The 72,089-nt window shown below is 47.8% G+C and overlaps 1 long non-coding RNA gene across 1 annotated transcript; it reads right to left on the bottom strand.

Annotated features, from left to right (window-relative positions):
• Positions 1 to 29,811: 29,811 nt before the first annotated feature.
• On the bottom strand, positions 29,812 to 58,056 carry LOC119396395 (uncharacterized). The gene is made up of 3 exons (XR_005184429.2): positions 58,000 to 58,056; positions 40,892 to 41,060; positions 29,812 to 31,275 (listed from the first exon to the last, which is right to left on the bottom strand). It is a non-coding gene; the product is annotated as an uncharacterized LOC119396395 (long non-coding RNA).
• Between the last annotated feature and the right edge of the window lie 14,033 nt (positions 58,057 to 72,089).

Here is a 72,089-nt window from a genome sequence, read left to right on the forward strand (position 1 = left end):
AATAAAATACGTGCGTAGCCATAACCCTGCGCATTAAAGAAAAATGACGTGAAAAGTCCGACTGAGCAAAGGTATGAGTCAACAGAATTGGCGCCCCCCTTTAGATGATTAGGGGGGCGGCCGCCCCGCCCTCCACGTGCGCACTCCTATGGTTGTCATTGCAGAATCGTCGGCTCGTGATCGCTCAGACGCAGTGCGAACGCCCTGCGCGGCGGTTGCGACGCGTGCACGGTCACGAACGGGAGTCGCATAGCTGATTAGACGTTTACATATGGCTGTTATGCGGGCATTAACTCGTGGCCTGTCATCTGCAATCAGAGAAGAAATGATCAGAGGTCAGAAAAAAATCACAGCATATCCACGGAGTGAATGATGATGAGTGGGCGAAGCTGCGGAGGTTCATCGGTAAACCGTGAATCTTCCGTGAATTCTGCCCAGTACATCATCACCGACGTGAGATCGGGCGCGTTTATACTAAAGGTTCGATGAGTTATGACGACTTGCAGCTCACTTTAATTTTACATGTACGCTGTGAATTTTCATTGTTTAGAAAACCATTGCTTTAGAAAACATGTGGCGTCTTTCGTTAAGCAGCTGGCGTCTTTTCGCTTTGCTTTAGAAACATCTGAAGTTCTTTCGTTTTGCTTTTACATAACATCTGGCGTCTTTCGTTGGTTTATTTCATCAATCAACGGCGTTTTGAACAAAATTTTTATTGTTTAATCACGCACAGGAGAAATCTCACCAGGCACTACCTTGGAGGTAAACAACGGCTGCTAATGGGAATGAGAGACAGAAGAAGTCGGCTTTTAGCTAACACTTACACTTCTACTTCTACTAACGTTTCCTACTGGAACATGCCAATGGCTGCTAATGGGGAATGAGAGACAGAAGAATTCGGCTTTTAGTTAACGCGCACGCTGCGAATTTTTTATTGTTCAACAACGCACAGGAAAAATCTCCCACCGGCACCACCTTGGAGGTCAAAGCGTAAGACTTGTTACGCACTACTACTACGACTACGACTACGAGGGATGAACGGGTGCCGCCTTAAGGAGCTTCGCCCCTAAAAAATGTCACAGTTTCACCGCAAGTGCGCAGCAGTTAATACGTGTGCAACAAAGTGCTATACTGCATGCCGAGGTCATTGTCACCGTGGGGTCGTGCCGAGTAGAGTTCAGGCGTGTTTAACGTAGTGTACGCCCCTCTTTCACCGATATACGCTTCTCAGTCGTTGAGTATAAGACGCCAGTTTAAGGAAATCTTAGGCAACTCAATCATTGGAATCATTGGACTCCATTAAGACTTCTGAAGGAAGAAAAATTGTAGCGCAAAGCAACACACGGACAGACAGAGAGGACGGGACTGTGTTGCTTTGCGCTACAATTTTTTTTCCTTCAGAAGTCATGAACCAACTAGCCCAACAAAACGTATTGCTAATCCATTAAGACCATGTTGATGTAAAGGCAGCAGGGTACGCAGAGCTTTGCGTTAGCGTTTTTCGCCGCTGTGCATGCGTCATACGCTATCCTCTTGAGTACCCACGATAAGTTGCGAAAATATACGTATCGTATCCAACGAACGCTAACGCTACGGACCCTATTCTAAAGCTGTCTTATAACAGCGGATAGCCAACAGTGTACACCATGCACTTAGCCAATGTTAAGTAATGCTTGCAGTACGCGGGTAAACGCGGTAACTACCTAATGAGGGTCTCTACTGGAGACGACTCGAGGTGCGATCAGCAAACATTGAATTCATAGTCGAAATGTTACAATGTTACGTAAGGTATGTTAAAAAGCCCAGGAAGACGTCGTCTTCAAAATTAAACTTCAGTGGTGTGGTGCACCCACCCAGCCTCCCAAGGTACTCCTGATATATATATATATATATATATATATATATATATATATATATATATATATATATATATATATATATATATAATGTGTGTGTGTTTTGTTTTTTTCGTTACAAGAGGAGTCAACGTACCTTTCGCCTCGCCTGAAAGGGGTGCTGATGTATTACGTCCACATCGCTTCGATCTACATCACCTTGGTGCAAAGTTTGTCTATTTGTTTTAAATGTGCGAGAATTTCTATGCCGACTCTGCGATAAAACTGACCGTCCGTCCGTGCCTCTATGACGTCGATCATCGGCATAAATAAACAAATGCATAAAAGAAAATAAGTGTTTCTTGGCTGTTCTGGGTTTAAACCAAGGTCCCCACGCTCCTAAAGGAAGTGTCTTAACCGCTGAGTATACACACCCACGCTTGCGGAATGTCAGTATGTCTGAAACATATGAATGCGTTGTACACGCGGTGAGGAACAAATGCAAAAGGAGAAGGCTTTTAGGGGCGAAGCTCCTTAAGGCGGCACCCGTTCGTCCCTCGTAGTCGTAGTCGTAGTGAGTAACCAGTCTTACGCTTTGACCTCCAAGGTGGTGCCGGTGGGAGATTTTTCCTGTGCGTTGTTGAACAATAAAAAATTCGCAGCGTTAGCTAAAAGCCGACTTCTTCTGTCTCTCATTCCCATTAGCAGCCATTCTTTACCTCCAAGGTAGTGCCTGGTGAGATTTCTCCTGTGCGTGATTAAACAATAAAAATTTTGTTCAAAACGCCGTTGATTGATGAAATAAACCAACGAAAGACGCCAGATGTTTTGTAAAAGAAAAACGAAAGAACGCCAGATGTTTCTAAAGCAAAACGAAAATACGCCAGCTGCTTAACGAAAGACGCCAGATGTTTTCTAAAGCATTGGTTTTCTAAACAAATGAAAATTCACAGCGTACATGTAAAATTAAAGTGAGCTGCAAGTCGTCATAACTCATCGAACCTTTAGTATAAACGCGCCCGATCTCACGTCGGTGATGATGTACTGGGCAGAATTCACGGAAGATTCACGGTTTACCTGTGAACCTCCGCAGCTTCGCCCACTCATCATCATTCACTCCGTGGATATGCTGTGATTTTTTTTTACGAAGGCTTCGTTGAATTTCGCAGCAGCAGAATAAAAGGCCCTCTCTAGGACATGTAAAGCCGACATGAAGGATTGTATGCACATAAGCAAAATTTAGACTTCGCGAAAATTTCACGCCAAACTCGCGTTTCGCTGGCCGCGGCATGCGCTTTCTGTTCCAGGCGCTGATGAACGCTAGAAAGACACCATGCCGATGTCGCCCGAAAACAGCGTTCTGGTGACGGCCGTAACTTACAATAAAACTCTACACTTACACATCACATGGGCAACTCCCAAATAAGATTTTTTTGCGGATTTTGTTCCAATTTTTTTTAAGTGCTGGAAATGCGTCAAGCATCTGTGGTTCGCCTGCATGTTGTTCCACAACCTCCGATATCGGCCCACCTTTCATCCAGCGACTCTGTCATGTGACGTCACATGTTAGTATTGACGTCACAGCAAGGCGTCATCTGACGTACATCTTGTACCGTTCGTGTTAGCGCCGACAGCGATCATGAAAAATCACGACAGCGATCATGAAAAATTGTCATAAGATCCTTCGGAATTAGCCGCTAATGCTCGTTCGGCACAGATAAATTTGTCATGCCACTGGCGCGCTCATTTTCATTTTGGCTCTCGATCATGCAAATGTAAATATTTTCTCGCAGTATAGGTCGTCACGAATGGCAAAATGGTGGGCTTGACGAGGCAACGCGCGAGTGGATGGTGTTGCCGACGGATCAGTGAGCAGGTCGATCAGCGAGGCGATCCATTTATCCTTGCGTTGTTCGGTAGCGATGGTGTGAACGTCGATGGAGGAAACAGCAATGTAAGATACTGAGCAGGGGGCATTGTCGTCAGGCAAGGGGGAGCGCGAGATGGCGTCGGCGTCAGCATGCTGGCGTCCGTTGCGGTACTGCACGCGGATGTCGTCTTGCAGGCGAAGTGCCCGGCGGGCGAGACGGCCTGAGGGATCCTTCAATGACGACAGCCAGCATAGTGCGTGATGATCGGTGACGACATCAAATGGGCGACCATACAAATAAGGTCGGAACTTTGTAAGGGCCTAGATGATCGCCAGGCACTCCTTTTCCGTGGCGGTGTAATTGGTCTCGGCCCTAGTAAGCGTACGGCTTGCGTGTGCCACGACATATTCGGGGAACCCTGGTTTGCGCTGCGCAAGGACAGCGCCGAGGCCTACACCGCTGGCGTCCGTGTGTACCTCCGTTGGGGCCGTAGGGTCGTAGTGGCGTAGTATGGGAGGAGACGTCAACAAACGACGGAGCTTTGCGAACGCGTCGTCACACTCGGACGACCACGAATTTAGGGGTCCGTTACTTCCAAGGAGCTTCGTCAGCGGCGAAATGATGGTGGCAAAGTTTCGTATGAAGCGTCGAAAGTATGAACACAGTCCTACGAAACTGCGCAGTTCTTTGACGGACGTAGGTTTGGGAAATTCGGCCACGGCCCGAAGCTTGGCCGGATCGGGAAGGATTCCGTCCTTGGACACGACGTAGCCGAGGATTGTCAGCTGCCGTGCCGCAAATCGGCACTTCTTCAGATTCAGTTGGAGGCCGGCGTTGCTCAAACGTATTAAAACATGCCGCAGACGTTGGAGATGCGTGGAGAAGTCCGGAGCGAAGACGACGACGTCGTCCAGGTAACACATGCACGTGTGCCATTTCAAGTTGCGCAGAATGGTGTCCATCATGCGCTCGAAGGTCGCGGGCGCATTACAGAGACCAAACGGCATGACGTTGAACTCGTACAAGCCGTCGGGCGTGACAAAGGCTGTCTTCGGTCGAGCGTCATCAGCCATGGGTACTTGCCAGTACCCATGGCCAGTACCCATGGCGCAGGCTAGTTGGTGATGCATATAGTTCATAGGCAAAAACAGCACAAACGAAAAGAAACACAAGGAAGACACGGGACAGAGTGCTGACTTCAACTAACATTGTTAGTTGGTCAGCACTCTGTCCCGTGTCTTCCTTGTGTTTCGTTTCGTTTGTGCTGTTTTTACCTATGATTACACATCAAGTTCGTATAACGAGCATTATAGCTTAAAGAGTCAGTGCCGAAGGCACAATGTTTTATCACAGTTTTACAATCGATTCGAAAATTACTAATATTTGTAATGTATTTGATTGTACACCCGTTTGCATGAGTAGTGTAATCTTGACGGTTATCTATTACTACGTGCAGCTAAGTGTCCGTTAACATTCGGCTCCATTCGTAGTCGGACAGTAGCCTTGCCCGATGGGCTGCGCCATAGCTTCCATGTTGTTCCAGGTTGTTTATTGCTACGTGTAGCTAGCGACCATTAACATTTGGCTTCATGGACGGTACCCTGTTTTTCTGTGCTGCAGTGCATTTGCATAGTTGAGAAAACTGTCATGTCAATAATTTTTTTTTTTTTTTTGCGGTGCTGGATTCGAACACATTGGAATGCGTTGTACCCAAACACTTTCAATGGGGGCTTCGCTGAATCCCGTTCTGGTTGAATGAAAGCTCTCTGTAGGACAAGATGTAAAGCAGGCGTGGAGGATAGCGGACAGGAGTAAAATCCCTACTTTGCTCAAATTTGATGCCACGTACACGTTTCGCTGGACGCGGCATACGCCTGCCAGACGTTGATGAACGCTATAGAAATATGAAATACTCCATGCCGATGCCGCCTGAAATCAACGTTCTAGGGACTGCCGCAGCTGACAATAAAGCTCTGCACTTGTATATAAATTCGACAATTCCCTAAGGCTCGAGATTCTGCTTGCACTCCCCCCCCCCCCCCCCCCCCCACCCCACCCCCATTTCTTCTAAGCGCTGTACCTCTCCTGCATGGTGTTTCACTACCTCCAGTATCGGCCTACCTTTCAACCAGCAACGGTATCAGATAACGTCACTATATGACGTGACAACATGGATGGATGGATGGATGGATGGAAATAACTTTATTTATACGTCCTGTACAGGGTGTTGCCACCTGCCTGGCTAATCCCACGTCGGGACTGGGAGGTCAAGCCTCCCAGCCCTGTCATGGGCGTACTGGACAGCCAGGACTTGGGGAATATGGTCGTGAGACTTTATCATCCCTGTAAACCGTTCCCGGGAAATGCCAGGGCCAAGCGACCCACACTCCCAGAGCATATGCTCAAGTGTGCATACTTCTTTCTTGCATGCCTTGCAAACAGCATCCATATCTTTTATATCGTACCATGCTTTTGCCTGTGCTGGTGAGTAATAAGACTGTGTCTGTAATTGTCTAAGTGTGACCGCTTTGCTCTGTTTAGTCTACTGTGAGGGGTGGAAACTCTCTCCTCCCCAAATAGTAATGTTTAGTATTTCATTATATGTCGTGGGCGTATCCCGTTGTTGATTTTCGAATCCAGCAGAATCAAAGCCATATGTAAAAGCGGCCCGGTCCGTAAGTTCGCGGGCAACGCTGTTGGCCGATTCATTTGGATTCATGGGAATGTCATCGATGATCCAAGGTGCGCTGGGAACCAATATATGTAATGTGTATCAATGGCCTGTTTACTATTAATAATTCGAACTGCTTGTGGTGCGATCTTGCCCCTGCTGAAGGCTCTGATGGCTGGTTTTGAATCACTGTATATCTCGGTGTATCGATCATCCGTCAGGGCCAACGCGATGGCAACCTGTTCAGCGATTTCCGGTTTGGAAGTGTAAACCGTGGCGCAGTTGGTACACCTGCCCTGGTGGTCTACTACTACCGCGGCGAACTTAGTTCGGTCTTTATATGTGGCTGAGTCGACAAAGCAAGCCCCCCTGCCTCCTTTATCTAACTTCTGCAATAAAGCCTTAGCCCGGGCTACCCGTCTGGCAACGTTGAAGGTGGGGTGCATATTTCTTGGCAACGGGGCTACGATGATGCTCTCAGCAAAGTTCTGTGGTACCTTAGTGTATGTCTCGTGGTCGATGACAGGGTTGATCATGATTCTATTGAGGAATCGATCTCCCCGTGCAAGTTGTAGAGAGTCTTGCTATTTGGGACCTTTCTTGAGCCTCCGCAATTTCTCTAGTCGTGTTGTGTACCCCTAACTTGAGCAATTGTTGAGTGCTGGTGCGAAGTGGGAGACCCAGTGCACTCTTGATGACTTTCTTGATCGCTGCGTCTAGCTTCTTTAATTGGGTCTGTGTCCAGTTATACATGGAAGCCGCATATGAAATATGACATAACACGAAAGAGTGGATCAACCTGATAAGATTGTCCTCTTTCATGCCTTTTTGTCTCCCTGCAAGTCGTCTGATCATCCGGTATGCGTTCTCTGTCTTGAAGATAATTTTCTTGAGTGCCGTGTGATTCCTGCCATTGGCATCTATAAAAAAGCCGAGTACCCTCATCGTGTCGACTCTGGGTATATTAACCTCGTTTTCGGTCAGTATATGTATGTCACTTTCGGATAGTGGCTTCCAGCCCTTAGGTCTCCCCCCTTTCTCTTTTCTATAAAGTAACAACTCCGATTTGTGTGGGGAGCACCTGAGACCAGTGGGCCTCAAGTATTCCTCCACTGTCTGCACCGCTTCTGTAAGTGCATCCTGTACCTGTCCTTCACTACCGCCAGTACACCATATAGTAAGGTCATCAGCATAGATGGTGTGGTGAATGTTGCTGATATTGCTCAGTTTCCTGGACAGGCCGATCATGCACAGGTTGAAGAGGACGGGAGAGATCACCGAGCCTTGAGGGGTTCCACGATCACCGAGTTGAACCACATCTGAGTTGGTGTCTCCTACCCTTAACCTCGCTGTACGGGCTCCTAAGAAAGATTTTATGTAATTATACATTTTCGATCCAAGTCCAATTTCCTCTATCGTTTGAAGGATATACTTGTGCCTGATGTTGTCGAATGCTTTCTCCATGTCTAGTCCTAGGATGGCTTTGGTATCTCTAGAGTCCCGTCCAGAATGTCATGTTTAATCTGCTTCATAGCATCCTGAGTAGATAGCGAGGATCTGAAGCCTAGCATATTGTGGGTGTATATGTTGTTGTCCTCCAAGTAATCCTTAAGCCTGTTGAGGATTGCATGCTCGGCAACCTTTCCTACACATGATGTTAGCGATATTGGCCGCAAGTTCTCTAGACTTGGAGGTTTACCCGGTTTCGGTATTAGTATGACTTGAGAAAGTTTACTTCCCCGAATTCCATGCTTCGTTAATAAAATCGGTCAGTGATTCAATAGAGGGCTCGTCGAGATTCCTGAGTGACTTGTTGGTGATGCCATCTGGGCCAGGGGCAGACTTTCTGTTTAACTCACTCAGCACCCTTCTGATTTCAGATAAGGTGAAGGGTCGATCCAACTCTGGCTGAGGGGCTCCCCGGTATTCCGATCGTGGAAAATGTTCTTGCTCCTTAGCGACTGGTAGGTATTTGTCTATGAGTTGTTTAGTAACTGTTTCAATGTCTTGATTTTTAAGGGCTATGTGTATGGCCCGGGCAAGGCAGTGTCTCTGGTTGGACTTGGTGCCTTGCTCGTCTAGGAGGTGCTTAATGAGTTTCCATGCCTTGCCGTTCCTGATCTGCCCATCAATTGTTTCACAGAATTCATCCCACTGCTGCTTACATAGGTTGTTGCAGTGCTGTTCGATTTGTTTATTCAGTTCTGCTATTTTCTTCCTTAGTTTACGATTGAGCCTTTGAGTCCGCCATTTCTTAGTGATGGCCTGCTTGCTTCTATTAGGTGGGCTAGTTTAGAATCCATGGCCTCCACATTAGCGTCAGTGAGAAGCTTTCTGGTGGCTGCCTTGATATCATTCCTGATAGATTCGCACCACTCTTTGAGGCTTGGTTTGGCAGCATTTGGTCCGCTTTGCGTTCTAATTCTGCGAAAGACATCCCAGTCAACAACCTCAAATTCTCGAGTGCGGCCTTTCTCAACCTCCAGCTTAACCTCGAGAACATAGTGATCACTGCCGAAGTTATGACCGGTATTTGTCCATATGGCATGCTCTACGTTCCTTGACAAAGGTTAGGTCGGGTGTGGTGTCTCTACAGACTGAATTGCCGATTCTTGTGGGATACCCTTTATCCGTAATCAAGACCATGTCTTGCTCGTCCGCATGATGCCATAGATTTCTGCCTTTGGGGTTTGTCGCAGTATATCCCCAGAGTTCATGAGCAGCGTTGAAGTCCCCTAATATGATTCGGGGCCTAGCTTCAGCGAGTTTAGTAGCTTTCTCGAAAATTATCTTGAACTGTTGCTTGTAGTGCTTCGGGTTACTGTAATGTTGAGGACGAATAAGCTGTTGCATGTTTGATTTTTGTATGAGACCGGCACTAATACCTCCACCATGAGATACTCTAAGCTCGTGTCCCGAATGCCCAGATCATGAGAGATGTGTGTCAGCTGCTTATTTACAAGCACATATAAGCCTCTACCATACGTTTGGCACTCTATAGCCCTATACCCAGTGAGCGTGACGTAGCCGTACCCAGTTTCTTGGAGTGCAATTATATCCGGCTTAGATTGTAGTGATCTGAGATATTGCTGGAGTGTGGCACGTTTGTTTTTGTACCCCCCGCAATTCCATTGCCACACTCGAAATTCCCTTTTAGTGTGAGCCATATTGGATATTCGTGTCCCCTGCCTGGGGAATCATGGGGGCTGTGAGGAACGATGGTCCACACTGCGTTCTGTCATTGCCGGACATAGTCATCATTTCAAGAGTTTTCACTCTTTCGCTAAATGCCTTAAGCCCTTCCCTGGGATCGTTTAATGTATTCTGCATTTGTCCCACACTCATCGTTAACTGTGAGACGCTGTCTATGATCATTTTCATGTTATCTGCAAATGAGGCTAGTGTTTGTTTCATTTCCTCTATGTGCGTTTCAGTATTCTTGAGCTTACTTTCAACAGCTCTGCACTTGGCCGACATGGCCCCATCACCCGCAGGCGCGGGAACTGGTGTTTCCTTTTGCGTGTTGTTTATGTTCTCGGTCCGCTTGGATTCACTTAAAAGTTTTTTAATTGCTGCTAATTCTGCAAGCACATTCTTGTTCATCTCCCTTAGTTCTTCATTTCTTTCTTGAGCCTCTCTATTTCCCTACTTTGCTCTGGGGGTGGGTCGCAAAGCATGGCACTTACCGGTTCGGTTTGCGCACCATCGGCCCAGGCAAGTCGTCTGTTGTCGGAAGATTGTCCTCTGGTAGGTGGCGTCTTGTCCGTCATTGCCGATCCCTTGACTTTGTCGGCCCACGTGGAACCACTGCCTCCTTCGGATTTGGGGTTGATCGATGGACTCCGATGCCCAGACCGCACCACGGATTTGGATCTGGATGCACTCCGTCCTCTCGATCTGGATGCACTCCTTCCTCTGGATCGGGAGTGTTTTCGAGACCTGGACCTGCCGCGAGATGCTGCTGTTGGCTTCGAGTCGTCCACTGGAGCTGATGCCGTGGAGTGCAGCTCGGACGAGCGCAGGTTCAGCGGATTGTCGACTTGCTCCTTTTCAACGTTGGCTGCCATTGCTCTTTCACTTCTTCTTCTTCTGACAACGTATGGAATTGTGTAACGCTGGCTGCACATCCTGTCCGCCGTGGGGTGTGGACCACCGCACAGTTCACACCTGGGTTGGCACCTGTGTTCCTTAGTCACGTTTATCGCGCCACATCCTCTACACACGGTCTCCTCCGGGGTCGGGCACACGTCAGCTCTGTGACCAAGCCGGCCACAAGCATAACATATATCGATCTTTTTCTTGTAGAGCGAACACTTCACCAGGATCGGGCCGTACCTGACGAAATTTGGAACCTTGTGACCGTCGAAGGCGATGATCACCGTGCCGGTATTCTTAATTCTTTTAGCGGCGAGCGCCAAGGGGTTTCTCGGGTTGACAATATTTCTCTCAAGCTCTGCCGGCCCGTCGGCGACGTCAATATTTCTTATCACTCCTTTGCACGTATCGTCTGGTGCAGCCTCGTAGGCGTTGATCTCATAACTGCAACCGCCCAGGTCTATTGATCTGATTCTCACGTACTTCTCAGCATTTTCTCGTTCCGGTGTACTCGCCACCATTACGTTCTGGCTGACATTCGGGCAGATGATGTCTGACGCCGTCTGGTCCGACCCCAGCCCTGCAGCTTCTATGATGGCTTTGCCTACCTTGGTGGAACCCATCTTGCTAATATTGATGCCGCCTCGTGGTCGTAGGATGATCTTGAAGTGATCCTTAGGCATGTAGGGCATACGGGAGGCCCTGGCGACCCTGTTCTTGACCCGATTGCCGTTCTCAAATGTTCTAGACGCCGCGTCCGTGTTAGGCCCAGCTTCGGCTGAGTACCCGCTAGCAGCGGATTTGGTCGCCATTCGCTTGGAAACTGCTGCTTGCCACCCGTACTCTTCTGTGCACTCATCAGGAGATATGCTCTCCCCGTCCATCATTACTTGCATGTCGAACGCGCGTCCACTCGCCCCCGACGAACGCCACTTGGCGCGCGTCCGTGTGGCGTTGACCCGGCTCGACGTAGGCCTACCTCGAGTACGGCTTGGTCGGCACGAAAAAGTCTCGTAAAATGGCGAAAAGTTCACCCACCGTAGAAAATTGATGTAGCCTTGTTCTCCTCGATGTTATGCGTCGATTGATGTAATCCATCCAATGACACACATTGATTAACTGGCGGAAACAGATGTTGAAAGCGGGAGCCGATATTTTCCTTCCACACTGTTCGGCGCCTGCGGCGTCTCCCTCGTGTGTATGAGCCAGTCTCCTTAAGGCAAACAAACAAACAGACTGTCGCTTCAGTAAGTGAATTAGTTTCCTAAGAAAGGCACCGTCCGCTTCATGGCCTATCCTCCGGGGTGGGTTGCTCAAAAGTATTGAGGAACCAACCAACCAACCAACGACTGTCGCTGTCAAGTATCGTCGCCGCTAATAAGCCTCTTTATAATTTGGTGGAGAGTGCTGGACCTTCACAACAACTTCGGCCCTCATTCGATGCCCCTGGCTCTTCGATCCCGTACCCTGCCGCCTACCATGCCTCAAGACGCCTCCCAGCAAACGCCCCCGCCTGCACCGACCTCATGTCCCGGTGTCCCTCGTATTCGCGACCTTCCAGTCTTCACTGGCGCCGATGGTAGCGACGTGGAGGACTGGCTCGCGATTTACGAGCGCATGAGTGTCCCCAATAAATGGGACGAGGCAGGCAAATTGACTAACCTGGTTTTTTTACGTCGCGGGTGTGGCGGGCCTGTGGTACAACAACCACGCATCCGATTTTACGACGTGGTCCGACTTCAAGAGCGCCATTATCAACGTGTTTGGCCGCCCTGCCGTTCGTAAGCTGCAGGCCGAACAGCGCTTACGTGAACCACTGATCTCCACTAGGAGGAGCTGGATGGCGCATCGAGCACGCGGGCGTGAAGCCACCGGAAGCCGCCGTTTTTGTCCCGGAAGAGAGCTTTCCTCTTCTTTTTAAAAAAAAAATACCTGCCTGTACGAATCGACCGGAAAAGTCGTCAGGGAAGACATTTAACGCCTAAGTACCTCAAAGTTGCATTACTTTTTACGCATTTTGTACGTTGCAGCACTCCGCCGTATTCGGACGGTGTCGGCACGGCGTCTGTCATCTTTCGTGTAGCGTTCGTCGGCGTCTAAAGTGAGGCGTAATCGCAGAGTTTGAAAAAATAAAAATAAAAACGATCATAACAACAGCTGCTACCCGAGAATATTTGAATTGCGCGACTGAGACGCACAGAAGACGCCGGCATCCGGGACAAACAGGGCACCTTCCGGTGGCTTCACAAGCGCCCGCCTCGCAGAGCGGGGATGCGCCGTCCAGCCTTTTTAATGGAGGTCAGTGACGTGAACGCGCTCAGCAGGCCGGTGAACGACAAGGGTCTTAACGCCTGCTCAGTAGACATCAAGGACCTGTACTACTCTTTACCGCACGACACGCTACTTCGGTGCGTTGATGATTGCACTGACAACTTTGGCTCGGTTGCTTTCCAGAATGCGGCAGCTGTGTGGACTAGCGGTTTTTAGATGCGAAGTATCTTAAGGCGGAGCTCAATCCGGTGGTGGTGGTGGTGGTGTGCGGCGTGACCACCCTTACTGCGCATGCGCATGCCCTCTCCACACACCTCCTCTCCACTTTCTCTCTCCCCTCCCCCTCTCCACTTTCCCTCTCCCCTCCCCCTTTCCACTCTTACTCTGAAACGCGGGCTAGACATGCCGAAATTCTCTCCTGCGCAACGCCGCGATGAGCTCGAGCGCATGCGCGTCCCCTCCGCTTCTCTCTCCTCTCCCACGCTGCCCCCCTCTCGCCCGCCTGTTGACCGCGTTCCCCGCTCGCCCTGTGAGAATTAACGGCCAGGCTAGATGGAAGATACGACGCGCGTAGCGTCCCTCTTCGCGTTCCACGACGCGAGGTCGGTAGCATGCCCAACGAACGCCAACGGAACGCGATCGTGCAAGTGCTCCGGCTTCGCATCGCCTCATGGTCCCCTTTAGCGGGAGATGGTGTAATTTTTACTTAAAAGCAACTTTTGCCTCGTGGAACGAAGACACTTTCATTCAAAAAAGAGGCGTGTGTATCGGTTCATGCATAGCGCCAGTTTTAAGTGGCATTTTTCTTGCCTATCATGACCGACTACATCATAGCCGCCTCGACAATACGACTGTTGTGAAAGTTTTCCGTTTTGTCGGTGACTTTCTTTTGCTGTTTGACTGTGACGATAGGGGCTTCGAAGCTACTGTTTCAAACGCGTCACGTGATTTTAAAGAGTGCATGTCACCACTAATCCTGACGCATGAGCTGCCACAGGATGCCTCGTTAAGGACTTTAGATTTGCGATTAAGCATTTCTAGCGATCACCTGTGCTGGAAGTATGAGCCCCAAGGAAGCAAGCCACTTCTACCGTATCTGTCAGCTCATTCAAAGCTTGTAAAAAGGGGCATTGCAAATCTTTGCTTTACCAACGCTCTTAGGAAATCTTGCGGCCACTCTTTGAAATGCAGCTTTCTTGAGCAGGCTTCCCGTCTGACAAGTGCCGGGTTTCCTGAGCGTGTGCTGGTTTCGGTAGCAGAAAAAAATGCTTAGGACCATTAAACAGGGAGGTGAAGCACCAGCGAGCTGTGCCGCTAGAGATAATAAACGAGTCGCGGTGCTCCCCTACCTGCATAAAATTTCGCACAACCTGAAAAAGATATGGGACAAGGTAGACGTTAAAGTTGTATTCTCAGCTCCGGAAAAACTATCAATGCTTTGTAAGCGCGTGAATACCGAAGCCACTCGAAGGAGCGTTTGCATAACAAAACACAAGAGGCAGTTTGTAGCATGTGCTGTGGGTGTTTTGTACTTGATCCCGTTGTCTTGTGGTAAGAAGTAGAGCACCGCACGGGCCGGATTTTACGGCCTGGGCCCGGCCCGGGCCCGTTTTATGAAGCCCTAGCCCAGCCCGGACCCGTGGTTCTAAGCGCGGGCCCGGCCCGGGCCCGGGCGTACATGACCGAACCCAGCCCGAGCCCGGCCCCGGCCCGTGGTGCCAAGCCCGGGCCCGGGCCCGGGCGTACTTGACCGTACCCAGCCCGAGCCCGGCCCGGGCGTTCATTACTAAACTAATCCAGGGCACGCTTGTTCATGACCAGACCCGACCCGAGCCCGCTAGAGGATATTAGTTGTTGATGATGATTATTAATGATGCCGTGCGCTTTGTAGCGGACGATCGGACGGAAAATCCGGTGTGTACATGCATCGAAATGTTGCTTTGCCCGCAGTGGTAGCTCAGAGGTTAAGCTGTTTCGCTGTTAAGTCCTAGGACGCGGGTGGGATTCCCGCGGCCACGGCGGCCGCAATTTGATGGGGGCGAAATGCAAGAACACCCGTGTATATACTTATTTTTAAGTGCACGTTAGAGAACTCAAGATGGTCGAAATTAATCCGGTGCGACTACGGCGTGCCTCGTAATCATATCGTGGTTTTGGCAAGTAATACCAAGGAATATAAATGAAATGTACCGTATGTGTCAACCTCAAATAAAAGACCAAAATCTTTATTCCTCCCATGGGAACAACCGTGACCTGGCCCATCGTTAGTGCTGTTAAATATATACGTACGTGATCTGGCGTGTTTATAAGGAAACCCACCACGATGTACTTGTTATTTTGACAAAGTCTGGTCCAGCTGACGAAACGTTACTGAAAATATACAGTGCCAATCTATATCTATACAGGTGAAAAAATATAGCACTTCAACTGTTTTCTATTTTTATTGCTAAGCTTTACTAAGAGCCAGCTCTTTCTACGTGTCACTTCAGCTTGGCACAGTATACCTTAGACCATGCAATGCATAACGTTCGCGTGTGCTCGAAGGCCCAACTTACCGAGTCCGGCACGGCCCGCAGCCTCAAGCACGGGCCCGGCCCAGGCCCGCGGCTTCAAGCCCGGGCCCGGCCCGGGCCCGACTCAGGCCCACGGCTTCAAGCCCGGGCCCGGCCCGGGCCCGCACTTTCACGCCCGAGCCCAGCCCGGGCCCGCCGAAAAACGCTTCGCACGGCCCGGCCCGGGCTTTCGGGCCGGCCCGGGCCCGTGCAGTGCTATAGTAAGAAGTACGTTGGGCAAACGGGCAGATGCTTGAACGAGCGTTTAAAAGAGCATCACTATCATGTCACCACAGCTGTTCAAGGTCATCTCGGCATACACTGTAGAGATTGTGGGTGTAAACCAGAATTTTAAAAGTGCGTCGTTGTCGCGAAACACCGCGAGCAGCTTACACGCGAAATCATAGAAGCTAATCAAATCCAACAGCTGGGTGACCTCTGTATAAGCATGCCGTCAGTTGCCCTACCCAAAAAGGAAATCACGTATCTGGCTTTGACGCAAAAAGATCTGTGCGTTTGTGCTGATGTGTGCTGGTGTTATCAGCTGTATATATTTCTAGCGTTTTCTCTAATAAAATTCAGTTGAAGTCAGCGCCTGTGTTGTGTCCTTTCATACGTCCTCGTTCTCGCAGCGCTGTGCAAATATGTCGATTACAAATCACCAACTAGCCCATGCTGCCGTTCTCACGTATGCGAGTCGTTCCACTCTGATCCGCAGTGTGCACACTCTGGGGTATCGAAAACCTACCACCGTGTTCGCCAACGGTACTTTTGGCGAGGAATGTACCGCTACGTGCAGAAGTTCGTTCGCTCCTGCATCGATTGTCAGCGCCGCAAAACTTCAACGCACCTGTCGCCGGCAGGTCTGCAACCTCTACCTTGCCCTGACCGACCGTTTGAACGCGTTGGCGTCGATTTGTACGGGCCACTTCCTCTGACGTCCGCTGGTGACCGCTTGGCCATCGTCGCTGTAGACCACCTCACGCGATACGCTGAAACTGCCGCCCTGCCTGCGACTACAGGGCGCGATGTGGCCTCCTTCTTGCTCCACCGATTCATGCTGCGTCACGGGCCACCCCAGGAGCTGCTCAGCGATCGAGGTCGTGTCTTCTTGTCGGAAGTCGTCGAAGCCATTCTCAAAGAGTGCGACGTTGTTCACCGCAAAACTACTGCTTACCACCCGCAGACGAATGGCCTCACCGAACGCTTTAACCGCACGCTCGGGGACATGCTGTCGATGTACGTCGCCGCCGACGACAGAAATTGGGATGCCATTCTGCCCTTCGTCACGTACGCCTACAATACCGCTCCTCAGAGCACTACGGGTTTCTCACCCTTTTTCTTATAGTGCGACAGGCACCCGTCGCACACAATCGACACAATCCTTCCCTACAAGCCGGATCGCTCTGAATGTGCGCCTATTTCTGCCACAGCCAAACTTGCTGAGGAGTGTCGTGAGCTCTCCAAGACCTTCACTACGCATACCCAAGAGCGGTAAAAGAGCATTCGCGGTGACACCACCACTTCTGCGCCCACATTCCTCCCTGGAGCGCTCGTTTGGCTCTGTCTTGTGGGAATCGCGCGCATTTCCACCCGATCACGACACGTGCTGCGCAGTAGAAGTGCGCGCGTCCCACAGACGCCCTACAAAAGTGCCCGCCGACACGATGCGCGGACAGTTGGCGACGGACCTGCGGAGTGTATGCGCGCGTGTGGTAGACAGCCGGCGTTGCGAGGGCTGAACTGAACCGTTGATGGCATGTGTGGTGGCCGTGAGGACTTTGAGTTGTTAGATTAACTTTTGGTCGTTTCATTTACTAATAAATGTTTTTTGAGTTGTGAGGCAGCGCGGCAACTCGTCATTTGGTCAGGCGGCGAGGACCCCCACAGTCTCTACCACTACAACTGGCCTCTCTTCCAAACTACTGCCCAAATACGAAGGCCCCTACCATGTCGTCGAACGCACATCCCCGGTCAACTACCTGATCGAAACCATAGAACCATCTTCGGACATGCGCCGTCGAGGGCGTGACATTGTCACCATGGAGCGCCTGAAGCCCTACCACGACCCCCTCATAATGACAAGTTGCTAGGTCGCCAGGCGGCTCCCTTTTCGTACCCGGGGTAATTGTAGCGAAGCGTTCGAACTCGGTAATAGGTCGTCCTCTCGGGCACCTTGTCGCCCTCTTCGGCTCAGCAAAGCTTCGGCTCTTTTCGAAGAGAACGCAGCTCGTGCTCAGAGTCGGCCCCGCCTTGACTGTCGCTGTCGAGTATCGTCGCCGCAAATAAACCTCTTTATTATATATATATATATATATTATATATATATATATATATATATATGTATATATATATATATGTATATATATATATATATATATGTATATATATATATATATATATATATATATATATATATATATATATATATATATATATATATATATCACTTGTTCACGAAGTATTCAGTCGTGCGCTTACAATGCGTTGCCGGTAAAAATAAAGTGCTGACTTGAAGATAGCCACGTGATAGTGAGCGAGGTTGCATTCCAGATACGCTCCAATCTGTTTGGACGCCGTCGTCGTTTTCGTCAGCTGTGCCGTCTTGCTTACTTCGCGTCACTTTCCTTCAACTCGAAGTAAGCACAAATATTCGTCTATGCGGCTTGCGCTGTGCAGACGAAACTGAAGCCACCGTGCACCGGGAAAGCAAGGCAGGCACCCGAGTGGGGGCGCGCGCATCGACACCCCTCGCTGGCGGTAACGGCAGCGACGCCCCGCTGGCCCGCTTCTGGCTAAGCGTAGGGCGCATGCGCATTCGTGCCCCCGCTCCACTTAGCTGCTGAGCGGAGTGTAAGAACGCCAAACTAAAATACTCTAATAATAAGCCTCTGCTGCGCAGCAACGTGAAATATGGAAGGTTGATCTTACGCACACATACAGCACACAGGGGACACGAGCCAAAATCAGATAGTTTTATTCTCTGTCAACGCGAATAAAAAAGAAAAAAAAAACCCACACACAAGTGAGCGAGGAAAACAACCTTAGACGATGGATTTTCGTAGGAAGCAAGAAGGAAATAAAAAGTTTGAATTTATACAGTGGCGTACCAACTCGTTCGCGAGTGGGGGGGCTGGCGTCGCTCACTCTGTCCGCCATATATATATATACTATTTGAGGCGTTTTTTATATTCATAGAGCTGATCACATGACTTGCTTTTCAAAACAGTTTGCTTTAAATCAAGGAACAATCTGCACAGATTGTGCAGGCTGGACCACCCTATATACCGCGACAACACAGCAGTGTATAACATTTTGGAAATATTACCGTGAGGTTTAAAAAGTACGCCCAAATTTAACCTGATCATCTGATCACTCCATCAGCAAACTTCCCAGTCTTAGTTTGGCGTTGTAGATACGATGAGTATGAAGAACCTGCTATCACTCTAGTACCTTAAATTCTCACGTATCAAAAAAAAAAAAAAGAAAAACATGTGGCTGACAAAGCAAGGTACTTCGCAGAAGTCTTCAGGATAAGCCGAGTGCCAATTCCTTAACTGTTAGAGCCATCTAATATAAAGTCTTTCTTAAGAAGAAGACCAAGTTCAGTCGATTAATACTGAAGCAAACCACATTGAGCTGGTTGTGTATAGTTATAACATTATAAATAACTACGCATTTATGCACTAGGTGTCGTTCCTTGCCCTCCTACTTTTCCCAGCTTGGGTGGCGGGTGGACGGAAAAGCAGTGAAGTGGCCCTTTACTCCTCCCCTCCGGTTCCACCCAAGTAAATAGCCTACGTGAACTGTGTAGGCTCAAATTTTCCCTGAAAAAATATGGGCGATTATAACGTTAAACTACCCCGTATTGTTCCCTTCCGTATAGGTCGTTAGCTGTTAATGATTGGTCGAAATTTTCTGAGTCACGCTCACAGCACCTGCTCGTAACACGACGCAACAAGTGACGCGCAAGTGATCCACCACGTAATTACCACGTACGCATGACTGCGTAAAAAATAATAATAATGAACTATTTTTAATACGGCGTATTGTTTGTCATTGGTTCCTCGCTATTCGTCAAAAATTTTCAATGTTCCATAAAATCGCCTCCATTTGCTAAGCGACGTCACAAGTCTGGGAAAATTCGCGGCGTTAAAATGAAGTGTGCACAATAAGCAGCACATTACTGTGCCGAACAATAATTTTTTTTTTCGGAATAGCAAGGCAGGGTCTCTTTCTGAGCGTAATTTAAGAAGGCTGCCCACCAATCCCATTGGTAGCGGCTGCTTATAGCAGCGGGCGAGATGGGTTCATATGTGTATGGTAGATACTTTCAGTTGTAGTATAACGATGCTGAGCTGTTTTTGCGCGTGTACAACTCTGTGTGAACTCATCGTTGCTGACAGAGACGTAGAGAGAAAAATAAACATTATTAAGAACAGACACAATCCTTTGCAGGCAGGCAGCCTTCTTAGTCCAGAAAACCGCGGACGCTGATCATCTCCCTGGTGAGGTAGATCAAGTAATGGGGCAAACTTGGAAGCTGGGCTTCTCAATGTGCTCGAGTCCACCGCCTTGTTAAAAGCCGCCACGATCGCTGCAGGCTACCATATATAAGCCAAGTGAAGCAGGCTAATTGGGGACTAAAGTGGGAATCTATTTTAGCTGTCCCGGCTAGGCATATCTAAAGTACTAGACACTTCTGCACACTCATCAACTCGCAGCAGCTTGAATATGAGGCAGTTGTGATGCTATTCGTTTTCAAAGAAACTGAATTTCCTGAAAAAGGAAAGCGTTTGATCGGGCTATAAAACGTTTACTGGTTCCCGCCCATATTTGCGTCGCGGATTACATAAATTTCAGGCCAGGCAGGACAACATAAAACCATGACAGATCGCTGTAATGTTATAGAGCCCCTGCTGAGCGATAGCCTCCTCTGCAATCTGGAGCGCAAGACGCATAAGCGTGGAATAGGCAGCCCGCACCGCAGGTAGCCTACACTGCGTGGTCATGACACACGGAGGACAGTCGTCACAACAGAATCGTAGGACAAATTTTATTACAAAATTACGTTATTGCTGTGTTCAACTAAAACTTTGCCTGACTAGTCAGTTTCCCAGTCTGCAGCCGACAATAGCCACTGTCGAAACTGGGGGGGCTCCGCCCCCCCCCCCCCAACATTTCTCAGTGGGGGGGCTAGCGCCCCCCTTACCCCCCCCCCCCCCCCCGGTAGATACGCCTATGAATTTATATAGGAATTATCTAATGTCTACAGAGTAACGCTATACCGTTAAATGAATAATACCAAATGCATAGTGTCATGCATTACCGACAGGTGACCACGGAAGTGATGACGCGTTCGGGTGACCCGGCTAATGGTGGTGGCATCAGTCGCAGAGGACTATTTCTGTGTTTTGGATTCAGAGTAAAGGACAGAATGAATGCATTCGTAGTAATGCAAGTGCTCCTTTGGGTGTGATAAGCACGCCTTCGTTTTTTCCGCTATTACGCCACGCGTGAAAGCAAACGACGCCCTGTATATAGGGGCGGATTGTTTTCGACGGCCGATTGCTCACTGCCGAGTCGTAAGTGGGCTCGCCGAATCAAGTCATGTCTTCAGGCTTCATCCGTCTCTCACGTAACAATGCATGTAAATTTGTTCTGAATGTCGTATCTGGACCACAGGCACGCGCTTGGTGGTCTCTATATTGTGAACTACAGGTCACTAAATTGAATGCGCATACAAATAGTGTTTCCCTCTAAATGGCTGAAGTTGTTGGTTGCTGCACACACCGACGCACTTATAATCTACTGAGCCCGTGCTATAACATGTGAAAATAGGTTTGTGTAGCACTGCTCATTTGCGCATGCGTGAGCTGCGTGCGCACGAGGAATGGCTGAGTATCAACTTAGGTGAAGCCGCTCAAAGATTCTACGCACGAGCTATTGCCGTACGGACCAAATAAATATTACTAGTTACACTTTACGTATCGCTGTCATGAATCCCGATCCGATATACGCGCACAAAGAATCTCCTAACCTCGGAGTTTATTGCAGTTACCCTCAATAGAGTGTGCTAGAACAGGGGAGTGCTCGGAGTGGCCGCAGTACCAATGTACAGAAAGTGAAGCCCAAACAGGGTCAATCCGCTTATGGCGCTGCGATTGGTAGTCGGGCATGGAACATGGAGCAAGGCAGGAAGGACGCGTTTTTAAAGAGCTCCGGAACGACAGCGACAGATGAGTGTATTTGCATGATTCTAGCTTGCCTCTGTCGGTAGCTTTATGAGTATGTAAGGCTCTAGCGTAAAGCTTGATTGGGTTTATTACGTTGTACGTTTTTTTTTTTTTGTAGTACTTTGTACTGTGTTTTTTTTCCCTGCCACCACGTGGCTGAGTTCTGCGCGTAGACCGACCACGTGCGTACACAGGTGCTTTGAAGTGTAGCGTAGTTATTGATTCTTGTGGTTCTTTTTGGCTTAGGGCAGTATATTTTAGTACGCCGTAATTATTTGTTGCGACCATTTTCTAACACGTGGGAATCGTTGAACTGATCTAGCCATGGTAAAAAAGACCGTAAAGTGTGCAGGGCGCGGGGTAGGTCGGAAGATGGAAGTTTGTGCGGATGAGAAAGCAGAAGCCAAATGTAGACAATGCGAGTTCGAGGAGGAAATGGAAAACATGATGGCTGTCCAGAGCAACGTTTATAGAACTTCTTTCAGTTGCCAAACTCCCCGCCTTTGCCGTACTCTGAAAGCGGCGCGCAACCGACTTCCGGTGCAGGTGGCGCTACTGCAGCAACGGGCTCTACGTAGCAGACGGCGAAGCGCGAGTGAAGGCGGTGGACAGCTGCGATTGTCCGCGCAAATATACTGAATTGCTTATCAACACACTTGCGAAAACGACTTATTTTTCCGCTAAGGTAATCGTGTTAAATAGTACGGTTCAGCAACAATATCTGAGACCGGGTCTGCTCGTGTTCTGTGTTACGCGAATGACAGTAGGCACCGTGAGCACGACCGTCGCTGCTGCTCTCGTCATGTTCATTGCTATACATACATTAGCGTTGCTCACTGGCTAAGTACAATATTGAAAGCTGAAAGCCAGAAGAATATTGAAAGCCAGAAGAGCTGATTTCGCAAACCTCTTGCCTGGCTACCAGAAGAGTCTGTAAATGTTCTCGTAGGTATTTAGAAACAAATAGGCCATTGCATAATTTCGTCGGATGCTCGCGAGGGAATCCTTTCGTGCTATCTTTCCTCTGACAGCCTTCGCCTTGCATTGCAACTCGGATTTTGATGATGTCTAGTGTCCAAGGAACGGAAAGAATACAGCGAAATGCTGCTGTACATTGTTCCGCTGTCGTTGTTCATATCAAAATAAAGCAATGTAGTAGCCACCGTAATTGCAGGGCGCGCTAGTAGAATTTCAGTCTCGCAAGCTCGAGATTCAGAAAGTTATCGATGTGTTGCTCGATAAAATTTGATCGCGATAAAGCGTGACCAGGATCAAATCTGTCGGTCATGACTGACTCACTCGAGCAAGTTGCAGAAATAAGGAGCCAGTCGCACTCGATATGAACTACGTTTAGACCGGCCGCGACTAGCTGAGATCGCAGATGGCCTTAACATGTACGATTCTGTCCTCAGCTTACACGACATAATTCGCACTTAAGTGCCGAATGTTGCGTATGATTTAATCATTCATAAAAATGCTTTTGAAATGTTTGTGCTTTTCTTTTTAAACAATTTTATTCTCTTGAAAGCATTGAACATTAAAATCGCACCGTCATGTTCCAGCTTAATTGTATTTTTACTGTTTTGAAACGACACCATTCCAACTAACCTTTCGCTTCAATGAAGTCACCGAGATAACAGTGATTAATACTGCCGTAGCCAGGGGGTGGGGGCGTTCAGAACCCCGAAAATTTTCAGTTTTGCTTGTGCTATACGCACAAACATACATAAAGTATGACTGAAGACCCCCGCCCCCTCCTCCCGAAAAAAAATTTCTGGATATGCTCCTGGTGGTTAAAAAAAAAAAAGCTGTTCGGCTGCTGACCCGAAAGACGCAGGTTGGGTCCTGGTCGCGGCCTTCGCATTTCGGTAGAGGCGAAATGCTAGGTGCCCGTGTACTGTGCTACTCCGGTGCCCGCTAAGCAACCCCAGGTTGTCGAATTAAATTATCCGGAGCCCTCCACTACGGCATCTCTCATATAGCCTGAGTAGCTTTGGGACGTTAAACCCTATAAACCAATGAATTTCCCGCAATTATTACTCGCATGTACCTTGACTGTAACCAGCGGCGTAGACGTATGGGTGCGTTCGGTATTTCCATGCCCACCCTCACCCCGGGAACTAAATTAACTTCTCGCAAAGCCCCTGCTGTCAATAAATCAGCTTTCCCGAACTCGGTGCTTGGGAATTAGCTGAAAACTATCATTAAAATCGATTAATGAAAGTGATAAGTGGTACATGTACATATTTATAGAGTACAATAGTGCACGTCAATTATGCGCATAAATCACGTGTTTAATTGAAATGTTTGCGGGTTACTTCGATCAGTATTTACAATAATTACACATATACTTCTGAAGATTTTCAGGAAAAACGAGGCATTTCGATCCCGTCATTCGTGAATCGCTCATTAATACTTGAGAAAACCAGCGAAAAAGCCGCACACACGAAGGAAGGAATCACAACACCACGTTAAACTTATAACTGACATATACTTGAAAGCCGCACTGGCCTGAAACAACCAAAACAGCCAACACATGTACCAAGCTCTCAGCAACGTACAAAGAAAAAAGGGTTACAACATCAAATTTGCCCTAACTTAATTTTGCGTCCGTTTTCGTGGGTTTTCACAAGTCTAGTGTGAAGAACTGGCCCAGCAAGCAGCACTTCGACAGTACATTCGTTCATTAACTTGCGATTTTTCTGGCAGCCTTTTATCCCGTCTGATCATGCTGAGCCCAAGAGTGCCGCGGTCATTTGTTTGTCCTTTTGCTGCTGTGCAGCCCGGCACAAAACATGTCGACATTGCGGACGCGTAACACGTGTAATCTCTTTTGCTGCGTATTACAAGATCCGGAATCTGTTCGTCAATACAAAGCAGTGGCCCATCTGATCCGCCGCACCGATACGGTAGCAGTCGTAGCAGCGGTCGGCGCACCTCGCTGAAGCCTGACGCCACTACAGCGCCACTCGCCGCCTCCGCTTGCGGCGGAGCCGCGCAACAGAGTCGAGTTTTCAAACTGAAGTAGTTCTAGAAACGTTGGTCAAGAGTGGGCTCATTGCGAAAATCGTAGAGCTGGAGAATGCGTTGGCGACAGAGCGAGAGGACGAAGGCCATGGGAGAAAGGCTCAGGTCAGCCGAGGAGGGCCTATCGAAGGTCGTCAAAGGGAACGAAGAAGACGCAGGTGACGGAGGAAGCATTAGGGCGACGACCCCCCGTGGGGGAGAGGCGAAGGGAACATCAGGCATGACAAAGGCAGATGCAGTAGTCACAGGGCCCAGCTACCGGGAAGTAGCTTTGAGGGAGGGAGGGGACAAAGTAGCAGCCATGGCTCACGCTAGTCACCTAGCCAGCAGCCAGGTGCAAGTTTCAGAAGGAATGTCTGAGCAGGTCATTATCGCCGGTGACTCAAATTTAGTCCGATGCGCAGAGGCAATCAAGGAGAGGGTGAAAGGCGATAAGTGAGTTTCGATAGGGACGTTCCCAGGACATACGCTGGGGTCAGTCCTGAGGCAAGCGATTGGTAAACTCGCAGCTAAAGCTAACAGACGTAACCTCGTGGCAATTGCGGGAGGGCTAAATGACGTCTTAAACAAAGAATCGTCAGGACTAGCGACGACCTTGGTGAAATGGGTCGAGGACATGCGCACCGTGTCCCCCCAGGTGCAAATTGTAGTATGCACAGTACCGGAAGTACCAGTGCGCAACTTGCAAAGAGCGGTTGTCGACGCAAACAAAGAGATATGACGAATTAGTCGAGAGAAGGGTTTCGAGGTAGTGGATATAAACAGGGAGGTGCACAGGTGGGGTGGTTTTCAAAGAGACATAATTCACTTCGATAAGAGGCTTGGTCATGAGGTGGGCTGGCGACTGGCAGGACGCGCAGTAGCTTTTTTGGGGGGCACGCGGGCCCTTCTGTGTCCGGGGTAGCTAGTAACAAAGAGAACAACCGGGGGGACTCTGACAGGTAGTACTACGAAAAACCAGAAAAAAGGTAAAAGAAAAGGGAGAAGGCGCGTGTTGCAATTAGTAAAATAAATATGCAGGGTGGCAGAAAAAAGGCAAAGTAGTTATATATTGAGGAGCAGTTAAACAAAGAACAGATAGGCGTTTATGCGGCTACAGAAACACACCTTAGAGACTTAAGAGCGACCACATATTAACAATTATGTTTGGGAAGGGTGCAAGAGGATCATATCAGAAAGGAAAGGTGGGGGAGTACGAATGCTAATTCAGCGCGGAGCCAAATAGTTTAGAGTGAAACAGACGTGTTCAGAGCACCTCTGGGTTTTGGGCACAGTAGGTGGAAAGGAAACGTGGCTAGGGGTAGCCTACTTGTGGACGGGGAATAACTGCAGAGAAAAGAATCAGGAGATAGTGAATTGCATAAGTACGGATATTAAGGAATTTGGTAATGGGGCCGAAATCATCCTTCTAGGGGACATGAATGCCCATATACATGACCTTGACGGATATTCAGACACCAATGGGGAGTTACTGCTAGATCTCTGCGAGCAACATAGTATGGAGATAGTTTACACGTGGCCTAAATGCGATGGGCAGATCACGTGGGAAGTCGGAAACGAGCAATCAAGTATTGATTAGTGTCTCATGACTGAAGGAACTTATCACAAACTGAAAGAAATGATAATAGACGAGGAAGGGATTAAAAGCTTGGGTAGTGATCATAAACGAATGACATTAAAAATGGGATATGAAACTGGAAATAAGAGCATGGAATCAAAGTCTGGCAGCTCGTATTTAAATGACAAACAAATAATAAAGATAGCAGCAAGAGTCGAGGAAGAAGTAGGTAAAATACCAGGCAAGGACTGGTAGTATAGTGAGCTGTTACATCTAATGACGAAGGAGATTGGGGGAGAGAAGAAAACTATTTGCTGGAAAGGAAAGAGGAAGCCAAAAATTTGGTGGAACAAAGAAATCCGTGAAGCGATCGATAAGCGACGCGAAGCATCACGGGAGCATAGAAGGGCGAAAAAGGAGAAGCGGCTGCAGGACGAAGTCAACAAAATATGGGAAATATATTTAAAGAAAAAATCCATTGTACAGAAATTGGTCGAGGCAAAAAATAAAGGTGAAAGTGAACGCTGGGTGACAGATATTCACGAAAAAAAGGAGGCCGCGCCTAGGATATTTTAGAGCCACATAAAGGCGCCATGTAGGAAGTCTATCACATTGCAACAACATATTATAGATGAAGGAGGAAATCAATTGGAAGGGTACGGAGCACTAGGCTACATCCTAAAGGTAACAGGCGATTCGTTCAAAAAGAACGTTCAGGGGATTTCCCCGGTGAGTAAAAGTGTGACGGAGAGAGCAACCGAGGAAGAGCTAGTACTGGAGAATTTCAACTGGAAAAAAGGTCGAAGGAAAAATTCCAAAGCGCACTGCCGCGGGTTTAGATGGAGTTACCGTTAGCCTCATTAACGAACTAGGACATAACACTAAAGAAGCACTGCTCAAAGCCGTAGAAAAATGCTTAAAGGACACAGACAAATACCGGACAGTTGGCGAAAAGTAGAATGAACTTAATCCAAGAGAGAAAAGGATTACATTCGCTCGTATAGACCACTAACCATTACATCGGTACTATACAGGTTGGCGATGCAAGCAGTAAAAATGAAAAGAGAAACATGGGCAGAACATAACGATATTTTGGGAGAACTTGAGAATTGATTTCAAGTCGACAGGCGGTTAGACGATAACCTCTTTGTTGAAACTCAGTGTATCTCAGAAATATCTAAAATAGAAAATAGGCCCTCGTACGTGGCTTTTCTAGAAATCACTGGGGCATACGACGGCGTTAATAAGAAAACTTTGTGAGATATATTGAAAGGAATGGGCATAAGCGACGACTGTATACAGCTTTTAGGGAGATATACTGAGAAAATACAGTTTGCATAGAATGGGAAGGAATATGTAGCAAAGAGAACGTTGATATTAGCAAGGGGCTGAGACAGGGATGTCCTTTGTCCCCGCTCTTATTCATGCTGTACATGATGAGTATGGAAAAAGCGCTAGAAGGCAGCAACATTGGTATTAACCCATATATGCCCAAACTCAGAAGAAATGACAAAACAAATATTTTTTTTTCACAAAAAGCGTACTTCTAGTACTTCTACCCTCAAAAGAAAGCACAAGTTCTTTATTTACTTCCAGGTAAACGCAACACTGTTTTTCGAGACGTCCTATACGTAGAGGACACTGGGCATTAGGAGTGCTATGTGCGGGTGTGTTAAGCCTTGAAACATTTCACGTGCACACCGACATTTCACTTCTTCCTCTCCATGACGTATTTCATACAAAGCACGCGTTTGCACGGAGAAAATGGTCGGCACGTGGAAGCATGTAAAGAAAACAATGTCTAGGCTTGCACACGTTGAGAATGAGGCCTGCTTGGTGTGCTGTAGGTGGCGCTAGTCATCAGCTAAAGAAACAGCGATATATGGGTTAATCTGTCACAGAAACAGGGCGGCGTGATGATTGAGCAGAAGCTTCCAGGTTTATTTTATGCGGACGATATCGTCTTATCTGCGGACAGTCGAGATGATATACAGCGGCTGGCGGATATATGCGGAAGGGAAGGTGAAGCTCTAGGACTAGGATTTAGTGTAACGAAGTGTGGATTGAAGGTATTCAACGAACCCTGTGATCAGACGGTGTCAATACAAGGCCAAGAAATACCGAGGGTAAGCGAATACAAGTACCTCGGAGTATGAGTAACGAGAGTGATAGATACATGGAGGTACAGGAAAAAGTCTCGGCAGCAAAAGGAAAGAGGAATGCTGCAATAATGAAGCACAGAGCGTTGTGGGGATACAATAGGTACCAGGTGCTTCGAGGTCTGTGGAAAGATGTAATGGTTCCGGGGCTTACTATTGGGAACTCAGTGGTGTGCATGAGGGCAGAGGTGCAATCGGGAATGGATGTAAATCGAAGGGCTGTGGGACGTCTCGCGTTGGGTGCTCACGGGAAGACGACAAATGAGGCTGTAAAGGGCGATATGGGATGGGCAGGTTTTGCGGCAAGGGAAGCTCAAAGCAAAATAAGGTTCGAAGAAAGGCTAAGGAATATGAAGGAGAGCAGATGGGCAGAGAAGGTGTTCCGTTATTTGTATAAGAAGAGCGTGGACACACAGTGGAGGTCCTGGAGGAAAAGAACTAGGAGGCTCACTAGTAAATATACAGCTGGTAGTGTAAGCAATATGTCAACAAAGAGCGTTAAGCGAAAAGTCAGAGAGGCAGAGAGGATTTACTGGACGGCAGCTATGGAAGAAAAACCGGCTTTGAGTAACTACCCAAAGGGCAAAAATGAAATAAGGAGGGAGGCATTTTACGATAATTCAAGGGGAAGCGCTTTACTGTTTGAAGCGAGATCAGGTTGCCTTAGAACGCGCAGTTATAAAGCGAGATTCTGTAAAGAAGAAGAACAATGCACATGCTGCGGGGAACATAAGGAAACGGCGGAGCATGTTCTGATTGAATGTGGAGATAGCCACCCAGGTGTATGTGTGGGCACGAGCCTACATGAAGCCTTGGGTTTTAGAGAAGACAATGAAAAGCTGAACACACCCGCGATTGAAATAAGTAAGAGACGGTTAAAGTATTGGTGGCAGAAAATTAGAGAGAAAGCACAAAAATAAATATAGAAAAAAAGGACATTCTGCTGTAAAGGGCAGAGAATTGGGCTGAGAATTTACGCTTTTTTTCCTGTAGTAAGATAGATTTAATTGAAGTAGAGACACTATGTTAAGACCAGGGCTAGGCATCCATCCCATCCATCCCTCCAGCCATCCATGCAATGTGTCCGTCGTTTTAAGGAGTTGCGCGTCGGCTTCCGCCAACGTGGTGCAGGGTAGAATGCGCGCCTTCCCACTCAAAAGGACCCTGGTTCGAATCGCAGCTGTAGATGGTGGGTTTTATTCCTAATGTCAACTTTATAGCTGGATTGATTTTACTTTGTTTCTTTAAAAATTAGCATCAGTGATACGTGTTGCTTCAAAAAGTAACGCATAATGTGAAGTAAAATAGAAGGGTCAATCCGCAGCGCAGCAAGCGGATTGACCCTGTTGGGGCGTCACTTTTCGAAGCTCGTTCCGAGCACTCCCCTATTCTAGTACACTCTACCCTCAAGTTACTCTCTCCTGCACTTGCTGTCTACGCTAATCCCCACCGCGGTGTGCCTTATATTGTGGTATCAGAGCATTGAAATGCCGCGAAAGCGAAGGCCAAGTGTATTCAAGGGAAGAGAACAAAAGCCGCTTCGGTGTAACTATCCCAAGTGATTGTTAAGTCTGTAGTCTGGCTCTACGGGTCTAAAAATATCGGACAGCTTCATTGAGATCTGCGCGACACATTAATGCTACAAACGTGAACGGAGACAAACGGACCGACAATATTCTTGTGCTGTATGTAAACATTCGAAAACCACCAGCAAGCCTAGTAATGTCATCTAGCTATGGAACGCTAAGTCTATCAACAAACTGCGCATGAAAGATCAATCATGCGCCAATGCAGGTACGTCCGGCTATCATCGCAGACTGCTCGGCATATACACGTTGCGCGCGAGCGCGGTATTTCAAGATGCAAACAAGTGCTTCTCAGGGCATTTTTAGCGAAGAAAATAAAGCGAGACGGTGCATAGGCGAGGCACAACCTTTACATCGCCCCGCAGCAATGGAACTACGCTACCGTGGGCCTTTCGCGAGACTTCCACGAACCGGCGTCCTGCGTTATGTTGTGCAGTCGGTCACGACTCTCCTGAAGGCCTTCATTTCCTTCTTTAAGCTAAAAAATGTCCATTGTGATTCACCACCAACGGCAAGTATTATTGAACTACGTGCTTCAGTGGCGCCCCATTTTTTTCTAACCCAGGAAAGCACGTAAACAAAAAAGCGCACGTACATCGCGCCAGGAATGCGTGGACAATCGCTGGCATGAACATATATCGACCACGCTGGATGGAGCTTGATTGCTCAGCGAGTGCTCGAAATACCGTTAAACCTCGATGTAATGAATCAGTAAAAACGGCATTTTACTTTGTCATTTCGCAACTTCAGCCAATTGAAATTCGCCCTTTAAGCTAAATATGGTGGCTTCTTCTTCTCTCTATTTTTTGCACGTGAATGCCCCAAAGAATGCTTGAATAATACGGCAGCATAAAAAATAACTGATTTCGATAACGCGAAAAAGAAAACACTTTTTTTTTTACACTGAGATCCGGTGAGGAAGTCCTTTTCACAGTGACCAAACATCACGCGTGAATCCGATAGAACTGGAGGTTATAGAATAAGCGTTCGCAAAAACAGTGTGCAACTGAACCATATGTCCACTGGCCCCAGCAGACCTTTCAATTAATTGTCTCGGTCTTCTCCTGGGTCAGCACTGAATCTTGGCTATATCGAAATCACGGATAAACATGCTTCGTTATATTGAGGATCGACATACATCTATGGTCATGAAGCTGTCAAAAGTGAAAGAGCTTGTTATATCGAGAATTTCGTTATACTGAATTTCGTTATATCGAGGTTTAACTGTACTTCCTCAAAACTTCGGAGACATGACCGCGGTCAATTGCGAGCCTCATAACTGCGTGAACAGGTGTGTCTGGTAGAGGTCGGGTGGCAACGAGGCCGCCGGAAACGCGGGCGGCCCCCGGTGGCAGTGCTGCACGTGCAGCTCTCGTGCAAGGTGCCTCAGTTCTTCCCGCACGCCCTCGATGACCTGCACGAAACATACCTCTCGTTCTGTACGTTTTCTCTTATTCAAAACACTCACAAAAGAAGATCAAAAAAACGGCGTGAAGTGGAAGATGGAAGCTTGCGATGAAAAAATCCGTAAACAGGGGGTGGGTGCTCGAGCCGACGTTTCGACAAGTGGACTTGTCTTCTTCAAGGCTGCAACTGATTTCCTTAGCTATCGTGTGTAGATGCTTCGTGTGTATATGCTTTTTTTTCGCCTTCCTCATGACTCACCCAGTTCGTCACGGCGGCCTCTCCCTCCCCCACTCCCACTCAGGCAGTTGCCCTTCCCTTCTCCCTTGTGGTGGAGAGGGCACGAAGCATATACACACGATAGCTAAGGAAATCAGTTGCAGCCTTGAAGAAGACAAGTCCACTTGTCAAAACGTCGGCTCGAGCGCCCACCCCGTTTACGGATTTTTTCATCACAAAAGAACAGAACGACTTGCATTAAAGGGACCGACAACTGATTTTTCTCGACCCAGTTTTTTACGGCGCGACAGGAAGCTTACCCTTCGTAGCGTTTGTAGCTGCAGTGGTTTATCCTAAAAGCACGTAGTTATTTTATAAGCAGTATTTTTCGATCTGAAAGGCTCCAAACACGCATGAAGGCTTGCTCCAGCAACGCTGAGAATTGATAGCAATGCCGCTAGCCCTTGTGAAAGCCGTCGTTGTTCTGCTTTCGCAGGAGTTACTGTAGCTATGCTTAACCACCTTTATTTTGAGCTTTCCAACCATTTTTGAAAATAGCAAGCTGTTACAATGAGATGATGTGGCATTATACACCTTCTCGGATTTGTACAGCGTTGTGCGCGCCTGCGACCAAGGTTGCCTGCGCTTGTGTCATGGATGGCTTTTCGCGGCATGGGATCATTACGCCAAGCGAAGGCAGCGCCACTTTGTTGCATACAACTAACGCAGGCCTATATGTACATTTTTATGGAGTAATATCTCTTAATATAAAGAAATTAACAATATTTCAGTACTAACAGAAAAGTCATCGAACGCATACACCAATCAATGGTCACGTAACCGGCTTCATCGGACCGTGTATGATTTTGCCGCCAGAGGCGCCAAAGGTCATTTTTCGTGACTTTTAATGAAGAAATAAAAATATAAATCCGCCTCTCACGAGATAAACAGGGTTGGTTTGAGTCATTGCGACGGACAATCTTTCCATCAGTGCAGTCATCTCATTTCATGTTCTGGGCAGTTGTCGGTCCCTTTAACATCATAGACTGCAACCTGTACTCAACGTGACAGAAATAGAAAGATGAATACGACAAGCTGTTCGTGTCGAGCACAAAGCAACAAAGATGCACTCAAGTCAAGTCTGTTTCACCACACATGCACAGTGTGCCCCAGCTATCTCTAGCCACAGTTTAAAAATATGCCGACGCACTGTGTGACGACGCGACCAAATGGAGGTTGCTGACTATTGCCTGGAGTACGTCACAGTATTTTTTGTGTTCTCTTTGATTGCCTAATTAGGCATGTTTAATTACCTAACTTTTGAAGCAACTCATCTGGGCAAAAAATTCCAATCCCAGGCGAAAATTTGGAGTGGGATTTCAAGTGGTTCAAAGCGGTACCACTTGCTTTGAAGTGGCCATTGAAGTGGTACCACTTGGACAACAAGTGGTCCCACTTGCTGCCAAGTGGTTTCAAAGTGGTCCCACTTGCGTTCAAGTGGTCATTGAAGTGGTACCACTTGGACAACAACGGGTCCCACTTGCTGCCAAGTGGTTTTTAAAGCGGTTCCACTTGCTTTCAAGTTGTCATTGAAACGGTGTCACTTGGACAACAACCGGTCCCATTTGCTACCAAGTGGTCCCACTTGCTTCAAGTGGCCATTAAGACGGCACCATTTGAACAACAACTGGTGCAACTGTGTGCCAAGAGGCCACAATTAGTTCAATTTGCAGTCCAGTGGTTCCTTAAGTGGAATAGTAACTAGCCAAATTCCTCAAGTGATTAAATGCAGGGTGTGTATTCATAAGTAAAGGTGACTTTGGATGTTCGTCACACTGTGTATATACATGGGCACATTTTACAACCGTGACTTAAGTGCTCCGTACGGCTGGGTTGAAAATAAGAATAAAGCTGGGAAAAAACGCACTTTGATTCGACCTTTGCATTACACGTGCGTCCGATCGACACGGCGTTACAAACCATACACACGGCCAACGAGGTGCTTGCTCGGTTTGGTCATACTGAGCAGTTGCGCAAATAGCTAGAATTCAAAGCATGCGGCTACCTCCCTGCAAAAAGGAGCCTTTCTTTTTCAACATTCGCCACTGTCTGCCACGGTGGACGCCGCTCTCATAACCACAATGTTTGTTCATCTCAGTAGCATTAGCCTCGTATCATGTTTTGATGTTTTCTGACAGTAATGCTAAATAATGCCTTATAGTTTATCATTTCTATACTACATAATAAAGGTTGTATTTTTTTAGTTACACTTAACAGCATTACGGCGGCCCAATATACCGTATAAATTATTAGGACGCCGTAGCAGCCGTAGTTTCGTACAGCACATGGCGGCTAGTCCTGGTTAGAGTGTCCAAAGCGCCGGCTCGCGTGTGGGCCTTTTGCGCTGAACTGCCGCGCCGCGCCGCTGCTGCGCCGGACCCGTTAAAGGACTTTAGGACCCGTGGGCTTTCCGCGCTCGGGAAGCGCGCGGAAAGCGAGGGGCGTCTGCTGCGAGCTCTAGTTTTTTGCGCTGAGTTTGCACACAGGACACTCGAAGTCTATTTATTTTGATAATGCGGTGCGGAATGGAGCTTATCCATCTTTAAGAGTTGTGATAATGCGGGGGCAACAACAGAATGCAAAAATAAAATCGTGTGAAGCGGCGTAGCCTAGTGCCGGTGATAGAGTTCGAGAACATTGGTGTGTGCATAAAAGTGCGCGAAACAAACACGTACAAGGAAAGAACGAAAAAAAAAACTTATTTTCACGGGTAATCGCGAATATCATCACGCACGCAAGAATTACGAGTAATAAAAAAAAGTAAGTTACACGCGCAGTGACCGCTTCGCACTACGAGCTTTTTACTCATGGTGGCGAGTGGTTTGCTAGCCATATGCACACCGCTTTATTCGACAATTTGTTAGCCTCCCCTAGCACATTAATATGGACAAAGCACACCGAGAAGACGTAAAGGAAACAACAGAAAGAGCAGAGACGGACATACGACCGCAATGCTGTTGGCTTATTTTTGCTTCTGAGGTAGCGTACAATAAGGCTCACCGTGCGCAAACTTTTGAAAGAAAAGCAATGCCAGGTAAACTAACCTTATTCCACAAGTTTTTGCATAAAAGGCGTAATATAGAAAATGCTTTACAAATCCCCCCCCCCCCCAATATCATGAAAAAAGTTACAAATACCCCCATTCTTGCTGTACAAGTCAAGTAGCTGCCTCAACGAAAATACGGTAAGAAATTTACAAATATGACAGTGTAATCCCTCAATCACTTCAGAACATTGTTCAAATACAGAGATCTCTTATTTACTTAGCCTGAAAAAAAATGCAACATGCGATTATATATATATATATATATATATATATATATATATATATATATATATATATATATATATATATATATATATATATATATATATATATATATATATCTGACTGTGGTTACTCATGCGTCGGCCTATCAGCATCTACATGCTGGTAGAAACAAGGCCGACGCATGCGATCCCTCCAGGGATCGCTGAACATCAGTATGAAACGTTTGCGCGAGAGAAGTGCATTGCTTCAAGCTGCACCATACGAAAGGAAAACAGTTTCAAGCAACTCATTCACGGTTCTCGGAGGTTAGCGTTCGCGCGGTTGAGACACTTTACAAAAAGATTGTTTCCGCGGTAATTGAGTGCGCGTCAATAGGGCACCCGACCGCACTTTCCCGCTTTTTCCTGATGAGCTCAATATAGCGCCCATCACGCTTTCGTCCTGAAGCTCCGGAGTACCTAAACAGCGCGTCTGGTTATCTCTTTACTAAATATAAAGAGATGACCAGACGGGTAAAGCAAGCCTATTTGTCCCGCAGACGCGTGCAATCATCAGCCGCTCCGAGCTGAGAATCATGTTTGTTTTAGGGCGATCGATCGTATACATGAAGTAAGGCATACACGATGTTGCACTGCTATAATTTCATTTACTTTAATTGGTTTGTCTAGCTTTTTTTAAAGGCAGAAGCCTTAGATGCCTCATCAAACACGAAAATTGACCGTCGGCGTCCGGCGTCGCCAACACGAGCAATGCACAAAATCATCCCGTGATGACGTCACCCTGATGTCACAGATCGACAAAATTTGTTCATGTTTACGTGGGAAGCAGCGCAAATTAGACAAGGCACGAAAAGGAACGTAGAAGAAAATAAGAAAAAAATGCGTCTCGATACCCTACGCGCACAAAATAGCACACAATCTAAAGAAGGTTGGCAGCAGGTACGGCATAAATGTCGTGTTTTCTGCGCCAAACAAACTCGGAAAAATATGTGCCAAGCTAGATAGAAAATTGTCGACAAAAAAGGATCGTTTTCAGTGCAACATTAAACATGCTTCTCCGTTTGTAGAGTGTAAGACTGCAGTAGTTTATTGTTTGCCTATGTCATGTAGAAAGATGTACATCGGTCAGACTGGCCGTTGCGTTAACACAAGGCTGTCTGAACACAAGAGATCACTAACAAATAATGCGTATTCTCACATTAGACGGCATTGCTTGGATTGTGGATGCAAGCCGCTGTTCTCTGAAACGATAATACTCTCCAATCACAAGGATCAGCTAACCAGGGAAGTGATCGAAGCTTTCCATATCACAAAAAGAAAAAATGACTGCATCAGCCAGCCATCCGTAGTTCTGAGTGATAGCGAAGTGTCTTTTTTGGAAAATCATTGAAAAAAACCGTTGTAATATGTAAGTCATGGCCACACGTGGTACACCTGCATGTATGTTTATTAACTATGTTTTCTTCGAAATAAACTAGTTGCGAGTGCAGCGGTCGTCCTGTCTTTCTACGTTCCTTTTCGTGCCTTGTCTAATTTGCGCTGCTTCCCACGTAAACATGAACTATCACCAACTCGCCCAATTTTCAACTTTACTGGACAAAATTTGTGAAGCCGCAATGGCGTCATCGTACGGCACTCAACGTGACGTCATATGATGACGCCATCACATCATATGATCGCTTTGCATTGCCTGCGTGATCTGGGGCCGATCACGGAGGCAATGTAAAAGCAGGTGAGGTGCAGAAAGCTTGCAATGCCTTTGATCCTGTGGGCAGTCCGAAACCACGTTATGCGCAGAAAGCTTTCGGAGAGGGGCGGGGGAGGATCAGTGCATCGACTGACGAAAAAGAAGGTGGCTTTCGTTTTCGAGCCCTCTCAGGCGAATTGCATAAAGTACCGTGTTTTGTTTTCATGTGTTTTTATCACCTGACGGAGACAAATCGTCAGCCACACATCGTCAGAATTATTTCTCGGCGAAGAAAGCGGGTTTGCGTGCCACACGTCATATTATTGTTAGTCGTAACGCAAATGGCAAGCATGTCAAGTTAGTGATGCCATGACCTATCTGTCATGTTAGGCATACATTCGTGCCCCTCCATGCCAATTTTCGTGTATACCAAGTGAACGAGACGCGAGTTCCGCGAGTAATTTTAAATGCAAAGCATTTCTTAGCGAACCTTTGGCACTTTGATCTATCTATTCTGTCTGTCTGTCTGTCTGTCTGTCTGTCTGTCTGTCTGTCTGTCTGTCTGTCTGTCTGTCTGTCTGTCTGTCTGTCTGTCTGTCTGTCTGTCTGTCTGTCTGTCTGTCTGTCTGTCTGTCTGTCTGTCCGTCCGTCGTCTGTCCGTCCGTCCGTCCGTCCGTCCGTCCGTCCGTCCGTCCGTCCGTCCGTCCGTCCGTCCGCCTACGTCTGGGTGCTCTTATGATCACCTCCTTAACTTGGTGTAGACCAAAATTGGTATGGGAGGGTAAGAGGATCTCACGAATATGACTGTAGGGTCATGGCATGAATAACCTGAAAATTCTGTCACGTACGTCGTCAAACCCTTTCCTCCAGACACGTGTGGCACATACCCATTCACTACGGCTTGCGGTGTACGGGTATGCGCCACAGGTAATTGACAATTTATATCTACCCAGGAACGACGAGAACAGACATTGGTAATTTAAATGCGAGAGCGTTAAGAAAAACCGACATCGGCAGCGTTGACGCGACGAATGGAAAGAATAATAATTAGGATACCAGCAGGAATCGAACCCAAGCATTCTGCGTGGCAATCAGGTATTCTACCGCAGCCACGCCAGGTCTGTAAACTGGTTTGGAAAAACAGCCTATGCAGGCTTAATTTCGGTGCAACATCGACTGCGGTTGTGGTGCTGGCTATCTAATTTTACAAGAAAGCAATAAACATTACATATGTACTCCTACGATATAGCCGTCATATCAGAATAACATCTGTGGTTCTAGTGTTGGCTCCGCTTTTGTTGCAGTCTAATGAACATTAAATTAATTTTTTTGTATTTCTATGATTCAGCAAGCTATATTGAAGCAATATTCACATGACTGCACCATAAAGTGCACTCAGTTTCGATAATAATCACGACTGTGCTCCATAGTTAGTGCTGAAGTTACGTCACACTATATGAGTTACCCTTTAAACGCCAGTGTTGTCGACGTGTCTGGTAAGCCCACGATGTGCACACAGGTACTACACTCACAAAAACACGTTGATCCGCCTCGTAACGCTTGGCTCAAAGTCATACAATACAGCATAGAAGTACTCGCTGACTGCTTCGCATGAAACCGATTCCCACAACACGTGGGATCTGCCGAATTTTTTTTTTACTTTTGGTGCCGCGGCAACGCAGATGGACACATTCGGCTTCGCATGAAAAGGCTTGAAACAGCAGAGTGCGGGAGGCAGCATTGTAAAACAAATCGAACGCACGAAATAAAAGAAAGGATATGAAGGGTCGCGTAGCATGAGCTAGGCCATTTACGACGTGCATATCTGCTACGTTCTCCTGGTTATCTCCATTTTATTCGCTCCTGCAGCAAGTTATACGTTCCTCATTCCACACGAAAGTAAATTAAGCGCGTTCTCTCACGATGAAGTGCGCGCAGAATTCGTTCCTCAAACAGCCGCGTAAGTGTAGACCATTGTGGTTGCAAACAAGCTGAAAGTAAATGTACAAAATCCCCGTTTCACAACACACAAACGCGTTCTCTGTGCGATGAGTCGCTGCAGTATTATGTTGTAGTGATGAAGTATTAAATATTGCCCAAATTGCCGCAGTTTTGGCTAACAGCGGCCAAAATATCAGGCGCGTAGCAGACGCTCGCCGCTTTGGCGCGGCTTCCGCTGCGTAGGAAGTCCACGGGTCCGGCACGGCAGCGCCGCGGCGCGGGAGTTCACCGCAAAAACCCTCACTCCTCCCATGTGTGTACGGTGTGCTCGCTAGCGTAGCAAGTTACCTCGGGGAACCTGTGTGAAATTACCAAGGAATAGTTATTTTTGGACAGTTTATCTGTGAAAAGTGTTACAAGGCAAGATCAGCTTGTTCAAGCGGTTTTTCTTGGTGTACTAGTGCTGTGTATTAGATTCATCAGCACCGATCGAGGGACACCGATTCATTTCCTCAGCTCTGATTCTTCCATTTTACGGTAAGTACTGCATTTATATATATATATATATATATTTGAAGCATAAGTGAACGTTTATCCCGAATATACGTGTGCTTCATTAAGCACGGTGTCGTTGTACCTTGCTGTATGCGATGTTTATATATGCGTGAAGTGCATACCGGTTCGTGCAAGCACCTGCAAGTGCCATGTACTATCACTGTGCCTAATGCCGCACATGCGTCTATGCATCATACGCTCGTGAATTTATGCGACGTATATTCAGAGTATGGTTCAAAATATATACATCAATAATGGTTACATGCTTCATCTAGCCAGCAAATTGGGCTGAAGGCACACGATAAACTGTGCAAGTGGGTATATCTTGATGGCTGCGCGTTTATGCGATCCATGTGATTTTGTTAAATACACTTATGCTAAAATTGAGTTTTATGAGTCATTGCTTTAATTTTCACTCACTATGTACAAATATTTCTTTCAGGTGGTGAACAAGGATATGTGCAAACACATTCCACATCTCAAGATATACTCGAACGACATCTGCTGCAAGCGTTCAAATAAGTGCGGTTGTTTCACCATCATGCTGCTTTCGCTGTGATAGTTGACTGGACCAGCAGGTCCCGTGGTCGATGAAAGTAGGAACCGGCTAAGTGACATGCAGTCGGAGCCAGCGCGAGATCTGTCCAGATTGAAATGTGATCGATGTGAACATTCATACTGGTATTTTCAGTTTAAAATGTTCCATTCCAGCTGGAAGAATTCCCAATTTCAAAGTCCAGTTGGAAATAGAAACAATTTCTCCAAGATATCCCACTTCCCGAGTGGTTACACTTGCCAAGTCGTCCCCTTTTCCGAGTGGTTCCACTTCCCTAGTGGAACCACTTGAAGTTGTGTATTGAACCTTGACTACAAGTGGAACCACTTGGCAAGTGGTTCCACTTGTTGTCCACTTGGGATGAGAAAGTTGTAGATCAGCTCCCAAAACGTCCGTTTAGACAGTTTCGAACTTTCGGTCTATTAAGTATTAGTGTTTTGGACAACAAGGTTCCACTTGTTGTCCACTTGGGGTGAGAAAGTTGTAGATCAGCTCCCAAAACGTCCGGTTAGACAGTTTCGAACTTTCGGTCTATTAAGTATTAGTGTTTTGCTGCTTACTACAGATGCCTGCGAAATACAAAAAATACCACGGGACAGGCCCACTAGCGCCCCTATGCGCGCCATGATTGCAGTGCTCCCTAACGTTACGCGTACGAACGGTATGATTCCTTCACAGCGGTTCATTACAGCGATAAGCAGACGCAGCGGTTATCGCTTGTGTTGCCGCTAGCAAAACGTGCGTCATGGCACAGCCCTGTCGAGGCAGCGCACCCGGCCAAATGCTGTATGGTCGTTTTCACGCGGAACGTTAGGGAGCAAGGGAGCACTGCAATACGCCGCGCAAGCGGGCATGTCACGTGTTATTGTTTTTTTTTTGTATTTCGCGGGCATAAGCAGCAAAACACTAATACTTAATAGATACAAAGTTAGAAACTGTCTAATCGGACGTTTTGCAAAATGGTCTACAACTTTCTCAATAGAATTTTTTCCCAGCTCCTTTAGTTAACTTAGTTAAAAGTTAGTTAATTAAACAAGCCTAATTAGGCAACTAAAAAGAACACAAAAATACTGTGACGTACTCCAGGTAATAGTCAGCAACCTCCATTTGGTTGCGTAGTCATAGAGCACGTCGGCATATTTTTAAACTCTGGCTAGAGATATTAGGGGCACCCTGTGGGGCATCCACTCTCAAAGGCGGATGCACGCAAGCCAGTAACCAATGAGCGCGTGTTCTGGACTGACGTTATAAGGTCATACGATGGCCGGGTCACCGACCCGGCCATCGGAGACTATTTTTTTGGTCGCGGAGGCAACGTTGACATCAAAACACGAGTACCTGAATGCGTAGCTGCTCCACTTCTTCGGGCAACAGTGGTCCACAGGAGGAGGAGGGCTGTGCCGTGGTAGGCCTTGCCGGCACGCCCTTGAAGATGTCCCGCCTGAGCGTGTCCAGCTGCCTCACGTTGTGCGCTGCCTCGCGCTTGCGATCTTCGCGGAGCTCGAACCTGAACACACGACAGCCATGCTCGACGCTGTGGAAACTAATTTTGCAGTTAGTGGTTCATCATAAGTGCATTTGGCATAGCGCAGGAGTCTCAAGCTCCCCTTACCTAGCGGGCCGCAGTCACGAAATTTAGTACCGCAGGGGCCCGGACAGTAAAGAATTTTGAGGCGGGGGAAGGGGGAGTGTTGATAAGATGCCACCTAATGCTGCCATTCGAAATAACGCAATTACCATATCTCATATACGCATAATCTCTGAAGGGGATTTGGCGTCAGAATTCGAGAAACATGTCTACACTGATCTCCAGAATGACCGAAATTTGGGCGCCCATTCTCAGATATACAGATCTAACAGCGAAACTGTTTAAGCTATGGGTAACTTGTGCTCCGTCGTGCAAAGCTCCACAGGTGGGTAAGCGCCACAGGAATTGGGCAAGCCCCACTACCGAGTACAGCAGGTGCGAGCGTTAGAAGAGAACTCTGCTAGGCGAAGTGGATCACGTGGAACATGTGAAAGAGACAGAGAGAGAGAGAGAGTTAGAGAAAGAAAGAGAAAGAAAATATTGTCACGGGCGGAGAAGGGGAGAGAATGACGAAGACGAAATTCTGAGCGGAACGCGCTTAGGCTGCGGCAGCGTTGTACGTTTTTGCTGTCAAATATACCCTGTGTATATAGTTTCTTCCCCGTAACATCTTTGGTGGAGGTGCTGGGTACGACTCGCTATACAGCACCTGGAACTGGATCTTCGCAGCCGACGGCGCGTTGCTGCTACCACGATGACAGACCAAGCCACACAATGTGAACAAGATCCGTCATGCCCACAGCCGATCGTTGTAGTGCACCCCCGTGATCCTGAAACATTCAATGGCCCAAGTGGCGTGGACGTCGACAACTGGCTGGCTCTGTATGAGCGCCTCAGCAGCAGCGACCACTGGGACCCAACGCTGATGCTGGCAAACACCCTCTTCTACTTGCGTGGCACTGCAAAACTCTGGTACGAGAGTTGACAAGTTGGGATGTCTGCAAGCAAAAATTACGCGATTTATTCGGGAAGCCTATCAGACGACAAGGGGCCGCGAAGAAAGAGCTCGCAACTCGTGTTCAGACATCCACAGGCGTACATCGCGTACATCCAGGACGTGTTGGCTTTGTGCCGCAAGGTAGACAAGTACATGCCGGAAGAGGACAAGGTCGGACACATACTAAAGGAAATTGCCGATGAAGCCTTTAATTCTCTGTTGTGCAAGGATTGCTCGACTGTGGAGTCGGTCATTGCAGAATGTCGTCGCTTCGAACAGGCAAAAAGTAGGCGCATCATACACAGGTTTGACCGTACTCCCACCACGGCGGCTACATCCTCCTGCGAAGATTTACCCACGCTACATCAACCACCAGCTCCGGAAAACGTCACCAGGATTGTCCGTCGCGAACTCGAAGCTATGGCTCCCGTTATGTCCAACGACAGCAGTCCCGGAAACAGTCTCCCTACTGTTTCATTAATACAGGCCGTGGTCCACCAAGAGGTCGCGAATATGGGCATTTCACCAACCTTTCAAAGTGCTAATGCTACTCCCAACTCGGCTTCTGCAGTCGTTGCTGCTGATCCTCCGAACCTCCCCTCCGCGCCTCGACAAAACCCAGACGAATGGCGTACACCTGATGATCGGCCCATATGTTTCCCGAACGTGCGCCATATGCTCCGTCCTTCCGCGCTGAGACAAGTGAGGAAGCGTTTTTCAGAACATCTAACCAGCCGATCGCCATCGCCCCAGCGTCGTCAGTCCCGCTCGCCCCAACCTCGCCGCTTTCAGTTTCCCTTTGACCACCACTCGGGAAACTAGCCGGTGCAGCCCCCCGAGGTGACGCTGCATGCACGACTTGGACTGCAAATCCTCTCGTTACTCCTGACAAGCGATGGAACCTTCTTGAAATTCTCGTTGATAGTTTACCTGTGACTGCTCTTCGATACCGGTGCACAAATATCCGTCATGAGCTCAAACTTCCGCCACCGCCTCCAAAAAGTTATGACGCCCGCGATTGCTCCTACCGTCCGTATAGACGTCAGACTCTGGAGTTTCCAAGACGTGTGGCGCCACCTGTCGGAGAAGTATTGAGTAGTGCATAGACCGACTCCCTCGCACAGTTTGCTATGGGACCAGGTGCAACTAGCGAGCGCAAAACAACGATTGAGCTTAATATCGCGTGTGTTTGCGCATTTAACACTCAGAACGAAAGCTGTGAATTGCTCTGCGCTAGTCGGACGCGCCACCGAACCGTCGTGAAGTGCTTGCTGGATCACTCGCCGGAACGACGGCGAAAACAGCAGCAGACGAGACCCCTCCGCACGCTACGAAGAAACGCCGCAAAAGACGCACTGTTGCGTTGTGAATTGCCACGGACGTAAAAGACTGAATAACAACGTTCAGTTTTACCGATTTCCATAGTTGTCGTACGAAGAAGAAAGGCGAGAGCGCTGGATACGGGATGTTGCGAGCGTGTTGGGTAAGCGAAGTACCCACGTTCTCCACAGCCGGTCGCATGAGAAAGTGTGATAATGTTGCTCTGCTGTTGTTTTGCGTAGCCCTGATGGAGAACCGTAGTAACCTTGACTATGAAGCTCAGAAGAGGGCTCTGACCGCGGTGCTTGTCGTGTAACACGAAGTGAGCAGCTAGAGGCAGACTGAAGACGCGTGATACGCACACCGCGACGAGTTGGTCGTCACAACACAGCATCGCGGACGTACGTTTTGAAGGATCAGAAGTTCTGGTTCTAACTAGCTAACACGTGCGTCATACAAGTAAATCGCCGAGTGTTGGTCGTGACCACCTTCAGGTTTGTTTCGCCCGTGTCCTCCGCGGTTGCCGTAGTTATCTCGGAGGCCACGGTTTTGCCTTTGGTTGTACCCCGCGAAAGTGGACACGCACGTATCTGCATTTGCAGTACGCACAAACGGAAGACGACCATCAAGAGACCATTTGAGGATGCGTAATAAAACAGTCCAATGCACAGGAAGCGAGAGATGAATTAACGGAGAATGCAACTGCAAAGGCGAAAGTCGCCGGGGCTATTCGTCCCTGATGAACGCGGAGTTTTATACCACTGATCGGAAGATGCATAGCTAAGTAAATTGATCGTGTATGTACTTCATCGCTATGGCATTACGTATATACCCGATTTTAACGCATTTAGGCGCTAGAGAACGGATGTCGGAGGGTTTGCCTCGAACTCGATGTCGTACGATGCTCGCTTGTACTTGCGAGCTGCAGCACGCCGGAATAACTAAAACTTATTTTGCACTGTATTCGCAGTTCGCTTTGATCAGCCTCCTTTTTTTCTGAAGCGTGGATTGGCGGAAGAAGCTTTCCAGGTCCTTGGTTTTCAGGAAACGGCGCCTCGACACCAACGAAAGACGAGGGATATATTATGGCCTATGCACATTCGCTTGCGGACGGCTCTCTTTGCACTACCCAGTTAGTGCCAGGGCTGCGATGAGGGCGCTGGTGGCGGTGTTTTTCGCAGCGCCGCCTGGGCAGAGTCTGACGTCTATAGCCGATGGGAGTACTCCTGCTGTGCTAGGAATGTGCACTGCGCGAATCACAATTTCTGATCATCACACGTCAGTTCTGTTTGCTGTACTAGGAAATTGCCCTCATGACCTCATCCTTGGCATTGACTTTCTGACCACGCAAGCTGCGCTTATCGACTGCTCCGCAGGACTTCTTCGGCTAGAACTCCCTTCGTTCTCAGATACCGCTCCTGCCGGCCCACCTCATCTACGATCCCTCGAGTTCCTTCGACTTCCGCCGCAAGCCGCAGTTCTGCTCTCGCCCTTCCCACCAGTACCCGATGGTGATTATGTTGCTGCCCCGATTCCTGACGTCGCCATGACGCGCAATGTCACACTCCCCAACATGGTGGTGATAGTTACAGTCAATCGAACTTCGTTTCCCGTCCTCAATTTTGGCTTCTCGGCGCAAGTTCTTCCTCGCGGCATGTCACTTACACATCTGACACCACTGGCCGACCATACAGTTTCCGCTTTGACAACAGATGCGCCACCAGATTTTTCATTGCCGTCAGTCTCTTCACGTTCCTTTTATTGCGATAGCAATTATATGGACAGTCTCGGCTGGATTTTGCCGTCGCCGTCGCCGCCGTCATACACCGTATATGTATAAGTATGCATATATATATAAAAGCCCCAAAGAAAAATAATTCAGAAAAATGCTTCCGAAGGGCGGAATCGAACCAGGGACCTCTTCCTCCGCAGCGAGTGGCGCTAGCCACTACGCCACGAAACGCAGATCTTCCACGTAGGTAACGGCGAGCGTTATATACACACCCTTTACCGCTGGACGGACTCAGAGACGGCTGCGCTTATCAGCGTTTCTTCATTACCAGCGAGATGGCGTTAGGAGCACGACAGGCGCATTTAAAAGTCGTCGCTTCTTCGCTCGCTTCTTCGTGTACTTGCGCAGGGAGAACCTTGCCCTTCCGCTGTCTGCTCGCGCGGTTTTCTTGTGCTGAGGGGAAGAGGGATGTTTCACGCTTTCACCGTGATGTCCGCGCTCATGTTACGCAGCGTACGAAAGCCACTCGAGCTCAAGGAACGCCGCTAAACGAACGAACAGATGAGCGCGAACTATCAAGTGTCACAGCTCGACACTTGAAGCACGCTAGTTTCCTTCGCTGCTTCGGCCGCCTTTGCAACAGGAGCGCTGTTCAAACTGAGAGTATCCATTGGCGAGCCTCACTTCATATAGCATTAGTTTCTTGCTATCGCATTCATTGCTTCGGCCTTGCGGCGAAACTGTGACTTTTTGCGACCACTTCACGCCAATGATATCCGAAGAGCTCACTTCAGAGCAATAAGTCTCTGCTCTCCGCCGCCTCCTTTCCTACTAGGACATCTTTAACTTCGGCGACCGTAATTTGGGCCAGACATCCGTGGCCACCCATCGCATTCATACCGGTGATGCTCGACCCATTCACAGACGGCTATACCGTGTGTCAGCACCAGAGCGTGTTACTATACAACGGGAGGTGGATAAAATACTTCATAAGGGCATAATCGAACCCTCCTCCAGTCCCTGGTCCTACCCTGTTGTCCTTGTTAAAAAGAAGGACAATAACGGGAGATTCTGTGTTGACTACCGCCATCTCAACCATATTACCAAGAAAGATGTGCATCCTCTCCCGCGTATTGATGACGCACTCGATTGTTTGCACGGCGCCAGATATTTCTAGTCAATCGATCTGCGCTCAGGGTACTGGCAGATCGCTGTGGGGGACCAAGACAGAGATAGAGCTTCTACTACATAACACGATTTATGCCTTGGAGCATACCACAAACGAAGTAACTGCCCTGCCGAAGCGTCAAGATCCCGCGAAAACCCAGTGACGCAAGCGGGAACGCTGTGATACGCATCTGTCCATTCTTCTGTCAAACTTTCGCAGTTTGTTTCGTAAGCAGGATCACCTGTGTTCTTATGTTGAATCATGTTCGGCAGACATAGTTCTAGGCACTGAAACCTGGTTGTCACTCGATATTCTGATCATGAATTGTCCCTGTCTCGTGAATTTTCGTTGTTTAGGAAAGATAGGGTTCAATAGAGAGGGGGCGGTGTGTTGGTCGCGGTAAAAAATTGTCTGGAAGCTTGCGTTGTTGAACCAATTCCTGCCTCGAAATTTTATGGATTGCTCTTTGTCTGGCCGCACGTACTACTTGTGTCACTGGGATCTGCTATCGCCCACCTGATTCGTCTCACGAATTTCCTGATTACTTAAATGAGTCTTAAGTTTTGTTCAAGACAAGTACCCAACATCGCCAATATTTCTTGCCGGTGATTTCAACTATTGAATGGTGATCATGCAGACCCCTGGATGGCACAAGAAAACGTGAATGTCAACATTTCCTTGACGTGCTCTCATCGTTTCGTTTGCACCAAATCGTCTCTGTTCCCACTCGTAATGATTCTCTTTTAGACCTTATATTAACTACGGAACCAAATAATGTTTCGGTAAATGTTTTGGATGGCATCAGCGACCACAGTATCTTGCATTGCGCGTTGGTATGCGCTCTGCAAAAGCGTGAAAAAGAGCGAAGGTTATATTTGATTAATGTAGGCGGGCTTACCACTGACCTTTCCATCGACCTTTTGCAATCACCAACGCGACGTCAATACAAACTGGGCACTCATTCGTGACAAATTGATCACGCTTAAAGAAAAAACATATTCCCAGAATCAAAATAACCATCTGCACGCAAAGCGCTTGGTTTACGACGCATATGAAATTAACTATTAACAAAAAGAAACGTTTATATTCCAAAGCTAAACTATCTGCATCTGAGGAAGATTGGAGGCTTTATCGCGAGCACGCGCACTTATGGAGAATTGAAATAACAACAGCCAAAGATAAATTTTGCAACTACGACATTTCAAACATGCTTCGTAACGATGCAAAAATTTTGGAAAGTTATTAAGCCTAATTACGCAACAAATTCCACGGTGTCGTTGTCCAAGGATGGTAACATTCTTTCTCCAGCACGTGTTGCTGCAGAATTCAACGAGTTTTTTTCGTCTGAACAGGGGACCTCAAGGCCCCTGTTCCAAGTGACCTTGAGGTCCCCATTTTGCATTCAAGCATGCTCGACATTACTATCACACCGGAAGGGATACATTCCTGCATCGATCGTCTTCCGGCTAATGCCGCTCCTGGTCCTGATGGTATCTGCCCTAAGCTTCTTAAAATGTCAAAACTTGCAATATGCGACATTTCGGCCGCACTTTTCCAGCAGTCTGTCGACACGGGATGCGTCCCAAATGATTGGGAGGAAGCTCGCGTAATTCCTATTTTTAAATCTGGTGACCCGTCTAACCCATCGAATTACAGACCAATATCTTTAACTAGTACTTGTTGCAAACTCCTAGAACATATAATTTCATCTGCTCCCATGAAGTTTCTTAGAGAACATAACTTCTTCTTCATCAATCAGCACGTTTTTTTTTGCATGGTCGTTCTTGCGAAACGCAATTGTTCGAATTAATTAATGACTTGCATCACTCTGTTCACTGCTTGCATCAAATGATGCTATATTTGTTGATTTCGCGAAGGCCTTTGACAAGGTTCCTCACTTGCGGCTTGTTCATAAACCTACAGGTCTTAACATAAATACAAAGGTTGCTAGGTGGATTACCAACTTCCTAGCCAACCTATACCAATCCGTCTTCGTTAATGACCATTTGTCTCCATTAATTCACGTCAAATCTGGAGTACCACAGGGTTCCGTGCTCGGGCCTATCTTGTGCTTAGTTTATATTCACGATATTAGTAATGGTATGCATTCCACAGTTAGATTATTTGCGGACGACTGCGTGATTTACAGGCAAATCAGTAACCCTCAGGACACCAGCTTCCTTCAGTCTGACCTTGAAAATCTTAGTAAATGGTGCAACAATTGGCAAATGCAAATTAACGTTAACAAAACAAAAGCTATCACGTTCGGGACAACGGCTAACCTCGTGTTATACGACTACACGTTGAACAACATGCCCATAGACTCTGTATCCACAATAAAAGACCTTGGTGTTCATTTGTCATCTAACCTGTCATGGAACACCCATATAGACGCAATTGTCAGTAAATCATCCAGATCACTTGGCTTCATAAGGCGAAATTTGCATCCGGCGAACTCGGAAACTAAACTTCTTGCTTATAAAACCTTAGTACGCTCAAAACTCGAATATGCCTCCTTCACCTGGAATCCGCATCAGGCCTACCTCAAACAGAAACTGGAGTCGGTACAAAATAAGGCTGCTCGCTTCATCACAAAAAAACTACTTACGAACATCAAGCGTAACTGAAATCAAATCTTCACTCAATTAGCTTCTCTAGAAAATCGCAGGTTGCTGACACTATTGTCTTTCTTTCATACGCTTCACTTCAATTAGTCATCCCACGATATCTTCAATATCAGGCGAGCTCGTAATATATCTTCGCAACTCGATCACCAACATAAAATTGAACCTATTTTCGCCCGCACTAATCTTTTCTTTCACTCTCCACTTCTCCTCGCCATTCGTGAATGGAATCTTCTTCCTGCTGACATTGTGCGCATTGTAAATCATGACTCATTTGTAACTAGTCTAAAGTCATTTCTAGGACAAAATGGAAGCCAATAGAAAAATTCTATCCTCAAATCACTAGTGCTAATTTTCTTATGTTCTTTTCTTTTTCTTTTTTTACGTTGCGTTTTATTTAGTCTGTTCTGCTTGTCTTGTTTATTTAGTGTTGTTTCTATTAGTTTCATGTGATACTGATGATATTTATTGTTATGAATCTTTACCTTATGATTGTTATTTTTACGTAGTATAATACTGTCACGCGTAGCTGTTTTTACACCATTCGATGTTTACTTATTCATGTACTCTGATTTCATTGTTCAGTGTGTATTTTATTTATTTGCCACATTCACTGTATCCCCCCCCCCCCTTATGTAATGCCTTCTGGGCCCTTAGGGTATCTGAATAAAAAAATAAAAAAAAGAAGACTGCCTTCGCATCTAAAACTGATGTCCCGTTATGTTGGCCCTTACCTCGTCATACGAAAGGTCACTAGCGTGACCTATGCGATCGCTCCAATCAATCCTAGGCCAGCGACAGCTTCAGTCACCAGCGATATAGTTCATGTCTCGCGACTTAAACCGTACCACTCCAGCCCTGAGAACTGATCGCACCGGGACGGCGCTTCTGCCGCCGGCGGATAATGTCACGGGCGGAGAAGAGCAGAGAATGACGACGACGAAATGCTGAGCGGAACGCGCTTGGGCTGCGGCAGCGTTGTACGCTTCTGCTGTCAAATATACGCTGTGTGTATAGTTTCTTCCCCGTAACAATATATAGAGAAAGAAAGGGAGAAAAATAGAGAGAAAGAAAAAGGCGGCAACAGAAATATAGATAGAGATCAAGGAAATAAAGACAAAGATGTAGAAAGACAGAGAGAAAAAAAATCACAGCATATCCACGGAGTGAATGATGATGAGTGGGCGAAGCTGCGAGAGGTTCATCGGAAACCATGAATCTTCCGTGAATTCTGCCCAGTACATCATCACCGACGTGAGATCGGGCGCGTTTTATACTAAAGATTCGATGAGTTATGGACGACTTGCAGCCGCACTTTAATTTTCACATGTACGCTGTGATTTTTCAGTGTAGAAAACCATTGCTTAGAAAAACATTCATGGCATCTTTCGTTAAGCAGCTGGCGTCCTTTCGTTTGCTTTAGAAACATCTGGCGTTCTTTCGTTTTGCTTTTACAAAACATCTGGCGTCTTTTGTTGGTTTATTTCATCATTCAACGGCGGTTTGAACAAAATTATTGTATGTATGAATCACGACACACGGAGAATCCTCCCCAGGCACTACGTTTGGAGGTAAAGACATGGGCTGCCTAATGGGAATGAGAGGAGACAGAAGACTTCGGCTTTTATCTACGCTAACGCTGCGAATTTTTATGTTCAAACAACTGCACAGGAAAATCTCCCACCGGCACCCACTTGCAGGTCAAAGCGGTAAGACTGGTTACATACTACGCTACGAGGGACGAACGGGTGCCGCTATAAGGAGCTTCGCCCCTAAAAATCGCAGATCCCCACGCGTGTGGGAATCGTGTAATGCGAAGCAGCCAGCAAAGAGCTGCACACATCGTCTTGTTTGTCGTTGAGGCTAATGAAGTCATTCATGTCGTGACATCTAGTTCGCCATATATCGCAAGATTGTCATACATGCATGCGTGTACAATCTGGTATATGCCATGCTAATGAAACATATATTGTGCTACATATATAGAATGCGTGACCTGCTATTTATGTCGTCATGCACTCCTGTCATGCATACCAATTTAGGTATGATATCCAGTTAACAACGGCCGCGAGTGCACCATAAGCGTGGCGTCTAAATCATAGCCTACATGACATGTATGTCGTAATTTTCGTATTACCCCCTGTTATTTATGTTCGTCACATAGCCATGTCGCGCGATACAAATTTTTGTGCATATAAAGCTAGCGAAACGGCCGCGAGCGCACATGAGCGTGGTACGTAAGTCAGTTGTGCATGACATGGTGTCAGATTTTCATGTACCACCTGTTATTTGTGTTCGTCACACAGTCACGTCGCGCGATACCAATTTTGCTGTATAGAAAGCTAGCGAAACGGCCGCGAGCGCACCATGAGCCTGGAATGTAAATCATGCTGTACATGACATGCGTGTCATGATCGCACGTTAGGACCTGTCACTTATGTTCGTCATACACTCTTGTCACGCCATACCAATTTTGGTATATATCAAATTAACGAAACGGCCGCAAGATCACCAAGTCCGTGGCATGTAAATCATGGCGTTCATGACATGGATATCATGATTTTCATGTTATGATCTGTCATTTATGTTCGTCATAAAGTCATGTTACGCCATACCAATTTTGGTGTACATACTATTAACGAAACGGCCAGGAGAGCACAAAGTCGTAGGTGGCTAGATAGATAGATAGATAGATAGATAGATAGATAGATAGATAGATAGATAGATAGATAGATAGATAGATAGATAGATAGATAGATAGATAGATAGATAGATAGATAGATAGATAGATAGATAGATAGATAGATAGATAGATAGATAGATAGATAGATAGATAGATAGATAGATAGATAGATAGATAGATAGATAGATAGATAGATAGACAGACAGACAGACAGACAGACAGACAGACAGACAGACAGACAGACAGACAGACAGACAGACAGACAGACAGACAGACAGACAGACAGACAGACAGACAGACAGACAGACAGACAGACAGACAGACAGACAGACAGACAGACAGACAGACAGATAGACAGATAGATAGATAGATAGATAGATAGATAGATAGATAGATAGATAGATAGATAGATAGATAGATAGATAGATAGATAGATAGATAGATAGATAGATAGATAGATAGATAGATAGATAGATAGATAGATACGCTAAAAGTCGCAGAAGTTCGCTAAGAAATGCTTCGCATTTAAAAGATCGAAAGAGACGCGAAAGACAGAGCAAGACAGAAAAGAGAGAAATCAAGAGAAACAAAGAGAGAGAGAGAGAGAAGCAGATAGAGAGAGAGAGAGGAAAGAAAAAAGACATAGAAAGAAGAGAAAGAAATCGAATAGAGACAAAGAAAGAGAGAGATCAAGAAAAAAAAGAGAAAGAAAGAAAATAAAGAAAAGGAAAATAAAGAGTACCAAGGAGGGCGCTCCGCTTTTCTTCAGGCTTGGCACCGTTAGTGCGAACGAAGCTGTTATATTTTTTCCTCCACGGTTATGTATAACGCATAGTGACCGCATAGGGTGCCTCAAGAAAAAAAAATATTCGGGAAGTTCGCACTAAGTCGCGCAAAGCTTGGCACAGCGAAGCATGGGGCCGTCGCCGCTCGTACTCCCGTCGACCGACACTCTAGCTTTCGGGACGCGGCGGCTTCCTTCTCGGCAGTACGCCCTTTCTTAGGACGCCCCATGGCTGTCTGTCTCGGCACGATCGGGCGCAGCCAGGCTATGCACTCATGGGAGGAAAAAAATCACAGCATATCCACGGAGTGAATGATGATGAGTGGGCGAAGCTGCGGAGGTTCATCGGGTAAACCGTGAATCTTCCGTGAATTCTGCCCAGTACATCATCACCGACGTGAGATCGGGCGCGTTTATACTAAAGGTTCGATGAGTTATGACGACTTGCAGCTCACTTTAATTTACATGTACGCTGTGAATTTCATTGTTTAGAAACCATTGCTTTAAAAAAATCTGGCCGTCTTTCGTTAAGCGCTGGCGTCTTTTCGTTCTGCTTTAGAAACATCTGGCGTTCTTTCGTTCTGATTTTACAAAACATCTGGCGTCTTTCGTTGGTTTATTTCATCAATCAACGGGCGTTTTGAACAGGAGAAATCTCACCAGGCACTACCTTGGAGGTAAACAATGGCTGCTAATGGGAATGAGAGACAGAAGAAGTCGGCTTTTAGCTAACACTTACACTTCTACTTCTACTAACGTTTCCTACTGGAACATGCCAATGGCTGCTAATGGGGAATGAGAGACAGAAGAATTCGGCTTTTAGTTAACGCGCACGCTGCGAATTTTTTATTGTTCAACAACGCACAGGAAAAATCTCCCACCGGCACCACCTTGGAGGTCAAAGCGTAAGACTTGTTACGGACTACGACTACTACTACTACTGCTACTACGACGACGACGACTACGAGGGACGAACGGGTGCCGCCTTAAGGAGCTTCGCCCCTAAAAAAACAGGAGGGAGCACACCGCAAGATACCTCCGCTGAAGCCGCTTGCTCCTCGCGTTCTTGTCAGATTTCCCATGATGCTCCTCTTTCATCTCTTTTTTCGGTGAGCTCATGAACAAAAAAAAAATGCCCCCACCTTCGCGAAGGGAATCGTGAGGAAATGCGAATGCATTTCTTGCGCCGAGAGTACACTGCGTAATAATTTTAAATGCGTAAAGCTGGACACATCGACGCGCTCAAGTGTCTCCCTTTTGGGCGCCTCTTTCAACGAACGCTTCTTAGGTGCGTTCGTAATCACCTCAGGGATGTTGCCACCGCCTTCAATGCAGCACAAACGCGTTTAGAACGCGCTGTTTTCAGGCTGTGCCAAGGCAGCACAAACGCTACAAACGCGTTTCAAACGCACTGCATTGAGGCGGTGGCGCAGGGAGGGAAAGAGAGCGAACGGCGAGAGAAGGAGCGGCGAAGCACTGCACCTACCCTCTCCTACACTCTCTCCACACACGCCGGAGCTCCGCCGAGCTCCCCGATGCGAGCGCCCTCACACGCCAGAGCGCGCTCCTCCTCTCCACTCACTCTCCGCTACTCCGCCCGCACCACCTGCTCCGGTTGCTAGGGGCGATGCGGGGAGAGGATAAGCGCGCGCTCCCGCAGCTGTTGCTATGGGAGAGAGAGTGAGAGCGGAGAGGCGCGCGGACACCGACCGACGCCTGACATAGCCCGGCTAAGAAATGCATTCGCATTTAAAATTGATGAGCGCGCGCCTAGCGTCCACAAGCCAACCTCCTCGGACGCCGCTCCCGCCCTCGTTCTCCATACGCTGGTCACAATTCCCAGCATGCTCCTGTTTCATTTTTTTACGGCTCGGCTTCAACATTTTCACGTGACCCCCCCGCCTAGTTTTTTCCCTCCATGTATGCACTGTAGAGTGGAGGTTGAGCGTGATGTCTCCGTCGGTGGGCTTGGCTTAGCTACCACGCATGCGTGGCTTAGCCAGGTGGTGCGGTACCTGATCGCGATGCTTGCTTCCTCTTTCTTTATATCTTAATTTCTCTCTCTTTGCGCCCATGGCTTTAAAACTGCCGTGGGACCCTATGCGTGGCGTCTCCATCGACCGCTATGCGCGGCAATCTCCATCGCAGAGAGCGGCATTGCATGACGTCAGACCAGCTGTGCTCCTTGCGTCCCACGGGACGCTCTGCGCGGCGTCTCTATCGGTCGCTGCGTGGCCGTCTCCATAGAGTTTCCTACAATACCTCCTAGAGGGAACTCTGGCGCTAGTGTCTATGGGAGTTGCAACGCATGGCGTTTCAGCCAGCATGGGAATGATGGGTAGTCATGGAGGAAGGAAAAAGAAAGGAGGGAGCATTACATCACGCAGCCAGCCTTGACAAGCCAACTCGTTTTGAAGCCAGCAGTGTCGGCCCAAAACGTGATCTTTTACGTCAAAATCATGCAAGAAATGAGGTTTGCCGAGACTTCGGGTATGGCGCCCGGTAGCTTTTAATCGAAGCGCGCTCGTTCGGCGCAGACCGGCCGGATCACAGAGGAGTTTCAAAAACAGAACTCCACCGGTAGTACTAAAACCTACCGCGCGCTGTGACGTTTTGATCACGTGTTGGGCCGACACGGTGGGTTTCGGTCGCGTGACGTAATGCTCCCTCCTTCTTTTACAGCGAAAGCTGTTATGAGATCATTTCAACGGCCGTCTTTGGCGCCGTAGTTGTCCGCCGCCGCCGCCGGTGTCCGTAACCACTATCGCACGAAATAAGAAAAAGAAAAAGGAAATAAGAAAAAAAATCACAGCATATCCACGGAGTGAATGATGATGAGTGGGCGAAGCTGCGGAGATTCATCGGTAAACCATGAATCTTCCGTGAATTCTGCCCAGTACATCATCACCGACGTGAGATCGGGCGCGTTTATACTAAAGGTTCGATGAGAGTTATGACGACTTGCAGCTCACTTTGTTTTACATGTACGCTGTGAATTTTCATTGTTTAATCACGCACAGGAGAAAATCGCACACACGCACTACCTTGGAGGTCAAAATCCAGTGCCTATATATACGGGGTGGTCAGTGAACGGTTGTGTAGCGCGAGCGGTCGGTTTTTTCAATCAAGACGCTGCCGCGACGCTGCCTGCGTCGGCGCCGCTGCGCCGCGAGGCAAGATAGAGGGGGGGTGGACCGTAGGAGAGGAGAAAGAGGGGGAAGCGTAGGAGAGGAGAGGGCGATACATATCACGTACTATCGCAGCGCATTGTCTTTAGGGAGCCTTCATGTGTGCACGCCCCCTCCGTTTTTAAGACTGGTTACACACTACTACGACGGGGACGAACGGGTGCCGCTATAAGGAGCTTCGCCCCTAAAAATTTCCAGGATGGAACGAGGTTCGAACCTGGGCCCTCTGCGAGGTCCCATGGCTATATATTGCCCGCATATATTGTCCCATGGCTGCCATGCGGCAATATATGCGCGGGGTCTCCATCGGTCGCTGTGCGCAGCGGTCTCCATCGCTGAGCGTGGCTTTGCATGACGTAACACCAGCTGTGCTTTTTGCGTCCCATGGCTTCCACGAGACGCTATGCTCGGCGTCTCCATCGGTCGCTATGCGTGGCGGTCCCCATCGCAGAGCGCGGCTTTGCATGACGTAACACCAGCTGTGCTTTTTGCGTCCCGTGGCTTCCGTGGGACGATATATGCTCGGCGTCTCCAACGGTCGCTATGCGTGGCGGTCTCCATCGCAAGCGCGGCTTTGCATGACGTAACACCAGCTGGTGCTTTTTGCGTCCCATGCGTCCATGGGACGCTATGCTCGGCGTCTCCATCGGTCGCTATGCGCAGCGCTCTCCATCGCAGAGCGCGGCTTTGCGTGACATCACAGCAGCCGTGCTCTTTGCGTCCCATGCGTCCATGCATGGAGAAAAAAAGAAACTAGGAGGGAGCGTCACGTAGAATTTTGAAGCGCAGCCGTAAAAAATGAAACAGGGCATGCTTGGGAATTGTGACCAGCGCATGGAGAACGAGGGGGAGTGGCCTGCAGAGAAGGGTGGGCCTGTGTGGCGCTATGTGCGCTCCCTCCAATTCTTTTTCCCCTCCGTCCTTCCATGGGACGCTATGCGCGGAGTCTCTATCGGTCGCTATGCGCAGTGGTCTCCATCGCTGAGCGCGGCTCTGCGTGACGTGACGCTGTGCTTTTTGCGTCCAATGGCTTTAAACCTCCATTTTGGACGCTATGCGCGACGGCGGTTTCGCGCCGCCATCGCAGAGCGCGGCTTTGCATGGCGTCGTACCAGCTGTGTTTCTTGCGTCCAATGACTTTAAGCTTAAGGGCCCTCAAACCACCCAGAGGTCGAAGTTTAGTTGTGGCTTTGCCGTGCATTTGTGCACGAGTCTACAGCGAACGTCAGCGGAGACGAGCGAACAGCGGAAGAGAACACAACTGCACGCGTTTACTCGTTTCGCTCTTTCCTTTTAAATTGATTTTAAATATGTTCGCTATATCGGCTGCGTTTGTCGGCTCGTCTGTCCACCGAACGCCTCCTCCGGTCCACCTCTCCGAATGCCCTTCCTCAGCGTCCGAGGTGAAAACGCAAGGAGCGCGTCTGCTAGCAGAAAACAGGTTCTTACCCCCTCACAGCGTCTGTTGCTCGCGACGTCACATAATCAGAGAGGTGACGTCACGACGGCCTTTGCGGATAGTGGAAAGGCCCCGAGAGGAGCACGCGAGCTTCTCTTGGTGGTTTATGGGCCCTTTAAAATGTCATGAGACGTTGTGCGCGGCGTCTCCATCGGTCGCTATGCGCGGAGGTCTCCATCGCTGAGCGCGTGTTGTGCTCGGCGTTGCTAGGCAACGGCGTGGCGAGTTTATTGCACCACTGCCATCTTCATGGTTTGATTATTGAAATACTTGGGGTCAGTCCCGCCTCTGCAGCTTCCCCGAACAAAACGTTATTAATATCAATAGGCGAGTAAAAAATGCGAGTACCATTTAGCAGAGTCACAGTCTCAGACATCGTATTCTTGTGAAGCTTCGGCCGCATGCGGCCAGCGGTTTGAGTATCCAAGACGGCACAACGCGAGCGACTCGGTAACACACAGCGCTAACTTTCAACAACAGGGTTGTTTTCGGGATCACCAGTGCATATATCCTACACCACAGAACATGTGCTCATGCATACAGACAAACATAAGAAAAAGGCACACACGCACACGCATGATCAGTTATAACGCAAAAATTCCACTTTGCTGATATGCGACGTTGTTACCACATAATGGAATGTTTGCATACATGAGCTCGGACGGGTTCGTTGATGTCACGACAGTGCCGCTCGTAGCCGTGACTGCCTAACACTCCCAGGCTTGCATGCGACCCGATAAAGTGGACGGGAGACGAGCTAATTCGTAGAGACGCATTATCCGAAGGTTGTAGTTCGGTGCCTACCAGCGGCAAGTCGTGTTTTCGCCCATTATGAGTTCTTCACGTCAAGTAATGCCATCTTGGCCTCATTAGGTTGTCAAAGAAAACGAGCCCTTCCTTCGGACGAGTGTATCGGCATGTAATTCGAAGCACGATCGATGTGCCTCCATTTGGACAGCTTACCTAAGACTGGAAATATCCTGCTTGATTTCGAGCAAGTCATCCTCGTTGACCCCATCTGGCGAAGCTGCTTTTGGCACGGTGATGTAGCGATTTACGAGGCGTTTCAGCACCTCCTGCATGACACCAAGAATAGAGGGCACACCATGCAAAGGCGCGCTTCCCTCTCACATAACAGAACATTTTTTTTGTAAAGTATATTAAGCAAAAGAGAGAAGCGCCATCACCAGCGTATTGCATGTTTACACTTTCACGTCATTGCACACATCACAAAATAAGTAATTAAGACATGCACCAGTTTTATAATGCAGAAGCACAGCGCGTGGTCTCGTGTCACTTTTACAAAAGCAAGAGAATGAGCTCGACTGTTGAACCAAATGTCTCGACTTGACGCTGGACTGTATTATGGTTACTACACTATTCAATTTCGGTTCCACGTTTGATGTTCCTAAATAGTTTGTTGGCCTAGATTACTCTGCTAAGACGTTATTCTATACGAACTGCAATGAAATTTATTTGATTTCTTCATTGCCTGCAACTGATAGATATTGTGCTAATGGTTTTGCTTGTTAAAATACATTAATTATTATTACACTATTCAATAATGTCACTTTTGTTATATGCGGCAACAGATTTGGCGCTAAAATTAAATGTTTTTGTTCCGGCCATTTTCAATCTACCCAACGGCAATCCTGTCGCACATTCCAGCAAGATGCTATTCGCACACACAGTGTGATTAGAATCAACGGCAAGGTTCCGAACAATAACTTGAACGTAAAGAGATACGAGCCCGAAGAAGACAAGTCACGTGGCCCTCTCGCCGCCACACCTTCCGCATATCGTGGCCTTAATTCTGGTTGCCTCCCATGATCTCTGTGCCTTCTATGATTGGCTTTTCTTTTGTTCTTTTTAATTTTCCAGCGCTAGTTTCGTCGTCGCCTTCTCCATCTTTCACGGCGCGCACTTTGAACACTTGCGCACGTCACTCATCACACCATGCAAACTGAATCCAATTCCGAAGCCAACAACCACGCAACAAAGCCAATAAATGCTGAGCGACCCGATGCGATGCATATGTGATTTGATTGATGGCTTCGGATTGTACTTTTTGAACGTTCAAGATGAATGAAAGACACATTCGTTAGGTGCATAGCCTTTATTTTAGATCCTGCTAGCCGTGATTACACCCACACACACGGAAGTCTCTACACTTGCCTTTGATCGCTGTGGTCGACAGTGGTCGTAACCGGACAAGATCAACGCAGAAACGGCGTTGCGTCGTGGGAGTCTGTAGCGTCTTCGGTTTTGACGAGTGGCGATATAGCAGATCTAGGATAAGTAGTGATCGAGCATGGTCCAGCTACGCGCATGATCGCGCCTACGTAAGCAGCGCAACCACGTGAGCGCTGCAACCCGCGGACTACGAATGCATTGCGTTGACGCACATAATACAATGCCCCATATATGCACTTCGTCTGCAGTTGCCATTTAGATGCGAAGCAACTTTTGCTCGGGCTGTGCTCGGGGCCACTGCGCATGCGCCTACTCTCCCTCCCACTCTCCTTTACGCAGGTGTTCGGTCGCCTTCTCTGCTCTCCTCTCCCGCGCCTGCCAGCCGCGGCGCAGCCCTCTCATCCCACGTGGTGTAGCCGCGGACGCAGCCAAATACAGCCTGTAACCCACTCTCTCCACTCCCTCCCCCATTTCATGTGTATATAAGCGGTGTGCGCTCGGTCGGCTTCCGTCATTCTCGCTTCGCCCCGTCAGATGAATTGTAACGTCAACCAGGCCTGTAGCCAGTGGGGGCCGTAATTTTGTTTCCTCGAGGGATCGCGCACGCAAGGAAGAAAAGGGAGGAGTGCGAGGAGGAAACAGCGACCGGCGGACGGCTGTTCCACCGCCGGACTGCAACCACCGGGAACGTCCCGAGCAGGGAGACGATGTTTTCACAACTCGCCCGTCTAGGGCGGGGCTTCTGCTCCGCGACGTCATTTGTCACGTGCGAGGCTTCTCTCTCTTTTTTTTTCTGTTTCGTTTGATGCGCGCATTGCGCGCGCGCGGGTTGTACAGTTGTCCAATGTAGCGCGGACAGTGCCGGTTTGGCCACACTTCGTGTCTGCGTTGTCGGCGTACCCGTTCGTCTAGAGTTTGGTGTTCAGCTACTAACTACGGACATATATACTAGCGCGAAAAACACACAAAGGACGAGGTAAAGACGGCAGACAGGACGCAGCGCTGATCTGCCGTCTTTACCTCGTCCTTTGTGTTTTTCGCGCTCGTAGATATGTCCGCAGTTAAGGGGTATTCAGACGGGGGAAAAATGCTCGGGGGAGACGGGGGGATTGCGGATCACGTGACCGCGACGTCAAGGATTAGCGAGTGGGCGTGACTCCCCCGCGGCTCCACGGAGGAGACGGGGACCTTTTCCCCGACAGGACAAACGATCCCCCGGCGGTGGGGGATATGGCGGAATTTCGGGCTCTTGTTTGGCCACATTGTTGCACTTGCTCCTGCAGAGAGCGGCAGTGGGTGTCCAGTCTGCAGTTTGGGTCATCTGTAGCTGGGGTCATCGTCGTCAGCAGCTGGTGAAACGGGCGGTACAAGCCACAGGAGTAGTCTGGTAACACTGGTCTCCCCCTCCGTTTGCCTCGTCCGTGTGAGTGGGGGGCATTTGTGGAGACTTCTCCTCGCGAGCTGACGTCACTGGGCTCCGCCTTTATCCCCCGAGCGTTTCTCCCCCGTGTGAATACCAAGGTATTGGCTTTTTTGAATACCATATAGGCTTTTTTTGTCAGGTTATGCGTCAACGTCAACGTTACTGCTCTGACGGAGTCGTAACTTTTTCGTTCATGTCTGCGGCGGTTAGAGAGCCTTAGCGTTCCTATGCGACCTCGGTTCTAATCGCGCTGAATAAGAAAATTTTTCCGTTTTTTTTTTCTTTTTCCAATATTGTTTCACAATACCGTCCCGATCTTCCGGCTAGTCAATAATAGTTACTCATTCGTGGTAGGACGGCTCAGCGTGGGAGAGCGGAGCCCGTTAATCAGCATGTCGCTGCGCCGCTGACGCTGCATATCAGCATGCCGCCAATGTCGCTGCGTCGCTGCTCCCCCCCCTCCCCCCGAAATGTTTTCGTACTGTCGTGCACCGCCGACCAAAACAGCCACCTGCGCCTGAAGTCTTCATGGATTTTTTTCTAGAATTGCTTTCCATGGTCGAAAGAGATCTCGCAGGGAACACTGCTGATTTGACTGGCTGTCCTCGCTGCGCCCATGGCGTCCCTGTAACTGGCTGCGCAGCGCATGACCGTCAGCGGCACAGCGACATGCTGATTAATGGGCTCCGCTCTCCCACGCTGAGCCCTGCTACCACGAATGAGTAACTATTGCTGACTAGCCGGAAGCTCGGCACGGTATTGTGAAACAATACTGAAAAAAAGAAAAAAAAGAAACATTTTCTTATTCAGCGCGATTAGAACACAGGTCGCATAGGAATAACAACTAGGCTTGTGCGAATAGTAAATTTTAGGTCCGAAGCGATTTCGAAGCAACTTTGACTAGTAGCAGGATTGGACTTTCGGTTGAATGCAAGTGATAACTTGTGAAATATATTAATTAAAATTTACTATAGTTAGAGCATATAAGCCGGTATAACAAGCTTTTAAACTTAAAGAATGATGAATCGATGTGAGGGTAATACAGTACAAGACCTCATTAATTCGAACTTTTATTTCGAAATTCCGCATAATTAGAAGGATTTCTACGGCCCTGTATTTTGCAATGTAAATCTGAGTGGATAATTTGAAGCGGCGGTGAGTACCAGCCCGGTTAATTCAAAAACTTTGGGTGCCATGTGCCAATTCCCGATCCCGATTTAGCCGCAAATCCGCAGAAACGATGGCCCTTAGGAGCCACAAGGCAATGCAATGTAGCGATACTAATGAGTGACAAGTGAAGCATCCCAGCCTCGCTGCTGCCAGCGCAAGAAAAAAACAAAACAAAAGCCGGTCTCGTGGTCAACTGAAATGTGCGCCTGCGGAAAAGAAGACGTGCTTCACGGCAACGCAGCGGTGACACGCGGGCAGCATGATGAATGCTTCTCTCAACGTCAGTGCGTCATGATTTACCCATTCTTTCAGGGAAAATAGATAAATTAATAAAGGGCGGTCCGATGGAATTCGCGATGTGTGTGAACCTCCAATTGGCGGTTGTTCCGGCAATTTGCGCACTTGCACTGCTGGCGGAGTACTTGCCCGCAACGCCTACTTCGAAAACTCAGTTCGAAAGCTTCAATGATCCTCTTTTTCCACCCAGAACACATCGCGAATTCCGTCACACTGGTCATTATTACATTCTTTATTTTACCAGAAAGGATGGGCGAATGGCCGCATCATGACGCACTGACGCTACGAGGAGCTAGGTGACATGCTGCCCGTGTGTCACCACTGTGTTGCAGCGAAGCACGTCTTCTTTTCCGCAGGCGCGCATTTCAGTTGACCACGAGACCGTTTTTTTTCCCCTCGTCTTTTTTTTTATTGCACTGGCCTCAGCGAGGCCCGCCGTTTCCCCGGTTTAGCGGCAAAATTCGGACCAAGTATTGCTGGAAAAAACCCTTGTAGCCGCAAACTAGGAGGCACAGCAAACGACCACCTCTCATTACTTCCAGTAATTCAAAGTTCATTGCATCCCGCTTTTTGTATGTTTGGTTAATTCGAAAACCCACTTAATTAAATTTGTCACAGTCCCACTGACTCTGAATTAACAAGGCTTTACTACATGCTCATTTAACCTTGAAGTGGGGCTTCGCGGCAGTGCGGATTTCTCCTGGAAAGGTGTTTTCACGGTATAGCACACCTCTACTGCAGTGAAACCATTTTTACAAGGGATTACATGCGGTTTATATATGTCTATTCGTTCATTTCGAATACTTCGAAATTTCCTAGAATTTAAATTTGTTTCCAAGCGAATTCGAATACTGTAATATTCGTTCGAATATTCGAAGTGCTCGAATATTCGCACAAGCCTAGGAACAACGCATCATCCGAACGCTAGGGCTGCCTAACCGCCGCAGACATGAACGAAAAAGTTACGACTCCGTCAGAGCAGTAACGTTGATGTTGACGCATAACCTGAAACAAAAGGAAGAAAAAACGGGAGGAATCGAACTGACGACCTGCAGCCCTAACACTCCATGGATAGCGCGCCAACCAACTGCACCATGAACGCTTTTTTTTTTCTTTATTGCCTCACACAAGTAACTACTACGCCACGAACGCCACACGACGAGGGCGTCTAAAACGACCAAAAATCTACGGTAAAGGGGCCCCGTCACTTTTACGATGGAACTGCGCTGACGGGCCCCGTCACCGTAGTCACCCGTTTACGATGACGGGGCCCGTTACTATAAGTACGTCGCTATTATGACGGGCCCCGTCACTATTACAATTTACACTACGGTGACGGGCCCCGTCACTTTTACGACGGTACTGCACTGACGGGCCCCGTCACCGTAGTCAGTGCCAACAAAATTACGCCCAGTAGGGGGGGGGGGAGGGCTAGGGCCCCCTCCCCCGAAGTTTTCGTGAAGTAGGTGTCTTTACCAAAAATAAATAATAAAAATAGCTGGTTTTCTCGAATAGTCATGGATCCCCCCCCCAAAAAAAAAATATTCCTGGCTACGGGCCTGACGTCAACGTCGTCGCCACTCGTTCATCGGCGCTAACGGAAAGCAACGCACAAACACAACGTAATGATAACACAAACACTAAATGCAAACCTCACACACTAACGGAAACGCCGAGTGAACGTAACGGAAACTTGGTGTGCGCCCCCAATGCTGCTTCGCATCCCCCCATGGTTCCCTTGAGTGGGAGATGGTGTAATTTTTTTGTTATCGGTGATATAATTGTTGGGATTTAATGCCCCAATACCACGATATATGATTATGAGGGACGCCTTAGTGGAGGGCTTCGCAAATTTCGACCACCTGGGGTTCTTTAACGTGCAACTAAATCCAAGCACACGGGTCTCAAGCATTTTCGCCTCCATCGAAAATTCGATCCCCTGAACTGCGGGTCAGCAGTCGAGCCACTAGACCACCGTGGCGGGTGTTCTCATCGGTACAACTGCGAACGTAAACTGTGTAGTGTTATACGATCCGTATGCCATGCTGCGTGTGCAGATGCGCAGCTAGTTCCATTGTTCCCTCAGTGCGTTTTCGGCGGTCACGGACGCATCAGTGAGACATATATAGAAAGCTAAAATGGCTTACCTGGTATTGAACATTGCTCGATTGGCCATTGAATTGCAGGATAACCGAGTTGTGCCTTGCTCCTGGTTTCTGCCGGAAACGAAATAAGGGGCATCACTGCTGGATCCTATCTTGACAGCATGCTGTTTTCAGCACCAACACGGAAACTTACTTTGTCTCTGATAAGGTAAAAATAAATGAGAAACGCAAACGTGCCTTCATTGGTGCAAGCTTAACATGCACAAGACGACCAACATTGGAAGGAGTGTTTCCTTCAGTGCCTAATGTGATCGTGTTTATTTGATGCTATACACATGAGCGCTTTTAAAGGCAAGGCCGGAACAGCTGCCACGGGGCCCATCAGACGTATTTCTGTCCATAGGGAATAGCCAAGTTCCGTGACGTGTGGCTGCTGCGCGGATTGTGCATTACTTATAGGGCGTATTTACGAGCGTGCACATTCACACAACTATGCTGTTACCTCAAGGTGGAGCCTAACAGTGCGGCTGAAATAGTAAAACACATTTGCTGAAGGCAGCGCATAAACGAAAGGCGTTCATTGGAAGCCACGAATACGTACCCGGTTGGTTTTGTCCTTTCCTAGGCAGACAGGATCGTGCGACTCGGGCTGGAAGGAGAAATGCCAAGGCGTTTAGGCGATTTCGCATGCAAGCCGAATCTGTGTTGCGCAACAAGAAAAAGGCAATGTCAGCCTGCTCGCAATCAAAAAGAAAACTGGAGGCGACCCTGAAAATTGTGTCTAGTATACTGGCACTCGCACCTTGTGTTAACCTTGCGTTATTAACTCTTTGTTTTGTTTTGTTTTGCCTTCTGTTCTGTGGCACGTACCCATTCTGGGGGATGGGCCAAGAATATGTAGTTGAAGCTTAAAATCTTATTCGAAGAATGTAAAATGGTTAAAAAAGTAAAAGTAATAATAAATAATACATCAAATTAAGACTTGAAAAATTATGCTATTGAGCTCGTATTCCAGACAGCCGTATTAACCTGATCAGAACAATTTTGATTAACTCTGGTCTAGTGACTTCGTCCTCCACTTCCTTAGCGAACGCGACGAGCAACGTGAACTCAACTTGTGTGGTGCACACGTTCGTGTTTGCCACCCATGTGTTCTATTTTTCCTTTTCTGTGAACCAGCAATGGGTAGTGGGATTTGCGCAATTTCTGTGGCACATACGTTTCTGCCGCTTGCGGACAACTTGTTCATTTTAGTGAACCAGTGGTTGGTAGTGGGGTTTGCCCAGTTTCTGTGGCAAATAAATCTTTTACGGCGAATAACTTGCGGTAATTAGTAATTTCATATTATTTTCTAATCATTCTTGTCACTTATGCAACTCAATTTGTAACTCAACCTATGCTCTGATGTCATACGTATCATTAGCGTTAAGTAGAACCATTAATTTCATACAGTACCCATTTTTAATTATTTATTTTTAATTTAGATCGCACAAAAAGCAAGTCGGCGGTCGACCGGAAGTGGCTGCTTTAGGAACAAGGGCGTTACTCGCTGCTCGTGCCGCCACCTGGTGTCCCTTCGATTCGATCTAGTTTCAGCCTATTAAGGCCTCACGTGGATCGTCCACTGCAGTCGACTGAGAAGATGGCTTTCGAGTCGACGTCTTAGGCTTAAGGGACTTGTAATTTGATGGCACCGCGTAGGGCGCGACTCGAAGCCAATAAGAACTGTTGGCCTGTGGCACTGTCACCTTGACGGCCGAGTGCTGCAATCGTGGCGTGGCGGCGAAGGCCCTCTTGCCGAGGAAGCGGCCGAGCCTCAGCAGTGCGCGCACGAAGTACCACACGGACTTTGGGCTGATGATGAGGTTGAAGGGGGGAGGCAGCGTCGAGCCTTCGTCGAAATAGCCCATCCACAGCTTGGAACGGGCGAACTTCCACTCGCGGTCCTTGTGGTCCTGCGGTCAAACATGTTAGCGCCTTGGCATCTCCAGCACATAGTGTTGGAATGCCCACACCGCAATAAAAACAACCAAGATGAAATCTCGAGCCACCGAAAACACGTGGAAGGCGCAAGGGTTCTTAGGTGGGCTATGTGGTTCATGAACATTATAGCAGAACAGCGTCAACTACCCTGTCCCGCGGTTTGCGCGCTTCTGCTAAATAATGCGTGAAGCGCTGTTCACGGCACAAAGCTTGGAGGATTAGCCAAGTCTGGTGCACCAAGCGCGGAAGTCAATGACTTTCTGCACTGAGAAAGCCTCCCACCTCGGGCGATCAAAGAACACTCGCCTGCTGTTTCGTTTAATAAACGTCCGCCCTGAGAACTGATGCAAGTACCAGTTTACGCCAAATGTCGATCGAAACTGTGTCCGATTTCGGATTGATCTTAACACACAGTTTCAGAAAATATAAATAATTGTTGGGCTTTTACGTCCCACAACCACAATGTGGTTGTAAGTCACCGTAGAGGAGGGCTCCGGAAATTTCCACCACCTACATGTGGTTCTTTAACCTAAATCTAAGAACACGGGCCTCTAGCATGTGGCCTCCATCGAAACGCGGCAGCCGCGGCCGGAATTCTATTCCGCGACCTTCGGGCCAGCCATAGGCATGCGCAGGGTTCCCCATCAAGGGAAAGAAGGTTCATCACCCCCTGCTAAGTCAATGTACGAGGCAGATTTTGCGTCCCCCCTCCTCATAGGTGACTAAGGGGGGGGGGGGGGCGTGCGCACGCCTATGGGGCCAGCAGTCAAGCACCATAAGCACTAGACCACCGCGGCGTTCTATAAAGGTCAACTATTCAGGGGTTTGACTGCCTGAGCGACATGCACAAGTGCCCTACGCACTGTTTTAAACGTCATGGCACGTAATAATCATCCAATCCGGATTGCTAGAAATGCGCGGCCACGTCATGCAATTGGACCCGGCACTTGCGGGCGAGGTGTTCCCAGTGAAGCCCGCCTCCCGGTTGAGTGCGAACTGAACAGCTGAAAAAAAAAACGATATCAAATATTATTGTAGTAAAACACATGGTGCCTTCCAGCGCATAACCAAAATTCCTGTAAGGAGTGTATAAAACAAGTGCGCATTTAAGGGCGCGCTGTAAGTTTGAGATGACAGACAAGAACTGTTGCGGAAATCTTAAATATATTTAAACATTCGCGCCAAGGAGGACGCCATCGCTCCCCCTTCTGGATGGCAGATGATTTGTTTCCTCGGAAACTGCTGAATATTTATTCGTCCAAATTCGCGAGCCATCAATTGCAAACGTGCCAAAGGTCATAATACTCGGCTGCTACATAAAGGCTTATCTAAAGGAGACGATAGACATGTTGACGTATTTCCACGTGCGATAGTTGACCAACATTAATTCTCCTCACCACTTTAATAAACGTTTACTTCCGCCTTTTCATACAGACAATAAATACCTCATCCGGTAATCCATATCAAAATAAGTATAGAGTTCTAAACCGTTCACACATCTCAACCGAGACGTGTCAGAAAGGGCACAGTGCTCTCACAATGGTGCCCCAAAGGCCCCTGACGACATCTCTGACACCGGTTGTGCGATCGACAACGTGTGCGATCGTTTCTCACCACGTGTGTTCGCCTCTTCTATCACTTGCGTCGAGATGAGCTAAGCGTAACTTCAAATGTGGCCACTTCCAAGTTTTGCACAAAGTAGTCGCTCGGCTACAAGTTATCCCTTTCAGTGTTGCGGAATGTACGCCTCCATTCCATTCCATTTCTATTCCGCGGAATTAGAACTTGCCGCAATTCCATTCCTTTTAATTCCTCGGAATAAAGAAACTTAGCCCATTCCCACTACAGGAATGGCCGGGAAGTTCAATTCAATTCCTGTAATTCCTCAACGTAGGAAACCAAGATCAAGAAGGGAGCCGACAGATGGATACACTGAGTGGGATAGGTTTCAAACAGGAGAAAGTGCCTCAGACAGGCTGGCCGACGTTTCGACAGGGGGACCTATCTTTTTCAGAGGCGCCTTACACTAACCCTTTAAAACTAACAAGCCAAGGATGACAAGGCGCCTTTGACAAAGATAAGTCCCCCTATCGAAAAATCGGCCAGCCTGTCTGAGGCACTTTCTCCTGTTTGAAACCTATCCCACTCAACGTAGGAAAGGCATCTATAGTTTTATCGAGTAAAGAATCACGCCCCATAAAGCTGATGTCGCCAGATCAGTGTTCCGGAATTGCCACTCCGGAATTGGAATGACTCTGGAATCATTCACATTTTCGCGACCCCGGAATGGAATGGGGACAATTCTTGGAGGAATGGAATGGGAATGGAATTAAGCGACTTTTGCACGGAATGGAATGGGAATGGAATTATGTCTTTTTCCAAAAATAGAGAACGTTTTCGTCTACGCGCTGTTTTTCAAACTTCAACCATTAGTGAGTCAGAGCCTCGAATTTACCAATGAAGTAAAGAGGGCATTGGGGGAGGAACGTATTTTGCTACACCCTTAATTGCTACTACTGTAATATCATGCTCAAATTAGTCATGTAGGCCTGAGTATGCATGTTTTTTTCGAAGTCGATGGACACAACGCATTCTCTACACTCTAAGAAAAAAAGAGTATGCGTGACTCTTTTCGGAGAGTCCCGACTTGCCACGTATAGGACTCTCTTTAAATAGTCACGGTGACTCTCTTGGTGGGTCAGGGTCGGCTTGCTCTAGGAGAGTCCCCTGACCGTCTAGGAAGAGTGGAAAGACTCTCATCCGAAGGATCACGTTACCACTTATAGGGAGTCGGACGACTCTTGCCGGTAACACTCCTACGGGGGTCAAGGGACCCACACCGAAGCGTCAAGCGACTCCACAAGTATTTTAAGCTACTCATTTGACCCTTGCTCAATTTTTGCGCGACTACTGTTGAAAATAGTGGAGTATTAATTTTAAGCAAGTCCAATAATACTTGCCGTTCTGCAAAGCGACTGCAAAAAAAGAATTGTTCAGTTTTAGCATTATTTTAATAAAACTCGTCAAAACAACACATATTTTCCAGCAAAGTTATATAGAAAGCGCGAAAAGATAGTCTTTGATTTCCAATTAAGAATTTTAGGTATTGCTCATTTACATGCTTCTATGAGTATAGCCAACTAAAATGTGTGACTGATGTGCATAGTGTCATATAGTGCAAAATAAACTGCAGAAATGGGTATCATGTTTCAATTTTTATTCCTTATGATTAAGAATAAATAAAAAAGTGGTGACGGCTGGAGGCATCAGACTTGTGGCTTGCTAGGTTGTCGCTCCTGTTCAGCGTGAGCACCATGAAAAACGGTATCTGAAAAGCAGAACGTGATATTATGATGAGAATATGAAATTGCAGTAAAGGTTTGCGAAACCTACAAAATACGTGGTTCACATAGACACAATGAAGGCTCACAACAAAACAACAAATGCAAACACGCATGGTAAGGAACCAAGTTTTTTGCCGTTATCGTGTAAAACAACTTGCAAATAGTACCTTTTGTAACACGTCACTTGGCGACAAACTTGCAGCACAAGATGATGTGAGCCTCTTTTAAACAACAAACGAAATTGGTTTAGGCTCCTTTGCGTGGGTGCCACTCACCTCTTTTCCTACGTCGTCTTGTCCAACCAAAAGAAATGTAGGACCGACTGCCTCGTTGACAGGGCGAACGCCGCTGTTGATTTTTCCATCACGAGCGGTGAGGCGCCAGACCACAGCGGCACCTTCGTTTCCCCGAGTGTGGCTGTCAACTGGAGTGAAGAGGCGGGAGAAGTGATCCGGGATTCTGGAAATAACCAAAACACACACATTATTTGTATTTAAAACCACCATTTGTTCAACACACCGTTATTGTATACACATCTGCCACGAGTGTTTAGTTCAAATTTCGCAACGAAAACAAATTTTCACGTAAAAGGCAGCGGGCACCTCGTCTCGCAATAGGCACTGGCTATATACGAATGAAAGCACTTCTTTCTGAGAAATCGCTTCAAAATTTGGTTTCAGAATAAACACGGTTTGCGCCGGCTTCACCCGACACCCAAGCACATCCTCAGGCAGTCAGGGGCACGCCGTGAGTGGTTACTGACCGCATGTTTTACAAACGTAACCCATACTCAGATAACACATGCGAGTACGAGGGCCCGAACGACACCCAGCGCGTGCGGACGCCGTCTACGTCGAGATCAGACATGTTCATATGCTAGAATTAACACACATAACTCCCACAATCACGTACACTCACTTGATTCTGTTATAGCGTCATCGCAGATGTTGGCAAAACCACGAAAACAGCAAACAGTAACGAAGGAAAACGTGCACGGCGGCGGCCGCAACAACGGGCGCCGTCGAAAGTCTAGCTTTTCGCCTTACCGCGGCGAGGCGTGTCCAACTTGAATGACTACCGCGTACGTTCTGGAAGCCACCGTACTATATCTGCACCTCAAACTACCGTCTTTAAGCCAACAAAAACCATTATATATAGTGCGTCTGAGCGTTCTGTACACAGGCTTTTTTTTTTTTTCACGTTCCCACGCGCACGGAAGCACGCAGCACACTCAAGGTCGATGGAAATGTTATTATGAAGTAGACTAAAGTGCATCTCAAAACGACATCTTGCACCTTCAGTAGTGCAGACACAACGTGGGATCAGCCAGAAATGACCCTTGATAATTGTTTGCATCGCTCACTTTATGGGAACTTGTACAGCAACGCGCATAACGGTGGCAACTCGTAACTGACAGCTTTAGTTGGGCATCCGCAACAGCCCCGCAGACACAGGCTGCTGTTGGAAATGGCTGGCAGATAACTTCCGCAGAGCTGCTGCAGACGCCCAGCTAAAGTTGTATAATTAGTACCTACGAAAGCAGTACACTCACCGTTAACTGGCGGCCGTTGTCCGTATCCGCGGCTCCATGAATATTCCGCCCTCCAAGCGTCACTTCGTGCACGGAGCCGGCGTCAACACTACCGAAGACGCGCATGAACATGAAATTTCAAGGGCCGGCGTTGCTGCGCCCGGGTTGTACGAGACGAAAGTGGGGTAAAGCGTTCGGCGCACCCATATAGCCGCTTAAAACCGGCTTGACTTGGCTTGAAGTGTATAAGTAGGTGGCGGCAGAATCGCTGAATCGCTGGGCTAGAAATACTTTTTAGGCGATTTACGGGGTACGGTTGGTACGGTAACCATAGAGTTTCCCACCAACTGTGAGAAACTCTATGGTAGTTTGTTCTCCGTGCTGGTTGTTGGTGTAGATTTTTGACAGTGAGCTGTGTGCACTAGCGAGAACCGCCTCTGCCCGTGGGGACGTACTACGTGGTCGCATTGTGTAAGAGTGTTGTAGAAAAGCGATTCATCTGCATGTCGTTGCCGTTTTGTTAGTTCTGCCAGTTCTACGATATCACCGTGTTCAGTGGACGCTTATGAGCGGAGGGAGCTTCTCCGCGGTGCTTAGCAGGTAACGCCAATCTCCCGAAATGTTGGCCGCCAAATCTATAAGCAATGATACGAGCTGCACGAGCATGAAATAAAGGCCATGTGTTATGCGATTTGTGAATGTCTCTTTGATGCACAACTAGTGTTGTGGCGTGCGTGGATGTGTGGTAGAAGTGCGTGTGTTGCGTGATCGAGGATCGATCGCTATCAGTTGGACTGTCATTTGGGCGAATTACTTGGACCAACACGTTTATTTAAGCTTCGTCTGAGTAACTGCGCGTGACAGATATGGAATGTGCAAGCTGGAAGCGACGGGATATGAACCGGCGTTCACCCGGCGTTATTGTCGAGTGGCTTAACATATATGCTGTCGCCAATTATGACAATCGGTTTTATAAGCAGTGCCTCTTTAGTAGTTGTGTACAAATG

This window comes from Rhipicephalus sanguineus, chromosome 6 (genome assembly GCF_013339695.2).
Source record: "Rhipicephalus sanguineus isolate Rsan-2018 chromosome 6, BIME_Rsan_1.4, whole genome shotgun sequence".
Lineage (NCBI taxonomy): Eukaryota > Metazoa > Arthropoda > Arachnida > Ixodida > Ixodidae > Rhipicephalus > Rhipicephalus sanguineus.